The sequence below is a fragment of the Coturnix japonica genome, chromosome 8 (genome assembly GCF_054131305.1).
Source record: "Coturnix japonica strain WE chromosome 8, WE-NBRP24, whole genome shotgun sequence".
Classification (NCBI taxonomy): Eukaryota; Metazoa; Chordata; class Aves; order Galliformes; family Phasianidae; genus Coturnix; species Coturnix japonica.
This window is the reverse complement of record NC_140670.1, coordinates 31744181-31810021: the sequence shown is the minus strand read 5'-3', so window position 1 is coordinate 31810021 and position 65841 is coordinate 31744181. Positions and strand designations below refer to the sequence as shown.

The window sequence follows — 65841 nt, the reverse complement described above, 5'->3', positions numbered from 1 at the left end:
AAATTGCACCTTCTTAATGGGGTTTGTCATGGAACAAGAAGAAAACAATGCATTTCTGGAACTGCTGGTGATGTTAGCAGCAATGCTCCAAATAAGATTACCAGAAGGTGCCATTTTTTATAACAATAACAGTAACATTGATTTCCTTTGCTTTATAACTTTGTTTTCATAAATATTGTTGAGTGTAATTGACAGGCATGTGAGTCAATGAAATGGGACTGAACTGCTAGAAACACGGAGGGGACCCTGTTCTATTCACCGCCCACACTTCCCCAGCTCCTGGAAATATATGACTGTGGAGGAGCTGCACATTTTTCTTCCTTAAATACTCCTGAAAGCATAGGGACAAAGAGAGGAGAATATTTGGGGAGAATGGAGAATTATTTTTGACAAGTAGAAAGGGCTGCCATGCGACATCATTAACCTAACAGGATGACTCTCGAATCCCTCAACCCATCCAAACAAAAATCACAAGGTCTTCAATGCTTTGAATGATGGAGCATTTCTCTATCTGTAAGATATTTTTAAACATGGTACCTTCTCTTGAAGCCAAAGACCCAGCAGAGCTTTGTTTCTGTGGCTGAACTGTTATCACTTGTTTTTACATTGAATTCGATGCTGCTGGCGTTCCTATCAACCACTGGGGCATCAGGAAGCGAGGCTGTCTGAGGGATCATCAGGTTTTAACACATACAAACTGCTGTTCAAGAAAGAAAAGCAGAAGTTATTTAAATATAAAGCACATGACAACATCAATCTTTCAGATATATGACTTTTTGAGCAAGAAGAACAACAGAGGCCAAGCAGACGTATCAAAACCTGAACAATAATGACCTGCATCAGCTTTAACACTGCAATTATTTTTGTCTTGTGTTCACATTTTCTTACTCATGTTTTGAGTCATCGGGTCATTAGCAATTACAAAAATCTCTGTGGACTTGGCATGGGCACCTGCTGGCCCAATTGCTCCCTGCTGTTGGTTGGGGTGCCCACCCCCCCACAGGTACACAGTGCAGTTGTTTGAGGAATCTCCCTGCTTGGGAGCAATTGCAGTTTCCCACTGCGGTGGCTTAAAACGAGACAAAACAGTGCCTAGATGGCAGTTACAGACTTTGGCATCTCTGGGGCAGTGGGCAACACAAACCCCCCCATGAACCTGGAGAAAGAAAGCCCTCTCTGGGCTTCCTTGTATATAAGTGTGAGTGGAGAGAGAGAGAATAGCATAAACCAAGTGAGGGAAAAAATTCCCTATGAATTCATTGTCTGTACTGTTACTTTGGGGTTTGGAGGGCATTTCTGTGAGCAGAACGACAAAACACTGCACAGCTGTGATTGCAAGGCAGTCTATTATCTGCATTATCTCTCCTTAAGATGGGCAGGAATTCTTCATTTCATGCATCATTTAAAACTTGCTACAGTGATCCCACAAAGTCAGTAGCTGTGCTAACTACAAAACTTTAATAGTGTTGCTATCGAGGCACCAGGCACCAAACTCATTTCCCTGAAAGCTGCAGCATTGGCTTATACCACAAGACTTGAAATATTGCATCTGTACAACAACACTCCAGCGAACCCAACCACAGCTACTGGTGCAACCTCAAAACTTCACATTATTCCATGCTTTTGTGTGATTTATATCTTGATGAAGTCTTATCTCCCCAGCCTACTGCCATAGGCTAATAGTCTGTAACAAAGCTCAGTCTCAAAAATGTCAAACATAATGAAAAAGGGAAAATCACAGCAGAGGAAGGTGGTGGTAGACTTTCCTAAGGGTACTTGTCTCAAAGGGCATACAGGCTTCTTTGGTTCATGAACTGAATCAAGGCAAGTGGGGTGCTGCTGCACTGTGCTTCTGCTCCCTAACTGGATCCATTGCTCACCCAGTGCAGGAGCACCCATTGAGCACTAGGAGAAAGACTGTCCTCTTGCAAGCCAGAGGGTAACACAGCTTATATTGCTTTAGTGTATTACCAACACCATCCAGTAAGCACTCTTCTTAAACATATATTTCCATTTCATGTAAATATAGCAATATTTTCTTGTTAAATTGCTCTTGTACTGACTACTAAGCTAGCATGACAAAAGGTTGCCCAAACAGTTTCAGGTTTCTGCTTGGCAATTGTGTGCTACCTCACATCTAACACACGCACCAAGGATAAGCACTAATGGGAGAAAGGGAGCTGTGGCTCCCAGCTCTACAAACCCAACCTTCTAAAATGCTCCACATTTGGCATCACCAATCAAGAAAATCCCAGGTGTGACAGTACAGGGACATCCAAGAGAATCTGGTGACTTAGACCAGCAAAATTATTATTATAAAGCTCCTGTCCAATGCACTAGAACAGCTGTGTCTCACTGCTACTTCAACGCACAGGCAACCTACAGGAAGTCTTTGTTTTTTTGCATTGCCCATCTCTAAATTGGGAATAACTTATGGCAGGATATGCACGTCTTTCTTTTGTGAATATTAATTTACCGATGCCTGAATACTGCTTTCGGGTCTGAAGGAAAATAGTGTGTGATTACAGTAAACAGATACTGACTTTAAAGAGTCTCTGTAGATGTGTGCTTTTTGATACCATTCTAAAACTGTAATTATCACTATCCCATAGGCTTAAATATAATACAATACGGTGCACAAAGTCATCTGTATTCTGCTGCTGTGTGCTTTTGTGTTTTCAAGAGGAGGACTTACGGTACAGGTTCTCCAACAATAACAAGGTTGACTGTCTGTGTTTTCTGCTGAGAAATATGGATTTTCTGGGGTGATTTGGGGGATCATTTTCGACCTGCTGGCCTCATAGTGAGACCATATGAAAATACAGGTCTTTGAGGCACCTGGGAACACAGAGAAAAAGCATCAGCACCTTTCCAGGTTTAACATACACTTGTCATTTTATGACATGACATTAAAGGGATACTTCCAGCATGTAGACTTGGACAGAACAAAATGGCAACTTCACCACTTGTTGGGTACATCAGTGGATGCCCCAGCTGGAAAACACCCTCATTTGGGACACCATGACCCATGCAGTGGGCGATCACATCCACAAACAACCACCCAGGCACCTCAATGCAGTGACAGACATCACTAAAATACCTCTAGGTCAAGGACTTCATTTTCAGCCAGCATTTTTTTTTTTACCCCTTTTAAAAATTCATCTTTTTACATTCTTATCAAGTAAATGAGGCCAAACAGATTTACAACCCCACCACCACACACACACACACTCTCATTTTAATAAAATTGGCTTCCAGGCCGCAGCAGTGCATGCCAAATCTCAACCTGGAAATGCTGGCAGCCACACCACGAGACTGACGCCAGCAGTGGTGCTGCAATTATCAGTTGATCTCCTGTTTAAATACAACCCAGCATGTGAGCTGAATGCAGACAGGTTGGGGATTAAGAAAAAAACTGTGAAAAAAAAAAGAAATAGTAATTCCTTAACAATTCTAAAATGAGCTCAAGTCATAACACACAAATTGTTTGCTCAGCTAAAATGTGCTAAATCAAAACAAATTAAATGTAACAGAGAATATGAGAGGAGAAGGCTGAAAGTCATTTCAACAGAAGTAAAAAGGATTGGCATTTCCCTTTAGTCATCTGTGTGTCTTTGGTTACCCAGATCGAGGGTAAACGGACCCACTGTTTTGTAAGAAAGAAATTGCCATTCGTTGCATGAGTTATAAAATACGGTGCTGATAGAGCAGAGGGCCCCTTTGGGGGGCTGCTCCTTGGCCACGTTCTCCAGCTCTGGAAATTCAGAAGCATTAACTGTTGCTGTGTGCTAAGGAAATCTCAGCCGTCCTGCAGGATCCCTCCTGCAGCTCCAGCAGCCCAGGACCCCAGCTGTGCTCTGCCACCAGGGGAATAATCCCTAACTGCCCCATTTTTGGGGCTATTTCAGACCAGTGGGGACCTGCAAACCTGGTGCAGGGCTCTTGCCTCCTCTCAGTGCTAAATAAAGCTAGCTATAATGACTGTCTATGCCTGCAATTTATTTTACACAGCAGTAATGCTTCAGGTTTTCCTCCAGTACAGTTATAATTATACAAAGGTGTACAGTTGTAATCATACAAAGGCAAGGTAGATAAATGGATAGCCAGAGGTTATATAAGAAAGACTCACCAATGTTGAGGCTCACAGTCAAGATGCTCATCAATGTTGAGGCTCACTATAGAAACACCACACACAAGCAATCCCCAGAAAGAGACACTACCTTGCTGGTGGTCAGCCCTTAAATGGGATCTAGGAGAGGTGGAATCGAGCTCCACCCCTTCCAGGAGTACAACTGAATTACCTTCACCTGTGCTCCCACAGCTGACCCAACACTTGCCTCAGGTGGTTGATCAGAGGTTCAGGCTGTGATTAACAGTTTCCCATACACCTCCTTACAGAACAATGGAAAATGCATAATAAGTAAAGATGCTCAAAAATCTACTCATACATCTCCTCAATGGACAGGTGTCCCGTGCTAATATTTTTGTGCCAAAAACAGGCTGGGCAGCCCTTGGCTATAGTGTACTTGATAGGGGAACCTGGATGCAAGCCACTAGAGGTATCGGAGAAATGCAGTTTCAAAAGGCATGGGAGCAGGAGTGGGAAGGCTAGTTATACACTACATAATACGCTTGTTTTCCTGCCACTTTCAGGCCAGATTCTGTCTAAAAAGGCCTGTTAGATAGTTCCCCAATCTGCGATAATAACCCTTAGCTCTAATATTACAGTATTAGCATCTGTTCTTTCTTAGGTCCCCCCCCCCAAATTTCAACTTGAAAACAAAACCAAACACTGCTAAAATATAACAAAATACCCAGCAGAGGATATGAGTGGTTACAGGTTTCCAGCTCCACTGGAAACATGCTGTTCTCCAAACTGCACAAAGAGAATCCAACACTTCAAGCTCAGCTCCATGCCAAGACATGTGTCCAAAAAAACCCAGATGCCTTCAGTGTTTTATTACATGCAGTGCTGAGCTTCAATGGCTCTGACTGCAGTAGCCAGGAATATTGGGAAATTGCAGACGCAAACACATACACACACAGAGAAATATGCAGGCCTGGGACTTCAACACTGGTGAACATCAGTCTTGCTGCTCAGGGTAAGGACTGCTTCCAAAATTGGGTATAATGGGATAGAAATACTGCGTTGCTTCACAGGCAGAGTCAGATGTGGTGCAACCTGATACAGTAGATATTGTGCAACTGACCTGGGTATGTTTAACAGTATCTATAGAAGTTGTGCTATCGTTTTCAAAGCCAGAAAAAGGTATAAAATAATGTCTGAGGTGGCCTATAAACAACAGACAGTTAAACAGACAATGGAAAGCAGAGATCAGGTTAACAGGCTTGCTTACATGGGCCTACCTGTTTCTGACATCAGTATAACAAATGAGAATGCCTTTCATTTAGAATCAGAAAAGTAGGGAAGTTGGTGGTGATGAGACCAAATATGAGCACGAGCTTTTGCTGCTGCCAATACTTTTTTCTTTAGAGTTACTTCATTTCTTATTTGATGCAGATTTGTAGTCACAGGAACGTGACTTGATGTATGTGAATGCTCATGGACTTGTTCAAGTGCATGGGAGCTCACATTCAGTTTTTAACAAGGATTCCAAGTTCTCTTGGATTCTTTACAAACTGAATCTGTAAGAAGTTGAAATATCTGGTCCAAAGAGTTTTTTCTCCAAAACCCAAAGCAAAATGCACTAAGGTGACGTCCTTTTGAAAACTGGCTGTTGGCTGTAGCTAAGAGTGAACTGGGATGGTGGATTTTGGCCATCTGAACACCCCTCAATTGCTGATTGGGAAGAAGTTGACACCCATTACTTTTCAAAGAACACAGCTGCCACTTACAGCAACCAATAGCATCCAGGTTTATGAGCCATCAGACCCACTGCGCTACCGCAACCCAATCTGGGATCCGTGGAGAAGGTAAGAGAGGAGGTGGTCAGCTGGGATGGTGGCACTCTACAAGGATGGCCAAGCCTCCACTTTGGGGCATTTAGAGTTCTGTTCTCTCTAGGCACATATTTTGTTGTGTCTGTTGGCCCTGTGACCGCACCATAAACTGAAGCAAGCACTGTTTCTTTTCTCATACTGCCCATGCATGTATGAATTTGAGATATGGTTATTCAAGAATTACTCCATCTATTTAAAATATGTACATGTCAAAGTATCAAGGGATGCATCTTCTAAGCCACGTTGCATTTCTCACAGGCACCAATGTGAAGAATGAGCTTTTGTTAGATAGATGTTGAGCTTAAGGGAAAGATTAATAGGTAGCTTATATTTTAAGTGTAGAGACTCTAATGGGTGCACTTTTGTGCCTGAAGGTAAAATCTGAAGGGAAAAGTTACAGGCTGTTATGAAAAGAAACGGGATAATTGCCCTGCATCTCCTCAGCTCCAGAAGCATCTCCAGATAAGTCTAGTTGGGTGGGTTTGCAGTGACAGCATTGTCATGTGTGGGAAGGGGGAAGGTGATGAGCTCTTGGGCAGCACGAGCAGCGTATGGGGCCTGGGGGAGCCTCATGAAGCAGTAGAGCTTTGGAGATTGCTCATGGCTGATATGCTGCAGTGGGTGGAAGCACACTGTTTTTCCTTGACAAATATGAGCAGGAGAGGTAGCAGCTGTTTATGAGGGTGGATAGTGACAGGACAAGGAGGAATGGTTTTAAACTGAGACAGGGGAGGTTTGGGTTGGATATTAGGAAGAAGTTTTTCATACAGAGGGTGGTGACGCACTGGAACAGGTTGCCCAAGGAGGCTGTGGATGCCCCATCCCTGCAGGCATTCAAGGCCAGGCTGGATGTGGCTCTGGGCAGCCTGGTCTGGTGGTTTGCCGCCCTGCACATAGCAGGGGCTTAAAATGAGATCATCATTGTGGTCTCTTTCAACTCATGCCATTCTATGATTCTGTGATTTCCATCCCCTTCCATCCTTTTCTGGTCCTTCTCCTTTAACAGTCAGTCACAGTGCAATGTTTGCCTCTTCATTCAGGAGGATGGACAAGAGGTTTCCTCATTTAACTGCTGCTGTGCTGGCACTGGATGCTTGGACAGACAAGGGCTGAGTCTTGGAGAGAGAGCAAATCTATTTGCAGTGCCTGGCCTCATACTGCCGGTGATGTAAGGTTAATGACCTGCAGAGATCTGCACAAACAGTGAGAGAAGAGTTGCCAAGAATGTTGGCACATTTTTGTTGGCCCAACAGGCACGAGTTTAGGATGTAGGTAGGGGCCAATTTGTGGTTATGAGCTCCTGTCCACACTGGGAATGCCAGGGCTCAAGGGCAATAGCGATGAGGTACTTTCCCACAGGATCTACTGGGGGGATTACTGGCCCAGGGGACCACAAACCCTACCAAAGGGATGAAGGACTGCAGCTCTGTTCCCTCTGCTGTCTACTCTGACATTGATCCTTGGAGACATTCAAGGCCAGGCTGGAAGTGGCTCTGGGCATCCTGGGCTGGTGGTTGGTGACCCTGCACGTAACAGGGGGTTAAAACTGGATGGTCATTGTGGACATCTATTGAGAGCAGCAAACTGATGCTTCTTGGCCTGGTGCTGTTCCCAAGGGCACTGCTGGGAGAGGTGATGTGGAGCCAGAAGCTCTGCATGGTGAGGTGGGGTTCAATGCTCTGAACCGATATTTTGGTTTGACTCCACACCACACTACATCACTGTTACACCTCCACTTTTCCTCCAGGCATAGAGGAGCAAAGGAAGAAGGGAAATGCCATTGGGAGCAGTAGCTATAAAGCACTGGGTGGTCAGTCATACTGGGTGGTCAGCCATTTGAAGAGACACCAGACTGTGAGGAGGAGAATAAGGCTGTCAGTCCCTGCAAGTGGGACCAGCAAGGCTGATATTTAGTCATTTCTGAGGTGCAGCACTCAACCATCTTTTAGTTCTTTTATTATTGTTTTACTATTATTATTATTTATGTTAATATTAAAATTATTTGATGGTTTTTTTACTAGACAGCACACATGCGCATAGATAAAATTAAGTGGACAAAATGAAGTCAATTAAAACAGCCAGGAAATAATACACATTTCTTCTAAACAGTGCTTTCTGAAATTTGATGTATTTTACCAGATGGGAACCTCATTATGTGACAGCTTGGTCCTGTGAGTGAATGAAGGGCTCTCCACTTACACATGCAAAAACATCCTTACATGTTTCAGTAGTATTTACTGAGGACTGTGGGAATGGTAGACCCCATGAATTACTCCTAGGCATGAGAGTCAGCTCCTGGCCAGGCCTTTTCCAAGTATATAGGAACAACAAATAGGGCAGCAGAAGTTGTTGACTATTCTGCATGAGAGCAGTGCTCTGCAGGGTCGTTTGCAGGCTGGTACCTGCAGGCAAATCCTGTATCAGCCCCCTGAAATGCTGGAGAGGAGTTCTGTGCTGCTACATCTGTGTGTTGACTGCAATTTCTTTCCTGTTTGCACATGTAAACATACACACTTCTCCAGTCTTTCTTTTCCTTTACTATTTTTTCCCCCCGCGTAGTACTGGACAGTGCACTCCCCACATTTCAACACCTCTGCATTCATTTCAATGATCACTTTAGCGTGACCTACTCCCTTTACCTATTTCCTCCCGTGAGCCTGGCCAAGATGAATTTGAGACACTTTTGGGAGATGCTGGTATTTAGAGAATTGGTGCTGAGCACTTTTTGAAGGTTTCCTTTGCAATGTAAGTAAACTCTTAACAAAACACAGCACTGCAGAAGGCGTCCAGGTATTAAAACACAGAACATCCTCTTCAAATTTGATGCAGCAGCAGAGATCACTGGAAGTCATAGTATCAGGTGTATGAGTCAAAAATGACCAAGAAAACTGTTAAACATGAGTCTGAATAACTACACTATGTATGTGTGCATGCCTGTAAATATATGTATTCCACTTATGTCACTTAAAGGAGGAAAGCTGTTCAGTTTGATGTCAAATTCTACTTAAAAAATTGTCAATATTTATTTAGTTGTTACATCCTGAAACCTCTCATACTGCTGAAGGGTTTTCAAAGGCCTTCAGTAATTTCACTGGGCTTGCATGGAGCTTAAACCTGTATGACTCACCTGTGTTACCTGTTGCACTCGAAAACAGAATCTGCCCATCGATGAAGACTCTCCATAGAACTTTTTGGCATCTATCTTCTAGTCACATTCTTCTTGAGCTTGAAAATGGGTGGAATTCTAAATGACTCTTTTATAACTTTATTAGCCTTTCCCTTAGAATATAAGACAGATAGATGCATTCTTAGATAATACTTGACCAGTACTTCTTCTGGAACTGCTGCTTTTAGTGATCATTGATGCTTTTGTCTACTTAGGATCCTCTAAACCCCCCTTTGTATGTATTTATGGAAAGAATGCTCCTGCAAACTGTTTGCACTGATTAAAAGAGGGATAGAGAGATTAGAGCAAAAGAGGCATTACTCGTAAACAAAAGCACACCTACTCCTGTGTTTAAACCAAGAAAGCCTTTGTTTCTTGATCTCTGCATTCCTTTTCTTGTACTCCTCTTTTATCACCGCAAACTTCTTTCTTTATTATGATCAGGATTTCAGTGCCTTTGCATCTTGTCACTTGGCCTCTGGAGCTGAGGGTGACATAAACGGTATATGGCTGCTAAATGTCACGCAGTCTGAGGTGTCAGCGGAGCACAGCTGAGAGCTCTGGAATTCAAATCAGGACCCTTGTTGCTGGTGATGTGTTGGGAGAATCATAGAATTGTAGAATCATAGGATGGCCTGGGTTGAAAAGGACCGTAATGATCATCTAGTTTTAACACTCCTGCCACAGGCAGGGTCACCAACCACCAGACCAGGCTGCCCAGAGCCACATCCAGCCTGGATGAACCCCTGCTCCTTCCCAAACCTGCTCAGGCTGCCAGGGGTTTTCCTCTATCTGGTAAGTCAGTCTGTTTGGGACAACGATTTCTTATTTTAAGTAAATAGAGGAGGAGGACATTTCCTTGTGAGCTTCATTGTTGATGAGTTGGTTCTTCCAAGTGTTGTTCAATCTACTACACGCTTAACCCAATCCAAAGACACTGGTGTTGTGCCCAGGTTTAAAAGTGGGTAGGAAGCTGTACTACAGAAACGGTGCTATTTTAGGATTAAGCAACTTGGGTGTCTCAGCTTACTACGCAGGTTACAGTTAGATGCTCAGCTAATGAATCATCATCGCGCATCATTTGCATAACTGAGGGAAGATAATGCACTGCAGAGTAAACGCAGCTTCTAATTTATGGACAGAAGAACAGATTCATTTTTTTTTACATTTTTTTTTTCCCATTTATGTTTTTATATGTCAATGTAAAAATGTTTCCATGGAGACCGTAAAGGTTTTTATTAAAAGGTCGATAATATACCTCCTACATAATAATTTAAGCAACTTGAGTGAAACCTTATGATCTTGTTTTTCGACATGTTCCAGTTGGCGTTTTTCCTCCATTGTAACCTGTGCCAGAAAAATGCAGTGAAACTGTAAAACCTGAGAATATGGCATTGTAGGAGTACATATATATAGATATAAAAATATTAATGTTTGGAGGTAAAAAATACATTAGCAGGATAAAAGTGAGTTGGCTCGGTGCTGCGGTTACGTAATACTCGGTGTTAACATGTAGCATGTACTGCATATGCTACACCAGCATATTTTGTGATATATAATCCAGTGTTTATCTATATTCAAATTAGAATCTATATTTTAACCGTATCCCCGAGGGAAATATTATTTGAACAATCTCAGTCACAAAAAATAAACATGTAGACGAAAGCTAAAATAAGTCTGAAGCATTTTTCCCAAGCCTGATTACACTCTCTCTGCTGCCTTAACGTATCTTTAATTATTACAACTGATCTGAACACAAAGGGGACGGATTCTCAGTGGCAGAGAACTGGCTGAGCTCCACCGCCATTTCCCATGGAAGCACATTGACTTTCATCAGGCACAGATTTGGTCCGGCTTCCTTTTTTTCCCTTTACTTTCTGCCTTTCTATGTTTCATTTTGCTGGTCTGTGCCCAGACACGAGCCTGAGTACAACCCAACCCCTGCTTCAAACCCAACCTCTGCTTCAGTGAGATTCACTGGCATCACTTTTTCTCTGATGTCTTCTGTTCTTCAGGTCTCAGGTGGGAAGGCTGAAAAAACAGCAGAGCTTGATTTTCTTCGTGGCATCCTTTGGTTTACAGAAAATATTGCAGTGCGAGGTGGGATTGCCAAAGGCTGTTGGCTGCAGCCAAAGGATATGCTCAGTTTCTGCTCCTGGTTGATACACAGTGCCTCCAAGAGAATATTTGCCTTGAGCAGCAGCCGAGGACTTCATAAGGGAGCAGGAGCTGGTGTGGGCATGTACAAGTGCAGCATCCTGGTGTCAACAGCATCTCCCTAAAGCCCATCTAGTGCCATTCTGAGAATAAAAGACCCACTTCATCCTCTTAAAAGGCAACTTTGCTAACACGGGAAACTTTCTGGTATTTGCATAACCTTAATCTTCTGGTGAACATTTGCAGATTCTACACTATAGCTTTCAGCAGCCAAGTAGCTAACATGAGTCCTTTTAACTATGTGCTTTGTGATTAACCAGTAGTATCTGGGAATAGTAATTGGTCATGGCCATCCATCCTACGAGGTTGATTAACTGGGAATAAGCTGCACATTTTTTCTTCTTTTTTCTTTTTACTTTTTTTTCACTTTTCTTCCTCTCTCTCTCTTTTTTTTCCTCTCTCTAAAGCTTTTCTGTGGTAATTCCACCATTCATTAGGATGGAGAAATTGGCTCCAAACCAAGTACTTCTGCCAAAGCCATTATTTCCATCATCACACTCTGCATCAGTCTGCAGTGCTGCCTTGTGGGAAGACAATGTTCTGTCCCCTTGTGGTTCTTAAGTTATGGGTAAGGAGCTTACATATATTAAAAGGAGGGTCTTCACTTAGTCTCTTAATCTTTATGAGCGCTAATAATAGTCAACTCTGTTTCCAAAATTTAGAAACACTTGCTTTCAACATAGATGGGTTGCATACGCCAGAAGATAAGTCTCAGCTCAATGAGATTAGAAGCTCCATGCTTTTCTTGAATGCCTGAACATTTTATTTCGTTTTTTAAAAGGCTTCTGTCACTTCAACGCATGCACTTTTCCTCCTATACTTACATTCTGTATCTTTAAGAGGATAATTGCTGAATTGAAATTTGAGAGTGTTATCTTAATAACCAATTACTCAAATAACTTTGAAATTGGCTTAAATTGGCTCGTCATGCTACATTTACCTGAATCTTTTTATGGGAAAGTTAGGAACAAAAAAAAAAAAAAAAAAAAAAAAAGACAAAAAAAAAAATCCTTTGGCAGCCTGATTTGTTTAGCATTGCTGGAGGTTCCTGGTTGCAGCAGGGAGAGTGGCCCAGTGTGACCCCAGTGTAGACCCCCTGCCCAGCCGCCTCCGGTAGGCGGAGGAGAGCAGTGGGAGGCTGCGGCAGCCGGACCCTGCTACCTGCACACCCTGCAGGCAGTTCTCTCCTGAGGGCCTGAACAAACACAGCTCACTTCCCTGCACTGAGAGCTATGTGGGAATGGGGAGGGATGGATGGAGAAACCTGCCGCCGCTTTGCAATGCCTTTGCTGCTAGCAAGGCAGTGGTATGTAGCCGAAGAAACGGATTTGCTTTATAGATCAGTTTGAATATATCCTTACAATGCCTGAGAAAGCTAGTGAAATTCAAGATAATCTTCTTTACAGATTTTGTGTGTTCAGTAATGTGGTTGGCATGGGGCAGCTATAATCATGTGTAGTGGGACAGCAGATGTAACCCGGCATCATGCACTCTTCGTCCCTTTGTCATTTCTTGTACAAAATAAGTGGTAGACTGATAAATCACCTGAAAGTCCAAATGTCTTCACGTAGTCCTGTTCAGACAATTCCATTTCACAAGCATTGCACGGCAGATTTGAACTCATTTACAACGAGTGAATAACATCTCCAGTTGGCATTCACTTTCAAGACTGGTCCGTATGTTTTATAGCTCAAAGCTCAGCATTCTCCGGTACAGATTCATCATCTAATTCTGGAACACCAGAATATTTTATTCCACACTTCGAAGCACTGCATGTGAGGTCATGTTGCATAATATCCATCAAAATGGACATGACCGGTCATTAATGGATCGTGTTCTCCATGGCCTGGATCTGACCAGGTAAAGCAGAGTCTGGAAGATGATGGATCTGCCGAGAAGGCAGAATTAATTCTCACTCCTCTTTTATTTTGCTGCCCCACTAAATTTCAGACAAAGTGGGTCTACACAGAGCAAAAGAACCAAATATCATAAAAGTGAGCCTGATTTAGGAGGAGTCAGAGGGAAAAATAAAGTGCTACATGTTGTGCTCACTCATGGCCAAGTGGAGGCATTCCAGAAACCAGAAGAGGATAGTTTTGCAGATTGAAAGGAGTCCGCTGCACCTCTTGAATGCCTGGTGCCCTTTGTAGTCTCTGCTGCCCACATACAGTGATATGAAACAGCAAAGTCTGAGGTTTTGGCATTCTCCTTGATTCTATTTATTGATTGATTTATTTTCTTTTTCACAATAGAAGCTCCCACTGGAGGATATTTTTCCTCTCACATTAAATGTTTTTCCATTAATTTGGGTACTGATTTCTCTAATAACTTATTCCAAATATTGGACATTTGAATGATTCTGAGGTGCAGCAGCTCATCCCTGAAGTGTTGGTTTCACCGAGTATCTCAAAACAGACCTACTTATTTTATTTTAACTCTCAACCTGTATGGTTGTAACAGTAGAAATATGTCTCCTAACCCTTTTGTTTCCCTCGAGTCTTTTTCTGTACTTCAGGTCCTTTATAATTACCCCCAAATAAATACACTTTTTGCACTAATTCCACTAATTCCAAGGCCAGCTTACAATCTATTTTTCTATTCCAGTTGTACCATAATATTGTGAGATCTGCCTTTCTTCTTTTCAGAGTTTAATATGAATTTTAATTTTAGACTCAGTCTGAGACAAATCGAGTTGTATTTCTCACAACTGATGATTCAGCTTTAACTGATTCTCAGTTCACTTCAGCTCCCCAGGTCCAAGATGAATTATTGTATTTATATCATTTTTATTTCATACCCTGCTTGTAAATCTAACCTTAGTTTTGACCGTTTCAACTATTTTTTCTTCAAATATGGATCCTTTCACAAAATGGAAATAAATGTCTTATTGTCACAAGCAATGAACTAAAAGGGTCAAGAGAGTCTAATAATAAGGTCAGCTAAATCTGTTCCTACTTTCAACTGCTAACCATGTCAGCAGTCTTCCTACTATTTTGAAGCCTAACTTCAAACGTAGGTTAAGATTAGGCTCTGAATTTTCTCTCAGACCTAAGCAGAAGACACCCATATCTGTGGCTTCCAATCCTCAGCCAACTTCTGTGGTTGTCAGACATTGGTTGTCTCAGACACTCACCTCTCCTTATCCCTGTTCTTTTGTCCCCATGTTCACCTTTTGCAGACATCAGAGCCTCGGCCCACCAGTCACTTTTTCTCCTGCTTTGTATTTACCTATGGTGCTTTCTCAGAAGATGCTATAAAAAGAGGGTGGGTTTGGAAAGGAAGATAGTTTTGGCTCATAAAGTACACTTCTCTAGCAAGTTTCTGAGGCACCAAATGGCTTAGGGATAGAGAAAGCATGCTTTTTCTTTTTTTTTTTTCCTGAATACTTTTTTTTTTGTTGTTAATGGGAAACAGGCTTTGTATGGTACCTGTAATTGAAGAGGAGAAATCTGAGATTTCTGCAGGCATTTAAGGACATATGTATAGGATTTAGGTGAGTATAGCTCCAAGTGCATAAATGATGAATGAAATACCGACCACACAGTATTACTTATTTCTGTTCATAGAGGAATAACCATATTTTCTTCTACTCTGGTTCTTATTTGGCACCCTGATCCTGTAGCTACACCTGTGCTGGGTTTTAGGGATATGAGACTGCAGTGACATGGGCAGTGGAGGAAGAGACTCCTCTTGTAGGTCCTGGCCTAGACAAGGTGTGCTCTGGTAGATCCCACTCTGAAGCAGGAGACCTCTTGACTTCAGGCAGATAGCGCATACATAACAGCTCATCAGATCTCATTGTATGTAACACAAGGAGCTAAACTCCTGCTGGAAACACTGAATTTAATAATGGCATACAGAACTTTACAACAATTCATGTGTTTTTAGGAATTCATGCGTAGCCAAGAATATACATGACACAAGCTCACATCATGAATGTTTCTAAGGATATTTGTCAGCCATTGGCTATAGAGATGCTTTCCAGCACATGGGGAACTAATTCTAACACAAGCCCATTGGATGCAGGTCAGGCTCTGCCTATCTATCCAAGAATCATGCACCAACATATTTTTGCCTCTTCTATCCTTGGCAATGGCTGCAAATACAACTTTTATACTTTCAGGGCTAACCAAGATCTCCTTAGGCTTCTGGATTCTAATCATCTCAGATGACCCTGCTCAGCCCTTGAAGTCCTCCCAATTTGCTCCCCACATCAGTGTGCATGCACATTTGACTTGCTGTAAAGGCAAAAAAATTCCCAAGCCTTGATCAAAACTGCAACAGATTATACCTTCACCCATCTTGCAGTACAAAAAAGCTTGTTGGAAACATACACAGTTCCTCACCAGCCCACATTTATGCCCCAGGGATCTCCTGCCAGGATGGAAGCCTCCAGGCCGATTTCATCATGGGATGGGTGTCTCCATCAGCCCAGGCTCTGGAGACATGATTATGGTGCAGTTTCAGTTAAATAAAGTTGATAAATTCTCTTGTCCACATAAAAGAAGTCCATACCCCATTTAGCAGTGCAATTTGCCTACCTACCGTCACTAGCATAAATCTCCTTTATTAACTGACTAATCTTCCTTCCTTCTCTCTTTTTCCTTCAGTCATACTTTTGTTAGCTCTCCTTATATTAAGGACAAAGTACAAACCACAAAATCCCACTTCATTCTTTCTCCTCTCCCGAACTGTAAAAACAATGGCCTTTCATGAGAGTCAGGGCATTTATCAAAGTGTTTTTTTCTCTAATTCAAGCCACCGCCGGACATTTGTGTTGCCAGGTGTGAGGTAGGTTCCATCACACCATGAGAAATATTTGCTCTTGAAATATTTCCGGTCCAATTAGAAACAGGAAATACTAAAAATCACACACAAAAATAAAGTTATTCCTGGAAGATTTTTCTATTCCAGCTTTCCAGACCACAGAGACTCTGAGACTGGGGCTGGATAACCTTCTGAACCACTGGGTTCTCATTCAAGCTCAGACACCTCTGCGCCCACCACGACCTGGCCACTTCCCCCAGCCCACTCCATTGCCACCTGCCTTCTCCAGTGCCAATTAGTCTTGAGCAGCTATAGTGAGGAAAAAAAAAAAGCAAAGGGTTAATAGAAACGTTATAAGCTGGAAGAAGTACAAGGCATACAAGTCTTATGTAAATGTGCAATAAAAATGAGGAAAGGAAAAAAAATAATAACTTGAAGATGAGGGTGCTGTTTTTATTCCCAGTGTTGGCTAATAATTAGGGTGAGAATGTCATGCAATGAATTTAAAGCATCTCATATTTGCTGTAGCCTTTGTTGCTGTTTTTACTTCCTACTGGATTAACTTCCCTTCTAACCAATACAATATTTTTAAGCAATAAAGCATTCACTCAATATTCCTTTTCATAAAACCCTCCATGGCTGTAAGAAAACATAATTGGATGTGCGCTATACAGCTTGAGCTTCATAAACATTAAGTCCAACAACATGTTATAAATAATAGTGATACAGAAGATTAGCTCTATTAACCTCCTAACTGAGCTGGAAGCATTTGCTTCTTCCAGAAGAACTACTGCTCCGCAGTGCTCTGTGCACCAACTCTTTGTGTCTGCCTTTAATTTCCATCGCCACTGCCATTCCCACATCTGCCTTACAGACCTTCCATGCTTCTGGTCCCTGCTAGGTCAAAATGCACAGTGGCAGATTGGCATATTGAGCTATTAATACGTTGCTCTATGTGTTACAGATGTTGCATAAATGAACAGCGCTCTATCACTGTTCCTTGACGTGGGGGCCCCGGGGGTGGGAGGCTGAGACCCAGATCTGTCTACAACCTGCTTGCTCTGGCAGGAAAAAAAGAGAGCAAGAGGGAAAAAAATAAAGGAGAGTTGCCCCTTATTGCAGAATCGCATTCCAGCTTGCAGAGTCAATTTTTCAGATGTTCTTGCTTTCCTGTTCCTTGCTCCTGCACTCAGACCTCATCTGGCCGTGGTGAAAAATGATGTGATGCAGTTTTTTATTCTGCACTTGACACCCTTATGGAAGGCAACGTGCCTCATTGATTCCAAACTCCTCAAAGGTCAAAGCACCAGGAACAAAGATTTGTTGGAAGGAGCCCAGGAAAAACTTTACAATTGGGCTCCACATACCCAGAAAAACAGAACTGTTAATTGTTACCCCTTCTGCTGCTATTAAGCTTCGTATGAACACTGAACATATGTTCCGCAATCATGTACTTTTATATTAAAATGTTATTGAGTCACCAGGTGAAACGTGTATTAAGTGCACAGCTGAAAATAGACAGTAGGTTTAAATTTTGACAGCAAACAGCTGTAGGATTTCTAAAACTTAATTCAAATAATGTAATCAATAGGTTATTCTACAGTTTCAAGTTTCCCCAAACAAATTTATACCAAAAAGGATATTAATGTATTTGAGATCAGTTCAGCTCAAAGATTTTTCTCTGTCATCTCCAAATCATGGATTAAAAAAAAAAAAGAGAGAAAATTTGAGATGTTTTAAGAAGTGCAAACATATTTTTGGGGGGTTTAGCACACCACAAAATGATATGCTTTTTTTTCTCTTTCTCCGGTTCAGATTAGTAATGATTACTCACTCCTCTGTTTACTCATTCTGCAGCTGTACAGGTTTTGAAATGCTAATATGTGAATTATGTTCTCATTTTATCTGAGAATTGGAGAATGGGCCAAATCCAAGCCAAACAGTGTGTAAGAAGAGAACCTGAGTTGTTTCAGAGGAAACATGCCACAGAGCCATGTAACCTACCAGGGTTACCAGCCATGAAAAGGAAGGGCAAATGCATTTGAGCATCAGCTCAATGGCTCCAGAGGAAGAGCAGCAGGAGGCCGGGCATAGGGCTGGGCCAGCTTTAAGCTCCCAGTGCCCACTTGTAGCTATTTGCAGTCCTTGCTGGGCTAATTGCCCCATTCTTCATGGCCACACACTGCAGGTGCTGCACTCCCACCCTGTAGGGTGCAGGGTAGGTTGGAGGTCCTTCCCACAGCCATGAAACCCCATGGGGATATGAGAGTCCCAGTTGTGGGAAACTCATTCACAGTTCAAGCATATCTGTTTAATTAGGCTTTTTGACATGGGAAACCATAGTTGTTCGAAGCTGCCTATATGTATTTCTCATAGATCCATCACTTGATTCACTGTATATCATATAAGTGTGCATTAAATGTTCTCTATTTGGTGAACGCAGAGATTCCAGTTCCTTAGGTAGCATGCTCTACTGAAAAATACTGGTGCCCATTAAGAAGGCAGTGATGTGAAAGGAGGCTCTCTGCTCTTCACATATGGCAGTAACTCTATTTTTCTTTCTTACCTTTTGACCTGGGTAATCTATTTGGCTATTTGGCTCATAGCATTAAATAGATGGGTTCCTCTTTATGTGTCTCTTTAATTAAGTGAAATTTCTAGAATATCCACTCTCATTCCCCTGCTCTCCTCAGATTCTCATTGTTTCATAGCATGGTCTTTAAGAATGCAAACCCATGCCATGAGGAAAAAAATATTCTTATTAAGGAAACAGAAATCACGAATCCTGAAGTCATATTGAAACATGTTTATGTTCATTCTTTCCTTTCATTATGTAGAATTGCTCTAGATTTAACTCAACCAAACCAAAAGATTATACTGACATTTGAAAAGGAAAATTATGAAAATCTCTGGGAGTTTGTTGTAAGAAAGGCTCTTTTATATGGCTGGGTTTTGACCCAGTCTCCGAGAGGTCTCCTATTTGATTGTATAGGTTGTATTAACATTTTAATGATTTTATTTCTCTGTGTGTATAGAAAGCTTTTTCATTGGAAACTCAGGAAATGGTCTCACAAGATTTGGAATTTAAATTCAGTGGTTTTAGTTACTATAAGGAGAGTCTTCCCAAATTATCTTCAATTTTTGTGGATCCTGTTGAATAAATATAGAAGGATAAGCATTTCTCTGTGCAAATTGAACAACGCAGACTGTTAACACAGAGGGCTTTTTAATTTGTATTAAAAAAGTGATTACTCTGCATTGTTCTATTTGAGTGGACATGATTCTTTAGATTATTTTTTGTTGCTGTTCATTGTTGGTGTTAGGAATTGCCATTAGATGAGCTAAGATCTAAAGTCAATGTGATTGCAAAAAACCAAATAACTTACTCATATTTACAGCTGCACTTTGGCCTTATGCACACACAGAATGAATCCCTCTAATGCCTGTAAATCTGCATATATTCTGAGTTCTGATTTATTTATCTATTTCTTGTGTTCTTCCAGCAGTGCTATTGTGTGTTTATATGCAGGACAGTGGCTTGGGAGGTCCTTAAGGACCTGATCTGATGCTCACTAAGGAAATCTGTTGCTGTAAGGAGTGTGAGTTCCAACCAGGGGACCCATCCTGGGGCTGTCACTGTTTGCTGAAGGAACTGCCTGAAATAATTAGCACTTCATACCATTGTTACTATGGGCAGTTCTATCATTCCTTTATGATGTGGCAACTTCTTCTTTTTTCCTTAAACGAATAAATAAATAAATGGTAAAGACTGATTTTCTTCCCCCTCTCTATGCTTTAAATGGTGAATTGTTGGCTTCCACTGATATTGGCAGTCATGTAGAAGGTGGTTGAAGAAGACAGAAAGAAAGTACAACTTTCAGGCTTTTCACTCGCAGACAAAGTAGTTGGTTGGCTGGCCAAAACTGTCTTCACTCCTGAAAGGAAAATGTATTAGAAGAGAAATTCATCCCCTGCATATTGTCAGTGCTGCTCTGCTTGGAGAGAAAACTCCATCAGTACAACTCCCATAAAGGCAGATCTCTGCCAAGTATCATTTGGAGATGCCGCAGGACATGGGAATTGGCCTCTCATTAGAGATGCTGAGATTTCTCTCTCTAGAAGGGCAGCCTTCCAGCCTATGGGAATTACTGGGTGATCCACATGTGCATGTGGGTAAAATTCAGCTCCCAGACATACTAAAAGGTGGGCTGATCCAGCAAATTGCAGTGAATGTTGTTCCACCCCTCCAGAGACTTTTTGCCTGGTGCCAAATATTTGCAGTTTGAACATCTATTGTACTGGTAACACTGTCTTCTATCAACTGATAACTCAGAGACAGAGTAGAGAATATATTGCTCGTTACTATCCAGTTATTATTATTTTTTGTATATATATATATACAATTAAAGATAACTAATCTGCAGCATTTATATAATGGTATTTGGTTGATGCTTCAAAGTGAAGGTAATGTCTCCCTAGATTACAGTTAGTACAACTTTTAAAACAACTAAAAAGTAACATTGTAGAAAATACAGGCTAAATGTGAGAACTGTAACATCAGAATCTGTTTGGTTTTCTTTTGAATGTATTTCCTAGAATTTGTATATTTACCCTCTTATGATCCTATGGAATAAAGATTCCCATTTCTGGGATAGATGGCCCAGAAAGGCAGCAGGAACTGAGAGCAATTGGGAACAGGATCTCAGAGCCACCATACAGCAGACAGTTTTGAATATTGAAACAAAGTACAGACAGTTATCTGCAAACCAGCAGTATAAAACCAGCTAAACAGTGGGTATATGGGCTCACTGCGCTACCTGGCGCATAACTGCGAGGCAAAGGGTAAAAAGTGATTTGTGCTAAGAAATTTAAAAGGTCTTTTGAAATATTAAGCTGTTCTGTGAAGGGGAACATCCGAAATGTGGAGAGTTTATGCATATGGAAGCCCAGCTACAGGAGTTGTCACAGGTACTGGGCAGCATCAGCTCTATTCAGCCCACAAAGTTTGGTATGGAGAGAAGCGATGCTGGCTCCACCTGCAGTGGCAGCTCCGAACAACGTGCAGACTGTTTGATGAGGGTTTGGATTTCTCATGCCTCTTTGCATATCAAGCCGAGCTGCTTAGAACTGCATTTAAAACTTTAAATGGGGAGATTGATTTTCTGATGAAGTCCAGGGGGACATTTCTCAACCGAGTTAAATGAAAAGGAAATAAATTTAGAGAAAATGAATTTGTGAAGGAGGCTTGTTTGTCTTTATCCCTCCTCCCATTCGCTCTTTTTCCTTGTTTCCTGTGGTCCATACGAGCCACTACACAAGTGTGTGCCAAGCAGCTCACTGTCGTCTCCCACAGCCAGGGATGTGTGCAGGGCAGTGCCCAGTGCACTGCTGCAAAGCAAAGTACTGACTGCAAATGCCTGGTGCTCCTCATCTCATTCTCTCAGTGCTGGAAGTGTCTATGGATGAAACCCTTTCTAGCAGCTCCCATAACAACAACCACTGGCTGGGTGAGGAGATTAAAGCAGGAGAAAAGGAGGAATAAAAACAGCAGACCTGGGAATACATGCCATTAAGCATTCTATTGTACTTGCCCCAAAATTATATTCTTGGGAATTTACTCAACATTTTATTACTCACTGTATTTAAAAATATATACTTCATCCAACTCTTCTTTACACAGTGGTGCTGCTAAACATTTAGCATATTTTATGTGTTCAAATAAACTGGAGAGCGTGGCTTGCAATGCTAAAGAAAAGGTAGCAATTTACTGGCAGAACTCGATTTCACACTTGTAACTTTTACACAGTCTGACATTGTTCGCTTTGCTAATTGTAAGCCTAATAACTCATCCAAAGAACACAGAAATCTGATTTCATGTCTGTGCTAAGAATGAAAGTAAGTGGCTAAGATTGTCACAAGTGGCTATAGTCATTGAGAGCCAAGGGTGGAAAGGTATGACTAAATTGAAGAATTTTCAAGATCTAATTAAAAGTAGCTTAAAAGTATGCAAATGCCCACTGTGCAGGCCAGTGTTAGCTAGAGGGGAGGGAAAGAGCTGAGGTTGTTTGCCATGAGATAACTTATGTGGTTGGGCAAGGATATGCTTCACCCTGCCCATGCCATCTCCATGGCCCTTCTGATGGGAGATGCCTCCACCAGGAGCACCCAGGATGTCCCTTAGGCTCCAGGTCCTGGAGCTGTGACGTCTTCAGCAAGAATTTTCAGGGGGGTTTTCCTCCTCCAATAGAAAACATGAGGTCAGAAAGGTATTGTTATTGTTTCCTTTAAAAGTCATCACTGATGAGTGCACATTTCAGAGTTCTTCAAAAAAAATATATTAAAAAATGGGGTGAGAAGTCATCTGCCTCCCATAGTCATTTACCTGATACAGGTTTGGCTGAGTGCTCTTCCAAGTGGGTTTATCAGCCACTTCATGGTTTGTGATGACAAAAAGCTGCTTCTGGGGCTAGTCACTGTTTGGAGCAATGTTCATTCTGCCCAAGCCTGGGAAAGAGGGACCCTGTGGTCACCCTTGCAGGCCAGACGCGGAGTCACATTCACGTCTGCCATAGACTTACCCCACAGCCCAAACCATCTGAGCCAAGCCAGAATAGTTAAACTTGTCTCCATTTCAGAATTAGAAAAGTGAATTTAATCTTGGGCTGTCAGCTCAATTTTTCCCCACAGTTTCACGGAACAATCTTATTTTCCCATAGGAAAAAACATGGGCTTCTAATGAGGTTTGCTAAGGAGTTATTTTGTTTTCTTTTGCGAGACAATCAACAAACCAAACTATGTAGGCTTCTCTTTAGTTGTGAAACTTTTTCCTATGATGCGTTTTCTAGCTCCACACAAGTATGGTCGCCTAGAGTGAAATTCTTGGATTTGCTGGCCTTGTCCTTCAAATGCTGTGAGATCGCCATAGATGTTGTAAGCTAACCACTAAAGCTAAATGTTATTATATTTGTTGTAAATTAGGATGAGTCTAACAGAGAACCCATGGACACAAAGGGAATCTTTCCATGGACTTCATTTGGTGTTGGCTCACACCAGCAAGGGGACACACACTGGGTTCACTGATCAACCCGAAAGGAAGTGAGAGGCCAAGAGGAAAAAATCTTAAGTTAGACTTCGTCATACAGCTCATCTTAGATCAGGGGACTGTGGTTAGACACAGAACAACCACACCACTGCAAAAGGTTGAGAAAACAAAGCCGTAAACCACACGCATGACTTTTCCCCCTTCATATAGACTGGTTGAAGTCAGGGCTGCTCCGGTGGCAGAGTTGACTTTTATGGTGGAAGAATCTACACTGCCAGCATGAATGCATGCTGAGGCATGCTAGGTGAGTTCGTATCCATGCTGTAAAGCACAGCAAGAATTCTGCTTGCTGACAGGCTGCTTGCAACGCTGAACTATTGTGGGTATTGCCTTGAGCTGCTGTAGGATGGATGATGTGTCAGCTGAGAGCTCGTTCAGCTGATGGAGGTTGCCTTCAGTGGCTTTTTCCTCTTTTTCTTGCAAAAATGAACACGGCCGTCAATCAGACCACGTCACCTCCTTTGCAGTAGTGTCAAATAGTCTCAGGTACTGCAGGAGGGACTGCCCGGTGTCTGGTGTTTGCTTGCAGCTATTCAGCATTCTCTTACTGCAAAAGATGTGCTGCTTTCAGGAGTGCAGGTTTTCTCTGTGGAAATAAAGAAAGACAGAAGGAAGCATTCAGAGCTCAAAGAATTTCCATGCAACAGGCCACTTTCTCTTATAGTAGACAGAAACTTTTACAGCTGCCTGAAGGACTTAGTGGCCTTTATTTTGTACTGCACACATCAGCAGCTGTAACAGGGAAACGAAGATGCCTGTCCTGTGAAACTTCCTACAGGTGCTTTTGTAGAGCAGCATAACAACAGCCTGATTTTACAAAGACAACTCATATTAGCAAGACTTTAGGGCTGGCTCTGAGTTTGCCCTGCCTAGGTCTCTTGCCTGGTGGCAACACCATCCACCAAACTGCATTTGGGACCCCCTGGCATCAGCTAACTGTAGAAACCTTTGTTCTTAGCATATCTGTCACTATTTTATCATCTTAAAAAATAAATCCGTGCTTTGTAACTGAGCAACTCTATAAAATCACATTTCCCTTCATAGCGTGCCACTAAGTCACCCAAGGGCTGACTTTAATTAAGCACAAGGTCAGAAATGCAATTATATATGAAGGTAGGTGCAAGACAGAGAGCAGAGACACAGGAGCTCCTCAGTGCTGGAGGTGAGCAGTGGGTTGCTGCAGGCAGGCAGCCATGCTGGGGAAAGTGCTGGAGAACTCCCTGAGGCTGTCGGGGCATTCAGGCTGCAAAGGAGCTGAAGTTACAGGACAAGAAAAACTCCTGATACGGTGTTTTGAACCCATCACATATCAGCTTCCTCGGGCTGGTGCACTGCTATCGTTTGCCAAATCAGGTACCAAATATCAGAACCAAAACGCCTTAATTGCTTTCTGGGGAAAGAGAGCAGAAGGGAACCAGGACATAGAACAGCACAAATCCTGTGCTATCTTTATTAAAACAAGTCACAAAATTACCTGTGTTGCACGCATGGGAAGAGTTTTTGACATATTCAGAGATGAGCATATGTTAAAATAATCATCTGGAAATAAAAACGCTCAGAATATCAGAAAAGTCACTCGCGTCGTAAATTATTGCTTCTGAGCAATGCTGAGAAAACTACGATCCAGAAAGTAACTTTTCAGCATTGATACATAAACCTGAGGATTTTTTTTCTTTTTTTTTCCCCTATTAAAAATAATCACATCTGATAATGAACAAAATTAACTGCAAAAGAAACCCTCCATAATTCTTGAATTTAGCAACGGGCTCGTATTTTTCCCTTCACAGATGTTACAATACGGGTGTCAACACTTTTATTTCTTTGTCCGTAGGTTGAAAATTATGACTGCTTCATAAATTGCTAACGTGCTCGGAAGGCGCGGGCCCAGCTGCAGTGCACATGAGTTCAGGCTCCTGCCCGGGCCTCATGTTTCACCATGACCTCAGTTTCCTGTGCTGAATGGGAACCAACGCGAGTGAGCACTTGTAAAACTGTTTTTGAAGAGTGAAGTTATGAAGAGGTGCTGCAGTGTCAAACATCTGTTTCATCCATTACACTCAAATGGCAGCAGCGGCTGTACAGTAGGGCAAGAGCCGCCAATAAATTAAAAGCCTCTCGTGGCCGCACTCTCCTCGCTCTCTTGAGCTGCCTGGCTCTTGTGCCAGTTTGAATCGTGGAAGGAAGGTGTGACATAAGAAAGTGAACAATTTGCTTGTTCTGGGATAGCTCCTCTCTACAGCGATTAGAAGGATTCTCATGTGCAATCACAGAACTGCTTTTAGGATTGGTGATTTAAGGTCTCGCCGGTCCATTCCTATTTGGCTGATAGAGGGATTTCAGCCTACTTCAGTAAATAATTAAGGTTTCGATATCACTTCAACTTAGAATAGTAGCAGCTCTCTCCTTTTAGAGAACTGTGGTGTTTACAGATGTATAAGTACCAAAACTCTGTATTTATGATTTCTGGAACACACTACAGATAGTTACGTTAGAACATGTCCTGTATCTGCACTGCATATCTCTTGTCCAAATTGGTGTGTTAACCCAAGGAAAAATACATGCTAGTGCAATAGGATGGTTGTTCCTTGTGACAAAAAATAAATTGTATTCAAGTTATCTTATGCAAAATAAGCAGTTTTTCTAAAACAGATATCTGTTTGTAGGTTTGGTGTGAATGGGACTCTGGGAACTGAAATAAGAAGCTAGGAAGTCTGAGAAAATATTAAAAAGCTGTCAAGCTGATCAACTTGGGGTTTGATGTTGGGATGCTGTTGGGATAAACCACATTCACCATCGCACATCTCTGCATCAGAAAGCTTGGAGCTGCTGGGCTGTGGCATGGCATTGGATGGTGTGGTCCCACCTGCCCAACCACTTTTACTGACCTGCACATCTGGTTTAGTTCCCCTATCTTTCTGAAGTAATGAACTAAACAGTGTAACAGCATACTGAAACACTTCTGGGTGGTTTAAGAAGAACGGAGAGTCTTCTCATCCCTTTTTGGCCTGGACCCATTGTGATAAGGAAAAAAGCTTCTTTTGAGCTTTGTTAAAGACACCAGAATAGATAGCTAGCATGTCCACATGAACCAATGTGAATTCTTTCCAAGATACTTCTACCTTCCAAATGTTCTTTCTCTTATCCCATCCTCTAATTAAATTAGGCTTAGCAGCATGCTAAACTACCCATATTGCCCTCAGTCATAAAAGGACCACCACCCAATCACCTTCCTTCCTCTCAGTGGTACCCCACACAGGCAGAGGAACGTGCAGGGAAATGACAGGATTGACAACAAAACACCATTTCTAGTGGGAATTTGTATAGGGTCCTTAACTCATAGTAGAGACTTGGCCCCTGTCTGACCACAAAGCTCTCTGTCCAATCTGGGGCAGCGCAGCTTCCTTCACAATGTGATGCTGGAAGAAGAAGTGTTACAAGGGTGTCTATTCCCCAGGTAGTGGCCAAAATATACCCATAACCCACCAAAAAAAAAAGAAAAAAAAAAAAGAATTTTTGTAATGAAGTATCATGTTCATATGCCTTTGAGGCTGGGAAGGCAGAGCAGAGAACTAATTTCAACTTAATACATGGTAAGGTACCTACAGTTCAGGCAGCTGCTCTATTTTGCTGGTGAAGATGGCCCATGAAGAATACATTTCAGTCACTGAACTTTTCCATAAGTCATACCTTTATGATAGATGCAAATTTAAGACTTGCAGTTGTAATCTGTACCATGAGAGACAGAGATAACAAAAAATACAAACATATTTTTAATACTTTTTTAGGGATTTGCACATCTTCCTCTGGTACAAAGTGGAATTGTTCCACTGGCTGAATGGGTTGACTAGGAACCCCGTAAAGGAGCATGTAAAAGGCAAATATAATGCAAAATACAAAACTAGAAATTCTTGGCACTGGGGGATTTGTGTTGGCCAAATGAGGAGACTGCATCCCAGAATCTCTGCCTGGAAAGGATATGAAGTCATTGTTCAAACGTGCACATAAACTGGATCTAGAGGGATAAGATTAAAAAAATTTACAGAGTTCAATCTCATAAAACTATCAACTATACAGGTCTGTTTGTGTCCATTTCTGTGAATTTTTCTGTAGAACAAATGTTTTGCTTTACTCCTGGGTTGACCATGGAGCTGGCATAAAAAGTGGTATGCTACTATAAACAAGAAGCCAAGGATTTGCTTAGCAAACATGTTGTGGTTTCATTCACAGAGCAGTTATCGCAGGAGAAATGAAGTTGGCTGCTATGAAATAGGTACGTGAATCTAGAGTTTATGGATCCATCTGCCATTTTGCAGATGAAACCTTTTGCTGTTCTTTGAAAGCAATATTTTGAGTGTTCAGAAACTGGTTTTTCTTCTGGGACCATACAGCAAGTCTGCCTTTATAGAATTTAATTCAGTATTTCAGTTTGAGGTCTTAAAGCTAGATGAGATAAATGCAGGCTGAACTGTGCTCTTTGACGAAGCTGCTTTTGCACTTGGAAAGAGAAATAAACCAATTTTGTGTCTCATGTTTCTCTGTTTACACAGCACAAACTTAAGCAAATACCAAAACTGAAAGGTTGTAATGGTTCTCCTATGGAAATCTCATATTCCTCCTCCTGTATTTGATGAGGTTGGACACCATGCACTGCTTACCAGACAGTGTGCGACATTCCTGCTGCTGTGGGAACGGAGTTGGCGAGCAGCTGAGTGCCATTAATTTTAGTATAAATCACTATGATGTGTAGGATGGGGGTACAGTCGACGTCTCCTTTTCTTTCTCTACTTTCTGAGTGTCCTCACTTAATTTTCTGGAAAGGAGGGAGTCCAAGGATGCAGCTCTGTGCTTGCTGCAGGTTCAGTGTTCACTTGACCTGCCGTGCTGATGCAGCGTCTTCGAGTTGGTCTGGCCCTGGGCTCTCCTCCCTGCTAGGGAAAATAAAATAATAAAACACACGTTTCCAAGTGGATCATGGTGGTGTTTGTAATGTCACATTTCACTCCAGCCCCAGCAGCACTGTTGGACCTTGTTAAAGCAAATTTACAATTGCCTGCTTCCTTAAAGTATTAAATCCAGCGATTCCTTCTGGCTCATTTCTCATGGTAAGCTTTATGAATGTGTTCAGAAATTTCAAATAGTAAAACAGTCAAATAAAAAAGTTTGTGTATGTGGAGAAGTCTGTTTGACTGAGTTTGCTGATGAATCACCCCATTCCCTTCAGCCTACTGCTGTACCGGGTAGCTGAATATGGGGGAGAAGGCGGAGGTTAATGCTGATGGATAGCCAATGTTCCTTCCAGCTTGGTGTGTTTCTAACACAAAACATTCAGATATACTGGAATATGGTTTCTGTGATCTGTAAGAAGTGGTAGTGGGCAGACCTCAAAAGGTAGAATGGTTTTGTTGCCTGTTCCTTAAAAAGAAAAAACTACTCCAATGCTTGTCCAGTTGAACTTCTTCAGTGTGCCAAATTGGGTTAGAAACCCATGAGAACACATCTCCTGTGAGACTTCTGGTGCTTGCTGCCTCAGCTCCCATTGTAAATGTCACAGGCACTTACAGAGCTTTTCATGTGGTATTTCAACACCCCTGCTGCCATGCTCGGTGAGATCCAGTGGCACGAGAGATGCTCAAAAGTAGAAACCACTGAAGAGGATGAAAAGAAGCAGTGTGGTTCTTTGTAAATATTTTACTTATTGTTTAATTTGCTTTTTTCATTTTTTTAATCTCCCTTTTATACTGTTATATAATGTGGTGTTGAAAGCCAAGTGGCAATACTATCGTTTAAATTTCACTTTTTCTATTTATCCTTTGCCACAAACCTGGGTATGAAAGGTAGGAGAGTGGCTGCTGGTGGGGCACAGCTTGGTGTGCCCAAAGATGGGTACAGAGGTTAGGTCTAAGAATGACATGCTGCTGATGAATTGAAAACACAGGAAAAATTGACTTCTGTCCCATTCCTGTGACTGTACATGTGGCATTTTGTGCAACCAAAACCAGCACTGAGTTGGTGCAGACAGAGGAACCTCCAGCCAAGGGGAACGGTAGCAACTGGGCTGGTTAAGTGAACATCTTGCAATTTCCCATTCGTTACTTGAAGGCTTGTCAAGTTATGGAAAAGCATTTTAATTAACAACTCACATACTTTAAAATAAAAATCAATAAGGTGCACATATTTCCTTAAGTGATGTCCAGAGTTTCCCTCTGAAGTTACAGTTTGACAGATTTCCATTACGTTTATGGGCTTGAGATGGTGTGATTGTGTTTTAATATGAAGAATTAATAAAAGATATATGGACTTATATTTATATAACCCGGTACAAAGGGGTCAGTGCATTTCCCACTCTAATTTTCTTCACCGTTTAGATTTAAATGAATTTGATTCTTCAAGGAAAAGCATAACGACATAAAGACATAACCCCACACTGACTCCCACCACCCACAAACTCTCGCACACACATGAAGGAAAAGGGAAGAGAAAAAAAAGAGGACGACGAAAAGCACAGACTATCTTAATTTGTATTGGCTTTATTATTCTCTAGATAAAAGGCTACTCAACATAAAATGAGGACTCCGAGTTCAAACTTTTAAAGAATTCACATATTTACATCAATTTTTAAAAGGTTTTATAACTAATGAACTCAGATTTCTTTTGGCATGGCATAAAATCCATTTGTACAGTTTTTAATTAAGAATGCAGCCTACGCAATTAAAATTAAGGGTAGAGACTTCATCAGATGTCCTGTGAGAACCCCAGTCGAAAAAATTATGTTAATGCTGGATGTCCTAAAAGCATTCTCTGAATGTTGGAAATGCTTTATGAGGAATTATTTCTGCTATACAATAAGGATTTATTTAAAGTTGAAAATTAGCGGCTTTTAATTTTGGCGTGTTAGGACCTTGTTTATCACTAATTGCTTTGGCATTTGCTATGCGGTCTCAGATCAGATAGTATCATTTAAAACTCTGCCTTTTCTGGAAAATACACACGTGTGTATGAACATATACATATATAGGGAGAGAGACTCTGAAATGCATGCAGTCTATAATGCAAATAATGCACATGTAGTCAAGGGAATTTCTAATGTGAATTTTAATATTTAAACTAACAAGTGCCATTATTGGCAATATTAAGACACTTCTTTGTTGAAATGATTAAAATTACATTGGAAATAATGAACAAAATGGACTCGTAAAAATATAAATAACTAATTTCAAAACTTGCCCTCAGTTGTATAAGAAAGTGAAGTTTAATGTAGTTGAAAGGTGCTAAATGAATACCCTAAGATACAAGTTTATCTTTATGATGTAGTGCAGCGTGATCAATAATGGGGCGGCTTTACCCATTTCCAGAACTCTCCAGTTCAGCCTGGAAACTGCTTTTTTTGTTACAACTCTTATGGGGCTTTTCAGTGCAGGAGACACATGAGGAATACAGATAGTGAGCCCAGAGCATGTGCAAGTGAGATGATACCAAGACAAAACAAAAAGACGTGATCTGCTGCTATGCTGAGCACTTTCTTCACATTTGGTGCGGGGATTTTCCTTTTTTTCCTTTTTTTTTCTTTTTTTCATACTTTTTTTTTTTTTTTCAGCATAACTTAATGCAATAAAAATGTTTTATATTTAGAAGAGTAACAAGGGAGCTGAGGCTTAGCTTTGGAAGGCAAGCCAAATTTCATAAGGATTTTAAAGTGTAGAATAAGGAGGTTTGGCTCACAGGAGAAGTCGTTTCCAAGCCAAAGACCTGACATAAAGAAATGTGCAAAGAAGCAAGAGAATGACAGGTTTGGGGGAGGAAAGCAATGGTGGTGACGGCAGTGAACCAGGCAGGAAGGAGTGTGGGATGTGATGGCCACAATTCACCCTGAGCTGTAGGACGGGCAGGGGAGACCTCAGAGGATGCGACGTCCCATGAACAGTTCTCTGTAATTGAAATAACCCAGACTTATTAAGGCTGGATCCCACGTATTTTAGTGATTGTATCCAATTGTTTTTAAGCATGGAAATAGTGCAGGACAAGGTGCTCTTCAATCAGTACTAAGGCCACCAAAATTCAGCTGTGATTCTCATCTTGATGAGCTTTGAGTTCTTAGAGCTGTTACAAACACTAGAACTCATTAAGAATAATTAATTTAAAAAAAAATAAAAATGATTTTCATCTTTGGCTTAGCTAGCAGTCATTAGTCAAAATGAAGGAAAAGATGCCCACCACTGAGTTATAGGGAGCTCTTATCTTTAGAGAGGCTAGTCAGCTGCTCCCAGCTACATCATAAATAGCAAAATGCTTACAGTGCATCCCTGAAGAGGTGATTCTCAGCTCATTTACATTGGTTTTACGTTGCTTTATTTTTTTTTGTTTGTTTATTTGTTTTCAGTGGAGCTGCTTGAGATTTGCATTCTTAAGAACCAGAGCAGAATTAGGTCCTCAGATAGATGTGTACGGCCAAAGATAACATACTGGCCAGAAACCTCATTTTTGTTCTTTCTTCCACCCACAAACCAATAACATTACAGAAGGCCTGAGCCTGAGAGGCCCCCAGATCTGGGCCAAAAATAAATAGAAAAATACAATAAAATTTTAATGTGGGGGCCTCGTGCAATCCTTAGCTAGTACAGCATTTAACTGTATGAACAAAAGGTGAAACGGCAGCCAAGAAATACATTTCACCTATAATTCTACCGAACGTAGGAAAGAAGACCAAAGAAAAGAAGGAAAAACCATTCCATAAAATAATAGTAATACTCAGGAACTTTAAAATACCCATAAAATTACAGTACTAAATTATTAGTGCCAATGCTAGCTATACTTTGAGTTTGTTAGAAGGGTTTGATGAAAGGCTGTCAAGAGTTTCAAAATGAGTGGAATAAATTGAGACTAAGGGAAAAGTTTAGTTAGAAATACTAAAAGCAACATTCCTGATCTTCAACACGATCCCTGGAGAGTCAAACGAGGCTCAGCTCTGTCTCCAGGACTTCGCCACAGCAATGTCAAAGAGCTCCCATAGTGGGTACTTGTTTGATATCCTACTGTGACCTCTCCAGAGGACTTTGTTGGGGGCCTCCTTCTCAGGTCCAACAAACGTGGAGTCTTTGCTGAATCAATGCCCACAGAAAGGAAATCCCTTTGCCATTCACTCAGAAGTTCAAAGAATAGCAATTTTTTGAATGAATTTATCTATCCTGAGCCTCCAAATCAAGCCAAACCAAGTCCTGCCCCTGCTCCCCGGCTGCTCCCCTCCTCACAAAAAAAAGAAAAAAAAAAACAAAACAACACTAAAACCATACAAACAAGCCAAATCAAGCCATACCAAATCACCCAAAACAAGCCAACCCAAGCCAAACCAAATGAAACCAAACCAAACTGAATAAAGACAAACCAAACCAATCCAAACCAAAACAAGCAAAACCAAGCCAAACCAAACTAAAGCAAAGCAGTGTGGAAGACCTAATACCAAGCAGTCCTACAGTCTCACTCCAAAAGTCTGTACATTTTCTCCTTCAGGCATTCCCAGCTTGCCCAAATCTAGATGAAGCTCTGAGACTCTAAGAAAAACAGTACCACAGTACAGAAAAGCCTGGGGTAGATACAAGAAATGCAAAAGTAGGTCTTTTTCCTTCTAATTAAGATTCTTAAGTGTTATCACTAAGCTGGAAGTGTTAATGGGGCCAGTTCAGTTTCTCTGAAGGAAGGCACGGGCAGGGCTGCTGTAACTTCAAGACAGTTCCCTACAAAACTGTAACGGTCAGAGCTTATGCCAGAAATATATAGAACTTCTTTTTAGGCAATAACTTATAATTTATACAGCTGGATGATCCAGTCTGACTCTTCTTAAGCTCTCACCCTTCTTTGGCTAAATACCAAAGCCTGTGTTTTTGCTTCAGTACGATTTTAAGCAGATGCTTAAGGCTAAGCACGTCAAGATCTTGTTGACAGAGGAACATGAATTACTGTAGTCCAATGATGAGAATATTCAAATTTTATGTTGGTCCACGGCCTTATTGCTTAAAGACTTATTCAGAAACTACACCCCCTGGAAGAGGCCCTTTCTGCCATGAGTGATGGCTTTTAATTTTAGAGCTGCTGGACAGCCAAGAAGAGCACTACATTGGTATTTGTCTATTATATCAGATTTACCTTTGGATTTCTGACCTCTTGTATATGATTTCTTTTGCCTCTGCCTCAGTGTCTCCAGTTGTAGAAGATGGAAAATGGACTTGCACCGTCAGAAAAGTACCGGGAGTGTTGAAGAGAGCAGTTCAATGCAAGCACCAGGTGTTATCATCTCTTCTTCAGCTTCAGGTGGCACTTTTCTTCTGATTTCTTGGGTAATTGATAAACCCTCAGACAAAAATAGAGAAATGAAAATGCAGCAGGTAGACAAGCTGTTTCTTGGTTCATTTTCCTATGCTTAGCTTGTAAGCTGTGTAGGAAAGTAAATGTACTGTCAAGACCTTCGGGGCTGGGGAAGCAACGAGTGCTAAAGGTGAGCCTGCACCCTCCTGACAAAGATGTAGTGCAGACGGAGAAGTCATGGGCTGCACACTGTGCCATCAATTCCCCCAAACCATGACCTGGAGAAATCACCTTCGAGCTGACAGGGGCTTAGGCAATATTTCAGAATCTGGTCAAGATTTTACAACACCAGATACTGTTTCATTCTCCGGGCTTTTTCTGACCAAAGAATTTTGAACTAGGGCAAACTGTCAAGTATGCAGTGGTTTTGTAAAGCAGACTGCAAGCCAAAGAAAACTCGGCCAAGAACACCGCATTTATTGATAACGGCCCTGCATGGCAGCAATGAGATGGGCAAACAAGCAGGGGCTGGTATGGCTGGGGGATAAGTGTTTGTGGGGCACGGCTGTGTCACCATGCTCTAAAACTGCTCGCTGCCTTCAGAAAGCTGCCGTTGCTCGCTGTAAAAACGTAAATCAGCACAGATGCAAGTTTGCTCGAAGACTTTTCCCATGCTGGAGCATTTTCGTGTTTCCTGCCAAAGACTGTGTTGCAACCTTTGGCATGTGAGTGTTGTAAGGTTGTTTTTTTTAATACAACTTCATGATAATCAGGAGCCAGTGCTCATATTGTAGCAATCTTGTGGCACTTCGAGTTCAGCCATTCAGCAAAAGTTATGTATTTCTTCTACTGGTTAAATGAAATGCCTCCATTTTTCTTAATTGTTTCTGACATTTCACCCATTATTTCCTGAGCCTCCTCAAAGGATGTGAATAGTTTGTGATTCTCTTGCGAAAGCAAGTGTGAGCTGCAGAAATCTAAACACCGTGGCATTGCTATAAGCCAGTTCTCAAAATACGGGTGGTGGGCCACAGGAAGCAAAGCCATCGACAGAGATCAAATCGCTGTCTCTGATACGGTTGGGGTGGCAACTAAAAGACTTGGGCTGATTTCTCTCCTTCCAGATATCCAGAACTAAACATCAGGAGCAATTAAAAAATTGTGGTCTTTTGTAAATTACTCCCAGAAGAAATCTCAGAAATCTTTCATTTTAGTCATTTCGGTCCGCTGAACCATAAAGCCATTATGAACGAACAAAAAATACGGAGAGAAAATTGAAATACAACAGTAATTAACAATATGAATACATCAAAATATACCCAGCCAGGGGGATGTTGTCACCGGAGCCCATCACCCCAGGTAGGGCAGTGGTGGTTTCTGACTTCTTCCCCCAGAAATGGCCACTTTCAGTCAACAGAGTGGATTCAGAATTGCTGCCTTTCCTCAAACCCTGGCAGCCACAGGCAAGGTGTCCACCTTGTTTACCTTGGAATAATAATAATTAATAATTCTCATTTTAGGACCTTCCTTTCCGTTGCCACATGCTAAATGTCAACAAAGGATTATAGGAAAAATCATTGAAAATGTGCAGCTATCACAAATAGAGATTTCCCTATGGGTTCTCTAATACTTTACAGACAAATGTTAAAGATTTATTGCACATGAACATCAAACATGGTTTTACTACAGTTCTCATTTGGATCAAATTGACACATTTTACATTCATTTTAGCCTAATGAGATTCTTTCACTACACATTATATTCCGAGTGACCTCATACATTAAATTTGTGGCATGGAACAAACCCACTGATATAACAAAGCCCATTTCTTACCAACTTTTGGATTTTTTAGGAAGGAAAGAAGTAGTTTAACAAAGTCATCTCCAGAGCACTCATTTACTAATTGCTTTGCAAGTAGAAGTAACTCAAGAACTGCACGGACTATCATGTTATGCCAAATTTTCATTTTCGGTGCTCACTGTTCAATTTCTTTTGAACTCCATAATCCAAATACCCCCCCCACACTCTGAACATAGCCCACCTTTTTAAATTCACACGTGAAACATGAATGGGTTTCTGCTCGCAGGCAGAGCTCCCTGGAGAATTCTGCCTCTGGTGCTCAGTCAGGCCCCAACACACGGCCCAATCCCGGCTGCTGGGCTCTGACTTCTGACAGCAGCTCACTGCAGAGACCTTCCTGGCAGCTTTGCACAGTGCGTTATTTACTTTTGCACACAATTAAGAGTTTTTAATTTTTTTTTCTTATTTTTTAAAGAAAATAAAAGAATCCCTCCCAGAAAGTTATATTTTTTGGCTTCTCAAAGCAGTTAACAATGGAATGTAAGTTTTTACACTGTGCTGTAATGTTGTACCAGGAGAAGGTAGCAGATGACCTTGAAAGGAGGTGAAAGGAAACTAGAAAATGTTAATTAAAATTATTAGTGCTGTTTGAGGTGCTTATCTTGTTTACTGCTAAGGTGTTGCTCCCTTCTGCATAATTAGGGGTAATTTTACTTACTTTCAAGTCTGTAATTTTAAATATCACAAAGTTTTATCTTCCAACAAGAAGTAATTCATTATTGGTTTGTATGTAACTGCTTGATGTTTTAATCAATATATGCAACTTCCACAAAGTCTGTTAGAATTTGTCAAGAGGTTTTATACATCTTTTATGGTGTAGGATTAGGCATGGTATATGAAGCCGAAATCCCATTTAGTAATGAAATTTAAACATAATTCTGTGTTTATGATGTGAAGATATATTTTTACTTGATCTGTCCTCTTACATTTCCCTTTATCCACAATTATTGGAGACAATGATATCTGGAAAACAAACCAGAGTGAAGTTAAATCCATTTGAACACAAAGAGTTACTGTCAGTTAATCCTAATAGAGACAATACCGATTTTTTAACTAAACTGCTTAAGAAATGAATATGTCTTGCATGCATTCAATCTGTTTTAAATCCTAATATGTGGAGCTCTTTGCTGTTGTCTAATATTTGCATAAAATATTTAATCTTGTACTTTAAATTAATGATATTAAAGGTCTAAATGTTTGAAAAATGTTGTTGTCAGAACAATGTAATCTTTTCTCTCCAGACTTCTTCATATAATTGTGGTGCCCTTATCCTAATATACTTGTAACCTTCCTCTGCATTGTCCTGTGCTGAATGTACTCTGTCAGGACTTTTTTAATGTAGAGACTTCTCTATTTTGTAAAGTGAAGTGGTGGGGCAGGGAAGCTCCTTCACTCACTGGGACGTGTGGCAGAAGGAATGAGACCCCAAAATGGCCTGCAAGAGGGAAGGGTACAAATGGGTGCTCTGAGCCAGTGGATGGTGGGATGTGGGGCTGGAGGAAATTCGTTTTCTTGAATTTATTGAGAGGGTTGAAATTTTGCTGGCTTAATATAATGCCAACTTAATACTCGAGTTGTGTAAGGGAATACACCCTATTTTGATGTGCATTCGTTGTGTGAGCCAACTGTGCCTACAGGTGGGATGTGCTGAATTGGTGATGTTGGGGCACCAATTAATGAAAGTAGTCAAAGCTGCTGTGTCAAAGCTGCTCGGACAGCTCTTCCTGGCTCCTCTCCTCCTCTGGAAGCATTGCTGTTTCATGGCAGCTGCTCGGAAGCAGGGCTACAGCATAGCAGCCAGGTTGGGGGGAAAAAAGGAATTAATTCAGCTTGGAGAAACAATAGAAGAGGAAGGCAGTAAGGCAAAGAGGCACATGAAGAATCTCAAGAGCAGAAGACAGTAATATTTTCAGGGATTTATGTGGCACTAAAAGGGATGTATTATGGCAAGTAGATGAAAGGACATATTATACTGCCATATTTGATGCATGGCCACATAATCACACTAAACTGAATTTTGAATAAGAATGGAAGAAGATTCCTGTAGTCGATTGAAACTACAGGGAGAATTAAAATAGTAGACCTAATAATCTGAGGAGCTGCTTTCCTCGGGAGTTAAGATCTGTACTCCTGAGGAGGAGAGACATGGAGAATTTAACTGCATGAGCTGTCAGAATTTCACTGGTTTTACAGAATATTATATGAGAATCCAAGCCCCAGCCACAGGCTTCTGTAAGAAGAGGTGGCTGCTCCCACCTGCATCCTGCATGACCCTACTCTTCCTCTGAACACCTCCCAGCCAGATGATGGTGGCAGCCCCAAGCATTGACTTTGAGTCCACTTGGCTTGCCCAAGGAATAATGCCAAACTTCATGAGTTTCACCTACCTTGTCCCCAAATCCTGAACTTCCTGTGGCTGCCCATCTCCCAGTCCAATGCCTGAGAAAAGCACACGAACCAGAGCACAGCTCTAAAGAAACCTGCTCCAAGTCTCATGTTTATAACAAACCTCTGAACCTGGGCAGTTTGGGGCTGTTTGTTCCAAACATTTCAAACAGTTCCAGTGACATCTAGTGGGGAGGAAACCCCTGTGAACGGCTCCAGCCTTACGGAAAAATTCCATTATCCTTTATTTTCTTTTAACTCACTGGGCAATAGTTTCCTACTGAAAAAGAAAAAGAAAAAATACAACTCAGCTGTGGTTTGTGTGCCATACACCATGATTGAAAAATAGTTTCATAGTCCACTGAGAATTTCTCCTTTCTGGAAACAGTTCATGTATTAAGGACCATTTGGAATTTTCTCTGGGACATTCAACTAGGTCTAAAATAAGCTCACGGAAGAAGGTCGTCTTAAGAAGGAAAAAAAAGATAGAACACAACACCTCTTGGAAATTCAGGTAACTCAGAAAACAACAATAAAAATCTCAGCCCAACAGTTGCTATTCTATTAATGTAACTACAGCTAGTAAAAGAGATGTAGTTTGGAACAAAAATCAGGTCATCCTTCCTCCCTCCCATCTCACACTGTCCCCTGCACTGCCTCCTGCCTACCCTCAGGATGTTCTGTTTCCTGAGCTTGCTCATTAAATGAAGGGGTGGCTGCAAACACAGGCCACACTTGGCTTACTTACTCACACAGCATCATTTTTTTCTTTTATTTCAGTCAGGATGAGCAAAAGACCCCTCTGAAGCCCTTCCCTGGATTCTCCATGCACTTCCACTTCTTCTCCCTGAGCACTGTGCGTGGTCATCCTGTTCTCTGTTAGGCAGCTCAGACTTCAGGTTCATGAGACACAGCTCCATTCAGTGAGTGTCACTTCCAAGCAGGTTTCCCAGGTTTCCTGAACAAGGCAGGTTTATTGCCAAGGTGCATGTTCATCTGGGGAAATCTGGCACTATGCCACTGGGGGAAACTGCAAGCATCAGAGAGGTGGCAATTCAAGGTTCAGCAAGTCCAAAGCAAGGTCTCGGTGCTACTCAGGCAGAAAGACAGGACAGAGCAGGGATGTTTTTCTTAAAATTGAAATATTACACCACTGATGTTTGGAGGAGTTTCACACACGTAAGTAGTCCTTTTATTCCTTAAACTGAGATCATAGGATTTCTTGAACATTTTCAAAAGCAATACCCGACAAAGAAATGCAATATTACCTTTGAGTGGTGGTGTGGGCGAAGCTAAGCTGACCGTCAATGGCAGAAATCCCACAAGGTCCAGATGCATCAAAGCTTTGAGAAGCATGTACTTATTTTGAAGCTTGTCCAACCAGTGTAGGCTGTGTGGGCTTCCAAAATTTGTCTGAAAATTTCACAAGAACTTAGTTTCTCCCAAGTTTCCAGCTCTACCCTTGATCCTGGCTGGAGTCTGGACCTACGCTCACAAACATGAATTAAAAAAGAATGAGAAACATAGTTTAGCCTCCTTGTTTTTAAAAGTTTCAGATTTATTTTGCAATAAATTTTGGATGCAGGCTCTAAGAATCTTGTTCCTGTGACAAGGGCAGCTGTGTTTCAGCAAAGAAACTGCAATGAGTCACTGGTTTTCTTTCTCTCTCATTTTTGTTTTCCTTAATCCAAGAAAGAAAATAACAATCTAGACTGAAAAATATCAGCTTTGCTCTTTGTGGATGGGAAAGGCAGAAAAGTTCTGTTCCCAGATCTTGCAACAGACTTGCTGTGTGAACAAGACGCTCCACTTCAGCCACCGCGTCGTGTCCAGCTCTCAGCACAAAGCCCTGCTCATGGCTGGCCTGTAATTCCTTCTTATTCGTAGAACACAGAAGACTCTACATTTTGTTTCAATGCTTTTCCCAAACTATACTTATTTATTTTTTTCCACATAGATTATTACTTTTGTTACCACAGGGACTTCAGGCTCCCACCTGCAGCGGGGAAGGATGTGCTCCAGAGATGCTCTCCAAGCTACATTGTCTATGGACAACACTGGAAACTTCTGGGTCTTCTCTCCTCATCATAGCACACTAATTCAACATCAGCTTGTGCTTGTAAAGCGCTTGCAGTTTTGTGGAGAGAAGCAAAAATACTTGTCATGTTCCATTTCAACTTCCTGAAAAATTCCTGGAAAATACATTTTGTCACTCTTCATTGTAAAATCACCGAATGGGTTTAATTCTGTTTGTGTTGATTCTGTGAAACAGCAAAAAGAAAAAAGAAAGAAAAAGCCAATGGAAAAGAAAACCACATTCTCTTCATAGTATTAATTTGGTTTGGTGTAAAATCAGTTTTGGCCAAGGAAAATGCATTCCTTTTAGCAAAGACATGGCGTGGTCTCTATTGTATGCGTGAAGGCGTTGAGGTCAGAGGGTAAATTTCTCTTAGTTGCAGCCTATTTCCATGGGCTTAATATCACACGATTATCAGTGTTTGGCCACTACTGAGAGACTGGAGAGAAAGGAAGGTCAGGTGGATGTCTTGGGACAAAATCAGAGAGAACTGCTATAAAATATGTGCAGTTAAGTGAGAAAATCAGCATCTGCTAGCTGTTTGTTTTCATTTCATTTTTTGGGAATCGGAGGAAATGTTACGAACACATTGTTTTGGGTTTTATAATTCTGAAGGGAGAAAGTGATGAGGAAGAAGGTGGGAGCTTGGGGAATGTGGGTAGGAGGCAAGCACTGACAGCAGAAGCCATAACAGCAATACTAGGGTTTTTTTGTGTGTGATGATTTCAATCCCAAGTAAGATAAATTAGGTAAAGAGAGAAAGAAATCATCCAGCCAGGTTCCTATTGGCCCAGTTGTGAAGGTCTTCAGCCAAAAGCTCCTCCAGCTTCCTGGTGTGAGATGGAAATTGCCATGGCCACCATGGGACTTTTCCACTCATGCTTCTAGAGAAGCAGCAACCCAGGAGCAAGGGTGGGGTTTTGGTCACCCTCTAATTATGATTAGCAATCATAATTATTCTTCCTCCCTTCTGCCAATGGAAATGCCCTTCACTGATGATCAAGTCCCCAGAATCTCTCCTGGGGATGCTTCTGCTGCATTGTCCAACCACAGCAACGAACGCAAATGGGCTCTCCTGAGCCTCTGCCTTACTGTACCCGACTCACTTCTTGAAAATCCTCCCCACAGCCTATTTCAGAGTGATTCATTATAACCAGGGTGGGACTGACAATCTCTTCAAATAGAGAACTATGTAGGAACTCCAGGAAAATAGGTGTGCTCAGACAACATGCAACAGCACAGGGAGCCTGGAGAAGTTTACACCTGCCTGGGAGATAGGCTGTTCCTGACCTGCTGATGTTTCATAGCTCTTAATATTAGTTAAGTTTAGGAGAGTTATGGGTTTTGACATTGCCTTTGTTATTTATCATATCTATTGTCCTTCAGGGGATGCTGGAAGCCCCTCCATGTGGCAGACCACCATCCAGTACAATAAATAAATGCATGGGAGGACAGTGCTATGGACCTTCCTTCCACATTGCAGCTGGATTCAGCCCTGGTTAAGTGAGGAACTCCAGTTTCTCCCCTTGCCAGGATTTCCACTACCTGTGCAGGGGTTCAGTCCCAAGTGGATGGTCTATTTCCCAGAGAGAAAAAGTTCCTTGATAGCTGCTGCTGTGTGCTGGCTCAGGCACCAAGTTGTAACCGCAAGGTCTCAGGAATTAAAGTGTCTGAAGCACATTGCTGATAGGTGGTTTCATGGGGCTCACGCAGGGGTGGAGCAGCCCCTCTGGAGGCATTAGGGGTGTCAACCCCATCCCCTGCATCACAAACAGGCACTGCACACTGAGCTCAGGCAAAAACGATGTCAAAGAGGCAAAACAAAGCGTATTGTGTTTGGTCTATCTTGCAAAAAATTATGCATTGAACAAGAATACTGTGGAAGCAGAGTGAGAGCGGTGTACACGGCAAAGTGTCTTGTTGCTTCTCTGAGACAAAGGCAGACAAAATTAATCAGCAATGATTTGTTGTGCCAGAAAATGCACGCTTCTGACTATCTGTAGCAGATTATTGCCAAGGAAATAGTTCCTCAATATCCCAGGCACATTCCTGACCTGTATATTATGAAGTTATTTCTGCTTTATGATTTGTAACCTGTAAAATGCCTGTGATCTTAATAAATGAGAGCTTGTTGCCTCCTGAAATCCACTGTATTTCATCTTTTGCTTTCCTCCTTTGGCAGTGTTGTTATTTAGACTGAGTTAACATTAGTATTCTCTCTGAGCATATACACTTCCATGAATCCGATATCATCGCCGCAAGCTAGCACCCTTAGGACGCTATGACACCATCCATATGACATATGATCATGGGTGGAAGCATAGCTGGAGGCTTTATGGAAAACACTGAGGATTTCCCAATCTGCACTTCTTTTTTTTTTTTTCCCTTTTTTCTTTTTTTTCTTCCCCACAAAGACATGTTGTGGACTTTTTTAATTGCTTCATCAAGCCTATGACCCACAGCTCGGTCTCCAAACTTAAGAGCAAACCCACAGCAAGTAAATTACATGGGGCTGCCTTATCAAAAGTCTTCCTGCAGGAGAGATGAAATTGCCTGAGGTACAGCCTGAAAATAGTGGTCAATGCACAGGAACGTTTTTATGCTCCTCTTTAGGATTTCTGTGCTTATAGTGGAGGCAGAAGTGGGGTGATGCCCTGGGGGGCACTGTGTGTCCAGGGGGCCACCCCCAGTCTGCCGTATGGGAAAGCCGGGATTCTCAGAGCATGAAGTGCAAGCAGATGCTTTGACCCTCTGTGTGATCCAAATTATTTCATCCATTCTCAGCTCGCTCCATTTTCAGGACCAAGGAGGTCTCTGCGGTGCTGCCAGCAGCCCCAGTGAGAGCAGGGCTGTGGGTGGGAGCACCCATGCTAACCAAGCACTACAAGAGGTGCAGGGAGAGCAGCCCCCACCCCCAAATCCCTAACGCAATTCCAGCCCTGAAAAAGCCAGACATCCCCTGAAACACTTTTATGAGTGCACATGGAGAAACTGCGGAAAATATAACTGTTTGTGAATAAAATGGAAATTAGTGCTGTTGTGTTCACCTGTAAGTTTTCCTTTAAAGCCAGTGATTGCATTTGAAACCTGCAATTCTCAACAAAAAGAGAAAAGTTCAGTGCTGATTGCTGGATATTTGGACCTCCCAGTGCAAACATTAACTGGCTGAGAGGCACTCTGGAATGTAATGAAGGAAACAATACTGGGAAGTGAGCCAAGCGCAGAAACACTGGCGCCTGCAACCTAGGGATTTGCCTCCTAGTAATAGGAGCTGAACAAGGCCCAGCACTTCTGTTAGGCTGGAAATGACATACTGTGATCCTTGACTTAGCCAAAGGGATTTTAAATGGAGGAAAGAGCTGGCAAGACAAAATCTCCTGCACTTTTCACAGTGTTTTCTAAAACAAGCAAAGGAAATCGGGAGAAAAGACTGCAGTCTATTACATTTGATCCAGTTAAGTCAAGAGTGGAAGCTTTTTAACTGCTGTTATTATTTTTTTATACTTTCTCATCATGTCGCACCACCCAGAAAGCACAGACATAAAGCAGAAACTTGAAACCGCTTTCATTCAAGAAGAAGGGCACCCCAACATTGCGTTATTGACAGGAGGTCTGAAAAAACTGACAGCTGCAGAAATTGTACAGTTGAAGTTCAATTCCCAAGGAGCGGGAACGATGTACTGATGGTATTAATTCCGTTTGGAATTGTTAAAGTAAGAAAAGGTTATGGGCAGAGGAAGGGACCTGGTATTTTTTTCTTGTAACAAAGGCGAACCTTCCTTCTTCCCTGGTGTCCTTGGACTGTCATCTCCAACCTTTTGAAACTGTATCTGATTATCCATGTGGCAATTAATCATAATTAAGCAGGCTTGAGATTTGGAAAGGTACAAAGAAGGTGGCTATAGATCTGGCTTTTGTCCTGAGTAACCTCTTTTTTTCTTCTTTTTTTTTTTTCCCCCTTCTTTTTTTGGCTGCTGAATCTCATGTTCGGAGCCATGAGAGGGAGGGCTGCAAAACCCAGGAAAATAAAAAAAGGAGGCAGAAATAACAGAGAATGTATGTGTCCGTGTCTGTGTGTGTGGCACCAGAGCCATAGGCATCCTGGTTTCTCTTTCTTTCTCTTTTTGGACACTGCAGTCCCTGGAAACTTAGTTCCAGCAAACTTGGACGCAGCCCGTTTCCAAGAGGAAGCAAGGTAACAAATTACCTTTCTAATGCCAAGTGATTTGGATCCATTCTTACAAACCAGATTTCTTCAATTTATTACAGGAAAACATTCAATCATTATACGCTGGCACTCTGTCTGGGGCACATGGAATACCATTCTACCCACCCCGCCCACATCCAGTTTTTAAAGGCTTAGTAAGCCCAGAATGTCTTCTTATTAAATGTTTTATATATTTATAATTAAAATACTGGGCTGGCATTAGAATCATTTTAACAGATGTAACCTGACACAGGCTTTCTCTGCCCAGGGTCAGGCTGGGAAACAATGGCTTCTTTAACTCCTGCCTTCTGCTCAGGTTTCTGTTTGCACATGGGTCCAATTTGTCCCATTTATGATTAGGTTTAAGTAAGTTGATGTGCTATTTATTTAGGAGAATTGCCATTTCAGACTATTACCATATTCCCCTACAATATACATTACAGTGTGGTCTATGCCTGCACTGTCCATTATTAGGTTATTATAGTCCCGAATATGGTCCCAATTCACCAAAACAACAACAACTAACTTGATTCAGGCATTAAGTGATTTACTGCAGCTCTTTATGTTGGAATTAATGTACGTACCGCTCGCAAAAGCCAACACCCCCCTCCTTGCCCCCAACCCTGAAGGCTTACAAAGGCCATGTGCTGGCATGTGAAAGAGACTTAAATGTTGGGATAATTGATTTAAATATCAGATATGGACTCTGGGCAGGGAAAAGCAAAGGGCAGGGTCTGCCTTGCAGGGTCTGCCTTTTTGTGGAGCACCAGACAAGGTGCTGCTCACACTTTGCATGGCAGGATTGGGCCCCTCTATCTGCGTGTGCTGCTGGGAACACCTCACTGTCCCTTGCCATCCCGCAGAGCTGGGAGCCCCCGTTTCTCTCCGTTACCCATAACATATGTTTGCTCCACCTTTGACGCAGCACTGAGGAAATGTGAGGGTGATTTACAATGACTGGCCTCAAGCACGGGGCTGGCCCTTCTCTCCCCCACTGCAACACAGCCCCTGGCCCTGCCTCAGAGGAACGCGGGGATTGAAGCCAAAGGGTTTTTCAGCAGCTCTGCAGCTCCCCCCAGCTGTGGACACGGCCCCAGCCCTGCCGACCTGCACCGTCCCTGCATCCATCCCAGCATCCATGCTGGTGGGTGGGAGCATCTCCACTTGCAGGCTCCAACAATCCCCGTGCTGCCCATCGCTGTCGGTGCATCCAGCACACGGCCAACAGTTGGAATTCACCCAATGATAATTTCAATCCAGTGCACCATGCACCCAGTGCTCACTGGCACTGCACCTCCTGCCCCGCAGCGAGAGCTCTGGCTTCCATCAGAGAGGTTCCAGGCTCCTTAAATAGCTGCATTTCGGTGCTGTACCAGGCATGAGCCCTGCACCAAGGAGGGAGAGGAGGTGACTTCACACCAGCCCTGAAGCTTGTAGTAGTCACGGGCATCTACTCCAGCAGTGGCCCATCATAGGCAACATTTTTGAGCTAAGAAGACAGCCATGAGACTGGCTTTTCATTTCTGCTGCAGACACAGCTCAGGAAGTGTCAGTGAGAACACTGAATTATTTCAGTGGGAGGAGAAAAAGTGCAAGAACCTCTTGTTATGGACTTGGTGAACCTAACGGCTTTTCTCACAGTGGCCGATCAACAAATGCACTTCCAGGCCAAGGCAAAGGCTGTGAATGGAGATGGAAATCCAGCTGGCTGCATGCATTGCTCAAATGAGAGGCAGCCAGGAGCTGTAAGAGATGCTACCAGTGCAGGCAAGGAGAGCCTCAAAATCTTGGAGCCATCTCTGCCCTGTCCTCAGGCATCTAACATGCACACGTGACTTCTGTCCTTACTGGGCTCTACTGGTTTGGGATTTGAAAAGGCACACAGTGCGTAAATCACACACGTATCTGGTTCAGTTCACACTTCTGTGGTGCATGATTTGTCCTGAGAATAACCTGTTAATAAATCAAGCTGAGCCCCACAAGAGGTTGGAAATGAAGTTAAATGCTTCACCATCTGGGATTCAGCCATGGCTAGGTTCAATATTTGGAGTGATGGGGAGATAAAAAGCAATTGTAGTTGCATATTTACTACTCTATTTCACAGAGATAAGATGATAGAGTAACTTTGGTTGTCCTTTTCAGCAGGGGCTTTAATCTGAGCTTACTTAGACATCGCCATGAAAACAAGAGGACGAAGTGCAAGGCTTAAAACTGCAAGCCTGGAGCCTGTGAGAGTTCTGCCTTTTGGAGGTGAGATGGATTTTTGCGTTTGGGATCCCTGCCCACCTCCTCCAGCACCCTGCCTGCAGTGCATCGCTTTAGGGACCCCATCCAGGTCGTTTGGAAGTCGGGCTTGGAGCCTGCTGTAGACATGGAGCCACAGCATGTCCAACTGTGAGAACTTGGGAAAACCTGCTTGGCAAAGCCTCCTTCCTTTCCCTTTGGTTGAAACCTCTCCACACATTTATTTATTTATTTATTTATTTTCCCCTTTCCAAATCCCTAAATTGACCAAGCTTGTGAATTTCGCCTGAGTTTGATCAAATTCAATAGAGAATTTTAAACTAAAGAGAAAAAAAATCAGAGTAGTGAGAAAAAACATGCTTCCTATTTACGTTTTCATTGGTGGTGGTATTTTTTAATCCTACCATGGATTCCTCCTGCAGCCACCCCCCCCCTGCACACCCCAAGCGCTGCCCCTGGCATGTGCTGCCTGCTGCAGATGGGGCATGCACAGAACACGCGGCCCCGCAGAGCTGGCACACAGATGTTGGCATCCTGCTCTCCAGTCAGGCTGTGTTTTGGGGAGATGGCACGATGCTTCCCCATGGGAAGGATGGCGGGGGGCTCCACCACTGCTGCTGATAGCTCTGTCATTGTGTTCGGCCACAGCATCCATCCCTGTCGCCCAGCCCTTCCCATGGTGGCATCAGATGTGTTGCCTCACAAATGCCTTTTCTTTCCACTGTATATCTTGTCTCTTCATAGTTTTCTTTTTTATTTTTGCTGCTCCCATTACAGTCATCATGCTTTGGGCTCACCAGCACCAGAAGGATTCACTCTGGAAAGTGCTGAGGAATGAGCTAGTCTGGTCCAGCCACATGCAGAGGATGCTGAGCAATCTCAGTGAGTGCAGCTTGGCTGCTCAAACCATTCCTGTTCAACTTCTGAAAGACTCTTGTAGTGTCTAAGACCTCATTTATGTGGGTGAGAACCACATCTGAGTTTACGTCTTGCTTCCCTTTGCTTTCCAGCCTCGATTTCTGTCCAGGGAGATGGTGATGCCCCGTCCCTACAGATGCCTAAGGTCAGAGAATCGAGCTCTGAGCACCTGATGGAGCTGTGTCTGTCCCTTCTCACTACTGGGGAGTTGGACCAGGTGGCTTTTAGAGATCCCTTCCAACTCAAACCATTCTGTGATTCTACAGACTATAAGCAGTGTGGGGCAGTGTTTCCTGCACTGACATGTCCTGCATTCTCCTTGTACACATGAAGCAACATTCCCAATCAGGATGTTATATCCTGAATGCTGAGAAGATGGACAGAGGAAAGAGTAGGAAAGCTCAGAAGTTGAAGGCATCAGGCAAGCAGAGCTGCCAGTTCCCTTCAGTCCCAGGGGACCTGGTAGCTGAGCACTCTTTAGAAATGTTCACAGAGCTTACGCCCTACACTACAACCCTGCATCACTTCTGTCCAGCAGCCCTGGGGATCTCTAATGCAAAAGACAAAAGCCAGAAAAAGCTATGAAATGCTGCCAGCAGATTGCAAGAGAAATTGCAAACCAGAGGGTGGCTTGGGGGCTGGCAGACAAACGGGGCCCCACCTTCTGCTCAGAGCAGGTCCAGAAAGAGCAGCCTGGGCTGGCTGGAAGTGTCTGTTCAATGAAAGAAGTAGAAAATGTACATGCCATTACATTTCCCCAAGGTTCCTTACGTCAGAGTTCTGTTCGTAGGCCAAATATAATACAGCTCCCATTCCTACTACAGCCTTAAAATTGTTGAGAAGTCTTGTTCTGCCCCCAGATCTGGGGCCACCAAAGGGCCCCATGAGCACCCAAGGCAGTCTGCCCACATGCAGAAGGATGAACTGTGTTACACGGCCCTGCCAGCAGCTCCTCATCTCTGCTATGGGATTGTGATTTCAGTTTTCAAACTTTTTCTTTTCCCCAAAGTGTTCAGCCTGGTGGACCAGATACCCGGAATAAACCTGCCTTTTGGGGATTGTATATTGCTATGCGCAGTCTATAGCTTTGCATATACCTGCTGGTGTCTGCATATAGGTATGTGATTGAAGTTCATTTCTCAGGAGCCAGTTTTTTAGACTGTCAATTGTGGGTTTTAGATTTGACTAACTTTGCAGGAAGGGATGTCTGGAGGTCATGCAGTCCCACCTCCTGATCCGAGCAGGTCCAGTGAGATCAGGTGGTCTTGTCCAGGAACACACTGAGTATTCCCAATATACACAGTTCAGATATCTGTGTAGCAGATACGCTTCCAAAATATGCAGACATAATGTAGCCTCCCCCAAGCCATTTACACTGAATTCTCAACAGTTTGGGGGGCTTTTATTTTTAAGCATTTCTGAGCAGCGATCTTTCTAAGAGCAGTGCTCAGCTCAGGGCTGCAAACGGTCGCAACAAAACACGCCGTTTAAAAGTCTGTTGTAGTACAGATCAAACCAAGGAAACCTCATCCTGCCATCTGGAGTCTGCCCGAGCAGTGGAACAGAGCCAGGTTTGCAGAGGTGATCACAAACCCATCCACCGCCACAGTGCAGCGCAATGGAGCGGGAGGCAGCCATGCTGTACTAGCTTGGCCTGAGGCAGGCAGTGCCAGCAGGGATACAGCCCAGGCATCCCCATGGGAGCCAGCTGGCCTCCTCCAAACCCTGCTCAGTGCTCAATCACAACACCTCTCTCTTCTCTTTTTTTTCTCTCATTTGCTTCATGTTTACTCTGGCCTTGAACCGCTTAGCTTTGCTCCAGGCACAAAATCAAGAGGCTTTCCTCTTGTTCTGCTTCTACCTGGTCTCAGATGCAGCAATCCAAATCCTCAAGGAAGATTTAACACTCTTCATATTGGTTCCCTCCATAGTAAAAGGAAGCAAAAAAACGACCCCATTCCCACAAAGCCAAACTTTATGGGCTGGGAGCAAGCATTCTCCTCCCTGTCTCTAAGGAACTGGTGGGATCTTATTTATGTCAGCAGAATCATAGACAGTTTAAAGTTGGAAAAGGCCACAGCGATCCTCAAGTCCAACCCCAGCCCATCCTCACCATGTCCACTGATCTGTGTCCCTCAAAATATTCATTAGCTATCATGATAGAGAGGGGTGGATGCTCTCAGACAGAGAAAGCTGCTGGCATAAAGCTGCAGCTGGCAGGCCAGTGCCATGTGTGCTTCCCATGTACTCATGACCCTGTAGGACTGTGTGGAATCCCTCTGTAAGGTGACTGCTCTCACTGATCTTTGGGATTTCTCACCTTGAGAAAATAAAGCACCTGAAGGCCCCATTCCATGACTTAGGCCATATTTTGCTTTCTTCCTCTGTAAACCAGTGGATCCTCCCTCCTGGTCTCAGCCCATTCTGGATCAGGCCCAAGGAGCTCACCATGCTGCTCTGATGCAGCCCACAGTAGAGCTGGAGGCACAGTGATTGGGACTGCAGCACTTCACTTGGCTCTCTGTGTCCACAAAGTGTGAATTTCCCATTGGCTCCATTCCATGAATTCTGAATTTTCTTTCTTTCTTTTTTTTCTTTGTTTTGTTTTTAGTGGCTGAGCTCTTCACCCCAGAGCTGTGAGGAACATTCAGGAGGAAAATGAAGGGCAGGAAATGAAGTTCCCAAGTGCTGAGGGTTTTGCTGCGGTGAGAGTGAAGCTGCAGCTGCACGCGGTGGTGGGAAGCCCTGGCTGCCCTGCGTGCTCCCAGCAAACATCAGCTCACCATCCCACCATGCTTTCACCTTCATTGCATCAACAGGCTGGCAGGTATGCACTGTTGTTTTGTAGGAAGAAATAGAGTAGGTTACATGCTTAGCCAATGCAAGGTGGCACTGTGCCGTGCTGATTGATACCCACAAGTAGGCAGACTCGCCAGTTGCTTGCCCAAATTCAGGTAAAATCCCTCATAAGGATTACAAAGCCTCTCTGTTCCCTGATTTTGGAGGGGAGGTGCATCCATGGAGTGCAGCAATAGATGGTCCTTCAGCACTGAAGGCTTGGAGACACTTAGACACCCATGGCAAGTGCCAACTCAATTCCCAGTGGTTTAACTTAAATAAGGAATGTGGCACTTGGGAAACCAAAGGAAGGATATTTGAGTGAAGACTGATTGTGTGGTTGCGTGAACCCTGAGCTGGAATTTCTTCATTTCCAGACTTAATGAAGTTGGCTAAGTTTCTTCTAAAACCAAACAACTCCCGTGAGACTCAGCCCCACCTCCTCATGCCAGGATGCACACACAGCTCCCATTGCTGGGCAAAGCATCACTCCCAGGAAACTGACCATCTTTGAAGACTGTTCAAATCACAGCTTAAACACGAATCTCTGTAGTTGCTTCTGAGAACAAATGTAAGCCCAGAAAGCAGATCTTGCTTTGCTCTACACCATTTTGGCCTCAGTGGTTCTACGTGGGAAATATCAGCAGTTTTGTGGTCCAGCTCATTATTTGCTTTGTACAGGAGCAGTGTGTTTAAGGCCAAAGAGTGAGCTCTGCTCCTCGTTCACGTAATCAAAGGGTCGACTATTCCTACTGATATTTAATACATTTCATCTCCATCTTTTAATGCATACATTGAAGTATACTGTGTCTTTAAAAAAGTCTCCACTTTGACTGTTAATTTAGCTTCCCACATACAGTCTCATTTACTGTTATCTATTTTTATTCTCACTGGGGATTAGGTAAGCAACTAGCAGTATCTCCAGCTGTCCTTTTTGCATCACTATTTGAAAACTGTGTAGACCACAAAGAATGTAATTACAAAAACAAATTGCTGGTACAACTGCTCTGTTAATAAGCAGGGACCCGTTCGAAGTTCTCAAACTTAGAGAGACTGTTTTAGTCTTCAGTTTTCATTAAGCTGTGGCTACAGAGAGCAGATATAATTGCATTTCTTTTCCTTTTAAAGGCTACAGGTTAGCCCAAGTAATTTGTATATAGCTTTTTTCTCTGTAAGTCCGAATCAGCTCTCTCAATGGAAAACATTACATCGGAGGGGTCATTCCACAAGTGTTTTGCATTAGTGCAAAAATTGCATTCATGTACTAAGATGTTTAAGCACCTACAAAGTTGTCGCCAACCATCTGCACTGCTGGTAGCACTAAATCAGCCGGGTACATACGTAAAGCCAGTGTAATTTATCTGTCAGGCAGTATTTCATTTAAAACATATTCCTGTAAAATATGAAATACTTAGAGGCACCCACTTTCCCATTTGAGTTTGATGTTTTCCATTACTGCACGAGTAAAACTGTCTTTTTAATGGAGCAAGAAAATCTTCGTACATTGAGGCTCTGCCATTAGGAAAGGGGCTCCGATTTGCATTATGTTAATAGGCAATTACCAGCATATGAGAAGTGGAGAATCTCGCATGCATGCACACTCTGGGGGCAGCTCCCTCGGCTCCTCTCCAAAGCCCTTGGCCTTACAATGGGGCTGGCTCTTATAAGCCTTCCTATTGCATCTCCATATAGAACAGGAGCACCTGATCCAAAGCAAAACACAGAGAAGCCAAGGTGCTGCTTCACGGTTTTGCACATAAAGCCGGGTGAACTTTATGAAGCTTGAGCTTCATCTTTGACTCAGATTTATGTGACAAAGCCATCTAAGTCTGGAAATACGTTGTACTGTGTTTTACCATTCTCCAAGATCTGATAGACTTATATGTTGTGTAGTCTACAGAGCAACACATTAATTTGTACTGTTCATGATCCAAACTGTTTACACAGAAAATCTGGACTGGAGATGGATGGAGAAATGATCTTATTTTGTCCTATTCTGCAAGATACAGTGTTAATAAAATATTTCCAACGAACAAACTAACCAGCCATGGGTTGCTGCTTTTTTTAATATAAGATGCAAAGTCTCCATATGATTTTTCCAGATCCTACCTCTGATTAATGACATACCACTCTGGCTGAATTTATGTTCAGGGAAAGCACAGGCTGTGCTTCCTTCCCAAACAGAAACAAGATGTGCAGTCTCCTTTACCTGCACCATATGCCCATTGAGCTGGAGGAGCAGCTGGGACACAGCCTGGGGGATGCAGGGGAGGTTAAGGCTTCACCCTCCCAACCGAAAGTCCACGTACATGGTTTTCTCCTAGTGAACCAAAAGATCTATCCCTAAGCACTGATGCCTACTTCCAGCTGGGGCTAAGAATTATGAATTATGTGGGGGCTGGGACTAGATGATCTTTGAGATCCCTTCCAACTTAATCTGTTCCACAATTCTAACTTCCTTCTTAATGTCCAGTAGGAACACATGGAACAGCCCTGCTCCAGACCACACCATGCAGCACCTTGCAATGTCAATAAAGGTAGAGATGAAGAAATGTGATTGGAACTGCCAGTGAGAAGCCAGACATGCAGAATTTTGTCAATTCACATAGCCCTGATCCTAGGACAAGAATGTCAGACCATCTACAGGCAGAACCAGCACTTCACCATGGGTGTGCAGATAGAGAAGAATCTCATACCCAAATGGCTCTTGCTCTGCCCTACTTCTCCCACCCCAAACACAACAGAAAGGTTTTCTTTGGAAAGATTGCCAGCTGCCTGCCAGGAACAGCTCCTCCAGAGGATGCAGGCTGCTGGCAGCAGGGGAGAAAGCAGAGGATGAGCTGCAAAGATGGAGGTTTCTGGGAAACTCCACAGCCTGGAAATGGGGGGGGGGAGGGTGAGGGGGATGAAGACAAGCACTTGCTGATGCTGTTGGTCTAACTTTTAAATCAGTTTTTAATTGCATGAAAAGCCATCCTCATCCTTTTTGATTACATCCTTCTATCACCCTCAGAACCACAGCATTTGAATGTCTTATTAATAAAAGCTATTTTGGAAAATAAAACTCCTTTGGAATATATGAGGATTAACACTGTATATAGACCACGATGGCTTAAAAGATATTGTTATGGTCTATTGTGCAAATACATATTTACTAGAGCTTTTGAAATACAGATAATGCAAATATGTATTCAGGGACTTTTAAAAATGCAGATTATTGACCTGACAGATCATAAAGGCTCCTTTGAAACCATTCTGGGTTACAGTATCATGTAAATACTTATTTAGGCAATTCTTAAGAATCTTTTCTACTACAGTCAGTGAAAATCCTCATGAAAACAAATGTTTTGCTCACCTGACAGCCACAGCCATTTCAGAAACTCAATATCTCCTCCTCCCATCTTTGCAGAACCCAGCTCCATCTGCCCTGGGTGGTAGAGCCGTGTCCTGCAGGGCACAGCACGGCATCCTGGGGAGGTGGGGACCACCTGGGGCAGTCTGAAGCTAAAACAAGGGATGGGATGTGGAGAAATGCAGTGAGACTCCAATCTTTTAACAAAGCATTTGTACATGCTGCAGCATCACCCACAACCAGCCCAGACTTGGTATCTGCTGTCACCCCATGGCTGGGTAAAGGGAGCAGGCCAAGGAAAAGTGTTCCTTATCCCTCATTTGTTTAGAGCTTGTTTCCCACAACAGGGCAACCCACTGAGGTTGTGGATGCCCCATCCCTGGATGCATCCAAGACAAGGCTGGATGTGGCTCTGGGCAGCCTGGTCTGGTGGTTGGCAACCCTGCACATAGCAGGGGGTTGAAACTAGATGAGCATTGTGGTCCTTTTCAACCCAGGCCATTCTGTGTTTCTATGATTCCCAGCTTCTTATTCCTCACAGTTGCATCAGTAAAACGATGACATTGGTTAATTCACTTACAGGTGTGTGAGTGAGAAGAGAAAGCAACTTGTGTACATGGCCCAGTAGGAGAGCGGCTGTAATGTTTTGTTACGTGTTATAATAACACAGGCTTCCAAGAATGCGTGCATGTGTGTGAAACTGATTGTGCCAGGTGATTGTAACATTCCTGGAGCACAGACACTGTCTTGATGAATAGCGGTGTAAATGCTCCAGCAATTTTGCACATAAATGTGTCAGCTCTGGTCTACATAATGGAGAGAGGTCCTTTCATGGACTGGATAAAAGCGAGTTTATGAATCATGGAAAAACACGCTTCCCATGAAAAAAGAAAAAAGAAAAAAAAAAGGCATGTTATGTGAATTTTCTTCCCAAAGTCCTCCAAAAGAAAAAGGCCCACCTGGAACATGGCCAAAGTATTTTAGTGCTCTTTTATCATTCTGATGGTCGAGGAGAACCATTCCTGGTGATTAACAGGGGTGTGTGGAGTTTTTTTAAGTTACGACTACAAACAAAAGATAATAAATTTAATTTTCATTAGGGTAGAATTACTGTTCTCTTACTACGAGCAGGAACACACCTCAACAAAAACTCCTTGTTACTTTCTCTCTGCAGATCTGGCTTCTATTTTCTTCGGCTGCAGGAAGGTTTGACTTAACATTCACTATTCAATGAGGCACTATAAAATCTCCCACAAGAAAATTTACTGTAGGTGTACAGTAAATCACATATGGGGTATGCAAGCTCATTTACAAAACAGACTCCTGCCATTGTAGGAGCGACAATTAAGGGGTGTACCTCAAGTACGCCCCATTTTTAAGGTCTTTTGTTATACAATGTTATAAACTTAGGAGCATAAGAAAAGCAAAGTTTGGGCAGAATTGACACAACTGCTTCCTGGGAGATCTGAAATCAGCTCCTGCCAATGCTGCTCGATGTGCGTGACACCACTGGGATGGACACACAGCCACAACCCTGCACTAAGTTCACTGTAGAAGGTTGCAAGCAGATGCTGTTCCTCTGTTGAAGCCCCACTTGTCAGCAAATCCCAGCTGAATCACAGCCCTGGGTCCACTGGGAACACTGGCTCTGTTAGAAATGGTTGGTCCTCTGCACACTGCAAACTTGGAGGTGCAAACAACCATCTCCTTGTTGAATCTGGGCTAAATAAAATAACAAACACTGACTTTCATTTGTGCAAGGATGCTGAAAGCCTGCACTGAGGTGCCTAGATTAAACTCATTTCCATTTCATTTCCCCTACTATCTGAGGGACAAGTATTGCTCTTATTTTGATGACAGACTCCTATACAACTGGGATCTTGCTTGGAACTGCTGAAGATGGAGTCAAACTTCCACTTGCCCTTTGGGATTCGATGCATTTCCTGTGTTACATCTTCCATCCTTCTTTCACTGCTGTTTTATAGAGAGAAGAAATGATTTTGTGTATCAAGGCCTCCACCTTTTATGGAGAAGAAAATTTTAGGTATGTGAGCTCATCAGCATCATCACTGGGCCATCTCCTGCTATCATCTGCTTAGTAAAGGAGTCTTGGCAGCAGGAATTAGGAGATTTGGGGAAAACTGATCCCACAGTAGGGCCATAAACAGAGCACCTGAAGTAGCCTTGTTCCCCTGGGAGTGCTGGGGGAAGTGAGAAGCTGGTTACTGCACAGACAAGTGACTGTGAAATCCTGCTTTATTCTTCCTGCAATAAAAGTGTGTTAGTTCGTTAGGGACGCTGCACCGCAGCAGTGCCACTTCCATGTGGGGCAGCGGGGCAGCACATGTGGGGCTGGGCCCCATCATTCCTCCCAGCACCAGAATAGTCCCACCACCAGCAGTGGTTCCACTAGGCAGAGGGCTCCTGCTCTGCATGTTTTCTTCAAGGGAAAAAGTCCAGTGATGGTATGAGGTTGCCCCATAAAAACCTGGTTAGATCAACACACTTCTTCTTCAGGGACTTATTCTCCCCGAGCTGAATGATCTTGGTGGCTTCCCTCTCATTTAGGGCAATGGTACAGAATCAATCATTTGAAATATAAAAATTTTATATTTGAAATATAAAAACCTTTCCAGGTAGATAATAATAAAAAGGAAAACAAAAATGAGAAGTATGTGTGATGGGAGATTTCTGGGGTTCTTCACCAGCCCCTTTGATTTTGTTCCCATAATTAAATACAGAAAGAAAACAAACAAACAATACCAACTCTTTTTGCTGAATGATGCATAGCCAGAAGTTTTTTGGATCTTAACTCGATCATAGATCAGCTCACGTTTCTGAGACTGAAGTCATTTGTTTAGAGGCAGGGCGCAGAGTTTCTTACAACTTCAGCTACCTTCCCAATCATCAATCTATCACTGATATCTTTTAGGTTAATGAGAAGGCAAATAAACATTGCTGAAAGTGTAACCCAAGCACGACAGAACCAATAACACTCATGGTTTTAGTTTATGCAGCACGGCTTCTGCAAAACTCCTCTTCCCAACCCCTGCCTCAAATGTACCCGTTTCCCTTATGCCTCTGATCTCAAATAACCTTGGAGGTTTCACACAATGCAGAGGAACCCCAGAAAATAATAAAGGTATTTTGTGAAATACTGCTTAGTCTCTGGGATAAACCTGGAGCACTGGCTTGTATAGCTGGAGGCTTATTTTTAGATCCTCCAGAGAATATTTGTGGGGAAAGGAAAGAGAGAGAAAGAGAGGGAAAAGAAGAGAAAGAGCAATTTAAGTCATCATAAAGCAGATCTTTTTTTTTTTTTTTTTTTTTTTTTTTTGCTAAGATTATTTTATAAAATGCAGCTGAAAATATATTTACAATCAAAATGGGTTCATTGTGATTTTAAAGCCTTTGCCTAAAAAAACAAAGATAATAATGTTTGCTTTGCATCAGCTCCTCCAAGAGGCCAAAACTGTCAAAAAAAATAAATAAATCAAAACCAACCAACCCCAACAATCCCAAACCAAACTTGGTGAATGTGTCAGTATTCATGAAATGACTGGAATGGCCAATGTACAGCCCAACCCTCCTCATGGCACAAAACAGGAAGGCAGCCTCTGGAGAACAGAGGGAACCTCAAGAGTCTGAAGGCATAGGTCAATGGTAAATTGCCTTCTTTTTTTTTCCCCATTTTTTCCCTTTCCATCCCTATTCTTCCCTTGAAAGTTGAGGTCTTTGCAGTATGGCCAGGAGGGAGCAGGCTGGGTGGGAAGTGTATTTTACGGCACTTTCATTACTCAACTTGATGAGAGCTAATAAAAATTCTTAATTGAAAATAAGTACCTTAATGACAATATCATAATCAGGAGTTATATTTCCTATTTATTTCAATATAAAATACCTTGCTTTCTGAATGAATAGTAGCAAATTATGGTGAACAGTTTTACCTATTGGCTAATGTGTTAGAGAGATAGTAAATAGGATTTTAAGCAGAATCACCTGTGATGGGCTTTTCTCTGCAACTTTCTTTTCTGTCACTAAAATCAATATCAGATAGTCTCCTGATTGTTATTGAAACAAACACGGCCTCTTTCCCATATCTTTATTTGGCTTTTTGTCTGCAAAGTCAGCATTTAATCCAACCGCTTGTGACACGGTTAACACCCACAACCATTTCCTGTTATGCTTCACACTGACTATAGTGGGCTGCTGTATATTTTCCAACGCCCACTCTGCTGTCTTACAATCAGATTATGCCATTAGACATAGACAATGAATCACTGTAATTGTTCTAATATGACCAAACTGCCAGCAAGCATTAACCCTTTCTCAGGACTCTGCAATTAATTCTGTATGGACCAGTGCTTACAAAGTTCTGAGAGACCTGAAAGGTTTTAATTACAAAAATAATGTTCTTGAAGAGACCGAGAAGTCTCACCAAAGACAATCATAAAAACAATGGGGAAAAAAAAAAGAAAAAAAAAAAAGAAAAAAAAACAAAACCAAAAGCAGTGCTTTCAAGAATAAGAATTTCTAAAGAGGGGTTTTATTAAAAAGAGCTTCAAGGAAAGTGTAGATGTGGTACTAAGGGATATACTATAGTGCAAGAATACTGGTGGTTGGTGGGTGGTTGGACTCGGTGATCTTGGAGGACTTTTCCAACCTTGGTGATTCTAAGAAGTGAGGACAGCATTTGCTCCTTTTGGGTGGGACAGGAACCAAACTTTGTGCTTCTCTGAGAGCTTTCTTTGGGATACAAGGAAGATGTAAAACCAAACACAGTCTGTGTGACCTGTCCCAGCTACGGTGTTGTGAAACATCTCTTTACATATATATTCATGTCAGAGTATTACAAAAACCGCTTTATATAAATAGATGTTTCCTACCCAAGGGATCCATCATCCCAATATACTTTTGTTGAAATATTTGCAGAAAATCAGCTACTGATCAAAGCAATGCCACTCACTGCAATGAGTGGAGGACTAATTGGAAATCAAAAGTCTATTAGCATTGGAAATGTCATTTATTCGCTGGTCTGCAGAATTTTGCATATAATTTATTTAGGCCCCAAACTAACCATCATTAAACAAAGCAAAGTCTTCTAACAACATTCAACTTTTAACATTCATTTTGTCTCCTAATGTTTCAGATTAGGGTTTAATATGAAATTCTGATTTGGGAAATTCTACTTAAGTGGATAGTCTTGGCTTAATGTGGATACAGGGAATCAGCTTGCCCTGCTGCACTCATAGTCAACAGCAGTGACTGAACCCAGAGCAGGAGGAGTTCGGGTACTGTGGGTGCTGTGCTCATCAGCCCTCCCAGTTTCACAACCATAGAGGATATGCAGAGAAGGAACTCAACAATTATTTTACAGCTAAAATAGTCTTGGAGAAAGTATTGTGCTGAATGCATAAGGCACTGAGTTCAGGTACAAATAATGCAAGAAGTATGCATCAAAACATCGTGATAGCTCAGGGCTAAGAAACAACTCCACATCAATAGAGGATGGAGGAACTTTCTTCCACTCTTGGGGCATCAGACAGCACTGAGATCCCAGTGGAGCCATCAGCAAGCCCTGGTTTGCTACTCATGATCCCGTGCCATAGCATATACTTTGGTCCAGTTGTGGGTCAAAGACACATTTCTAAAGGGCAGAGTTTCCTCTCCAACTGAATTTTGGGCTGAATCTCCAGCAAAGCCAAATGCCTCAGCCATACATGCCATTGGGATCCAAACTGTGTGCACCTTCATGGGACATTCAGGCCTGAGCCCTCTAATTGTACACATTAACGTGAACAAGCAAGGTACGATGAAGAATGAGGGAATCCAGCCTAGTCCATGTATCATGCTTCAGGAACTTTCAGGGTGAAGCTGCCTGATACAACACCATCACTTTCACTTCAGTTTTTATAACTTTGGCAAAAAGAAATTCCTGTCAGGATGAAACTTGGAAGAAACGCTGAAACTTGGATGTTTCTCCCCAGTTTGGAAGGGAACCTTTTTCTCTAAATCTGAGGAATCTGGTTTGGCAGAATTTCACTTCATTTAATGCAAAAAATTGAAACCATTTGACATTAAGACCTTTTTCTGAACTCAAGTCAGTTTTGTTTTTAATACCAAATTTGGCCGGCTGTTGCTGGGTTTTTTGTGTTTTGGGTTTTATTTTTTGGAAGAGTTTCCAAAAAATCCATTCTCCATTTCTTGGTAACATATGTCCTATTTGCCATCCTTAATCAAGTTTCCTAAATAATTCCTTACTGTTAGTACCCTCGTACTTTGGATTGAACAACACATATTCCAGTGTGTTTAAAACTAACTTGTAAATTACAATTCAAACAGAGCACCGCATCATCCAGCATTGTATCTGATCACACAGCACGCTGCCATTTCACTTGATAAAAACTTTTTGAAGCTAATGCTGGGATCCCTTTTTCAACCGCATTCTGTCAGTAACACCTAAAATAGAGCAAAGGTGTTTGGCAAATCAGAAGAGGCCTTAAGTTTACTGTTTGGGGGGCTGTTCTTTTCCTCATTGCTGCAGGAAAATGCAGTTTGGAGAGAGAAATTTTAAACCACTACCTGACTGGATAACAATATAAAGATACACATATCCAGAATAATCTTTGGAAGGCAATAGACTATTGAGACTATAATAGACTATAGAGGATGTCTGAGAAGGAAGGATAGAAATGGACCATACCCAGCAAAGTTGTGCAGAGTAGAAGAAACCTCAGCCTTACTAAGTGTGCGTAATGAAGTTAAATGTCATTCTGGCATTTCTAACTGGTTCTCACATTGGCTTGGATTTTTCAGTTTGTTTATGGAGATAGAAAGGAAACTGGGAGAGAGATATGTAGGAGAGGGGCTGTAAGGACCAGGCCCTGGTCCACTTGGGAGATACATTCAGATCCCTTGAAGCACAAAAAGGGACACTGAACACTGTGTTTCTCTATGCATACTTCTCACCAAACCATCTCTCCATTGGGCCTTACTGAACTTGCTGATGGCTTGCAACTGCACCAGCCTTTGCTTTTCTTTCACAGTTATCATGCAAATACACAGGGACAATGGCTGAGACTCTTGGAAGTAAGCAAAGCAACATCACTGCAGGAAGATGGCATTGGGGGTGTGTGCTCATGATGCTCAGGAATGAACAGACTAGGAGGAGCTCTGGTCCACAGCATAGGTTGGTTGAAAGGTCTCTGGCAGGTCATCCAACATATCTTGGAGACAGATCTGAAGATTTAAGGTTTCTTTTTGGAGAGGAGATCAGAGCAACACACTAAAATGGTCAATTGCTGTTCAGGTTTTGAGGCTTGAAATTAATTTACTGCACCACAAATAAAGAAAGGTAACAAAGTGCTTCAGCACAGGCAGAAGGAGAATCTGCATTGGGTTGTTGAAAATGCACAGCCCACTCAACAGGGTGAGTGCAGGGGAGAGAAAACACATGGCTGAGGAATGACGGTGGCTGAGATGGAAAAAGGACAAGCCAGACAGCTGGGGCATGGCCAGGGGACACAACCCATCCATGCTCAGAAATGATCACTCCCTGCTGCTGGTAGCACTTCCTAACACTGCTGCCTGTACCTGATAGTGCAGGAAGGACAAAGGGAAGCTTGTGCTGGCAGCTCAATAAGGCCCATTCTCAGATGGTGCTGAGAGCTGTGTGAAAGGGCCAGTGTGCAGAGAGAGAGAGAGAGAGCAATCGCATTTTGCCTTTGTGAAAATAAAATAATCAGATTGCATGTTAACCACTTCGCAGCAAGGGAAGAAGCATGCAAGAGTTAAAACTTGAAGAGGAATGAAACAAAGGAAAGCTTTCAAACCTTGAATAAAAGGCTCCTTATATCCTATCTGCCTGTGTTTCCTGATGTGTGCATGCATTGCATCTTTAGGGAGAGTTGTTTTCTTTCATTCCTGTAAGGACTTCTATTTTATAATTAATAAAATAAAATGAAAAGGGGCAATCAGCTTCATCATGAGAAAGAAGACAAGCCTCTGATTTTCAAATCTTCTGAGTCTGAGTATCATTTCAGTGTGTATCTGGTATTCAGGGAATATTTTTATACCTTTCATTCAGAGTTGTGTTGCAGAGGTCACGATAAACCGGAGCTTGGGCTATTCAAAGTTATGTTCATGCTTATAAACTATCCTGACTGCTATAGGCTCTGATATTTCCTTTAGAGACAAAACATACCCTCACGCTCACTCTTCAGCATGCCGCTGAGCTATCTCAGGAGTCTGGCCTTTGTTTTGCTTTTAATTTTATTTGAAACTCTTCCAAACCCTGGAAGGGTTTCAAATCAGACAGAGATCTTACCCAAGGACTCCTGTTTAAAGCATAGTTGTAAAGCACAAACTTCTTCCTACTAGAGCTTATGCTGTAAACGCTCCTCCAGCATCCCATAGATGGTGAAGGCAAAACAACAGGGCAGGAGGAAGCAAGGACAGCTTATGTGCTGCAGCAGTGGCAGTGCTCCCCATGCTGTTTGACAATGTAGTTGCTTGCAATTTCCCCCTTATAATAATGCTGGTTGCGCTGTTGGAATCTTTCTAAAACGTTACAGCTAGGTGGGTAAAATTCACATTGACAGAGGGAGAGAAATAAAGAGATACAATGTCAAGCTAAACACTGTTACCAGATAAAAGGTCCACAGCGAAGGTGATATAGTGGCATTACTGAAATACTTTGTGTACCTCCTGTATGATACACTATTACTGTGCAAGGGAGAAGAGCAGGGTTTGTAAGAAGGCCATTGGAAAGGAGAAGAAAACCATCAGGAAAAGATCAATGCTTGACTGAGTTATTTTATTAAATTCCCCCTGGATTTAGTCTGAGACTTAAGGCATGATACGATCAGAGCAGATTGCCTTGGGTTATTCCATTCTAAAGTTGTCCATATATCTGACATTGGTCATGACATATTTAATTTGAACTGGAAGTTCAGATTTAATGGTTGAATTCAAGTGGAACAGGAAGCACATAACCAAGTCGGGACTTACTGTCCATGACTATTGCTGCTAACCTCTCTCACTGGGTATTATTAGTTTGTGTAGGACCTGGGAAGAGCCCATGTACTCTCAGAACAGCCTTGGATATGGGGTGAGAACCCTGATAATGACTGAAAACCGGAGTGGTTTCCAAAGGTGAGGGTATGCTACTGAAAACTTAATGCGTGATGCAGTTTGCAGGAATTAGGTGAACTCTTGGATAGGAAAAGAAAGGGAAAAGGGAAAAGGGAAGTGAAGGGAAGGGAAGGGAAGGGAAAAAGCAAAGGGAAAAGGTAAAGGGAAAAGAAACAGGAAAAGAAAAGTGAGTATGTGAAGAATGTCTGCCTTATAGGTTTTATCATCCCCACAGTAATTTCATTTCGAAACACGTGAACAACTGGTACACATCTTTTCTATCAAGCAAGTGCTGAGAAAGAGTCTACCAGGATAAATTGGCTTTGAGAGAATTATGGAAACTGCAGGACAGGATTTAGCAGCTGAACACTATAGCTTGCTGAAAAACACGATTTGTGTGCTTTTGAAGATGTCACCCCATACCAACTTACTAAAGTGGAACTCAAAAGAGATTAACTGAAAGTGGAATTAGTAGAAGACTTGATGGAAACAGCATGTGTGACTAAGTATTTCTAGATGTATTTGCTACCAGAATTTCTCCAGTCCAAATTATTCTCAGTCTAATAGGCATTAAGGACTTACTGTACTGAGCTTTCTGCAATGAAAAAAGTCAGCAGAGCCCAATCATTTTTGCTGCCTGTATGAAGACTACTGCCTTCTACATTTTGCTCAGTTCAATGTGTTTGTCCTTTCCATGAAATCATCACAGCAACACATCCATTCCTTCTGTGGGCAGCAATAAGTGGAACAAAGGATGTAAAGAAGTGAATAAACATTCAAAACATCCCCTTGCTCACTCCCTGGAGGAGGTAAATGAAAATAGCTCTAACAAATCTGCATGATTCTTTCACTGATTTCACAAATTCAGGTCTTCTGAGTATTATCTTTTTGATGGTCATGAGGAAACATGAATTCCTTAAGCAGCAGCCAACAGTAGCACAGTGTTCTCATTTCCTGACATGAGGTCTTCACATTTCATGTAGTGCCATCTGTACTGCAAGGCTTGAGGTTGGATATATAAGCCTAAAGGGGAGGGATGGCATCCCAGGCCACTCAGAAACGGACAGGGGTCCAGAGGGAAGGAGCATCATGGTGAAAAAAGCACTTGAAAGTTTGAGGTATTCTGGTCAGACTCATTTGGGAACACCTCTGGCTTCCTTCTGGCTTCTCCAGCCCCTCCAATGGGCTAAGAACACACCCCTACATTGGTGGTGGTGTCCAGAGCAGAACATGAGTCTTTCTCCAACCTCCCCACAAACACGGGCTGCTTAACCCAAAGGATGATCATGTCTGGTTGGTGTCAAGCCCCACTAGCTGTTCCTCATGGCCAACCGACCACCATGGAGGTGATGTGGGGGCACTACAAACACCCCCAAACCTGCAGCACCACACATCCCTGAAGGCCCCTCTGCTCTTCTCCCTTCAGTGTTACTCAGAGTTTTGGGCAGAATCATTAATCTGAGAAGCATTTATGGAGATATATGGTTATCCATCTGACCATCTAGGTCATTTCCTCCTCTAGAGTGATTCACAGAGAGGAAAACGGGGTAAAAAGTAAAAAGCATGAAGATGTAAATGTGCATTTTTCAGGATCTCATTTGTTGTCTTCACCTTGAGCTTCAGATGGGCTAAAGATACAAAGCAAACAATTGGAAATCTTCCTTTAAATCAAGCTAAGGAAAAAAATAAGATGAGAACGCCTTTCTCTACAGCATACCTCAGGTCTGGCTTATCAAACACAAGGTGTTTGTTAGATGCAACAGGTTCCTTCCTACGAAGCAGTGTTCTTACATTCCTCACACCCCCTGTAGGCTTTGAAATCAGTGTTCAAAGTGGACTTTCTGAATTCATGAAAACCCACAGGTCTATAATACATCCCTAATGGAAGTCAAACATGACACCCTAGAGATAAAACACAGTGGCCTTACCCTCTGTTCACAGTAGGTGTCTGTGTATAATAAATATTTTATTTTACTACAAAAACAAATAACTAAACATACCCCCTGTGTTTGTTCTGAACTCTACAGTAGCTTTTGTGAGTTTACTATATTTCAAAGCTGAGAGAGGAAACCACAAAGTCACGTCAGTTACACTGCATGCTGCACAAGGCGAGCCAGCTCTGCTTCCAGCCCCACCAGGATCCTGGGGTCTGGGTGGCCCAGGCCCTCAAGGAGACACCTCAAGGAACATGGCTTCAGGGTGGGAAACCCACCAGGCATAGCCCCAGCTCACAGACAATGCATAGAAATGAAATAAAAGAAAAGAAAAAAAGAAAAAAAGGAGGGAAAAAAAAAAACACCACTGGTTTTGCTAATTTTCTCTTTAGATTATGGTCTTGTAGGACCTCTGTTAAGCAGGAGCATGTGCTCCATCCTGCTATGAGATCTGTAGCACCTTATTCTGGAATACTCAAAATACACAGGTAATGCAACACCAAAGGGGAAGTTCAGCAGCTCCTCTCCTCTGAGGTGTTTCACATACACCACATCCTGGTTGTACCACTGCACTTCTTCACTACAGCCTCATTGCTCAGGATATCACCTCTGAGAGGTTAGGTCAAGCTGAAATCACAGATCCTCCTCTTTTCCGCATTCATATGTGGGCCTACAGTATTGGGGAAGGGCTCATCAGCTGCACAAGAGCTGAAGGAGGAGAAGGCTGCTGGGAAGCAGAGCCATGGCCTGCAGAAGGCTCCTACATGCAAAGGGTTGTATCCATCAGCCCAGAGCAGGTAATAAGCAGAAGGCTGCAAAAAGCCACTCTCAGCTTCACCTCCTTAGGAACAAGCAATAAAATAGATGTTCAGTGTAAGAGCACAGCTTCCCACAGCTCCTGTGGCTCTCAGGATACAGTCTCAACTATTTTCTGCTTCTGGATGCACGTGGTGGCTGTGTCCACAGTGACAGCACCTCCTGGAGCAGCCCCAGCTGCTGGAGATGGAGATGCATTCAGCTTTAGCACTGCAACATCCCCATTCTTACAACATCACTGTGACACCTTTCAATCAAGCACCAAATGCTCACTAATCAGAGAGATGCTTCCATTGAGTGCAGATAGGGTTACAAGACATAACTCCTATTTACAGGGCAGTGTAGAACCACCCAACTTTTAAATACGCATATATATATATACGTATATATATATACATATATAAAGGAAACGAAGAAAAGCTATCATAAATGTGCAGATCCTGATTAATCACTGCGTTCTGACAGCTTTACACAGATATAACTGCACCAGGCCAATTTCTCAGCTGGTGTAAACTGGCATCCATCCATGGACCATAATGAAGGTAGGCCAATTTACACCAGCCAGCTGA

At 42.4% G+C, this 65841-nt stretch overlaps 1 long non-coding RNA gene across 3 annotated transcripts; it reads right to left on the bottom strand.

Annotated features, from left to right (window-relative positions):
* Window positions 1–21674: 21674 nt before the first annotated feature.
* On the bottom strand, window positions 21675–39368 carry LOC107316307 (uncharacterized). 3 transcript variants are annotated; one of them, XR_001556271.3, is made up of 4 exons: window positions 39023–39368; window positions 27869–28141; window positions 26817–26939; window positions 21675–23799 (listed from the first exon to the last, which is right to left on the bottom strand). It is a non-coding gene; the product is annotated as an uncharacterized LOC107316307 (long non-coding RNA). The 3 variants fall into 3 exon arrangements; XR_014948994.1 differs by lacking the exon at window positions 26817–26939; XR_014948995.1 differs by lacking the exons at window positions 26817–26939; window positions 39023–39368 and adding an exon at window positions 37757–37859.
* Between the last annotated feature and the right edge of the window lie 26473 nt (window positions 39369–65841).